The 72,089-nt window shown below is 35.4% G+C and overlaps 2 protein-coding genes across 2 annotated transcripts; both read right to left on the bottom strand.

Moving 5' to 3' along the window:
• Positions 1-23,300: 23,300 nt before the first annotated feature.
• On the bottom strand, positions 23,301-26,585 carry LOC131035032 (pectinesterase). Its single transcript, XM_057966671.2, has 2 exons — positions 25,483-26,585; positions 23,301-24,294 (listed from the first exon to the last, which is right to left on the bottom strand). Exons 1-2 carry the CDS (start codon positions 26,468-26,470, stop codon positions 23,597-23,599), a joined length of 1,686 nt encoding a protein of 561 aa, XP_057822654.2. The 5' UTR covers positions 26,471-26,585; the 3' UTR covers positions 23,301-23,596.
• Positions 26,586-46,485: 19,900 nt separating this feature from the next.
• Positions 46,486-49,802, bottom strand: LOC131035033 (pectinesterase). The gene is made up of 2 exons (XM_057966672.2): positions 48,490-49,802; positions 46,486-47,503 (listed from the first exon to the last, which is right to left on the bottom strand). The coding sequence occupies exons 1-2, from the start codon at positions 49,457-49,459 to the stop codon at positions 46,806-46,808; spliced, it is 1,668 nt and encodes a 555-aa protein (XP_057822655.2). The 5' UTR covers positions 49,460-49,802; the 3' UTR covers positions 46,486-46,805.
• Between the last annotated feature and the right edge of the window lie 22,287 nt (positions 49,803-72,089).

The following is a 72,089-nucleotide window of genomic DNA, read 5'->3' as shown; positions in this document are numbered from 1 at the left end:
CCCTTTTGCATGTTTTCACTGCAAAAAAGAAGGGCATACTGCTAGAAAATACCCTCTACAGGATGTCAAAGAAAAAGAGAAGAAAGACAAGACAACGCAATGCAGAGAAAAAAAACCTACTAAGTAACTGGAGGTTGCTGAAAAAGAGAAAATGGTAGAAGAAGCCCAAAGTGTTATCATCCCTAACACCTTTGAGCAACATGGGAACATTAATGTAGAAAACCCAGAAAATTAGATGCTTGAAGAAGGGAAAGAGGATCAAACAGGCAAAGACGAGAGAGAATGACAAAACACCAATCAAGAGAAACAAAAAAGTGATAACCTGGAAGATGGAGAAATATAGGTGGTGTTACAAACCAAGGAGGAAGCGGATTCAAATTGCATTATGGAAAACACTAAAAGAGATGGCCCTAGATCCGACTATAAGGAAGCCCAGAGGTGTTTGATCCTTGGAGGGATCTCGTCGTTAGAATCACAACAATCGGTGGATATGGTGAAATCTACCTTCCAACAGTCCCCAATGACCTCACTGCTTAATATAAGTGATAAGTGGGCTAAGGTTGATGATGTCAAGAAGACGACAATCAACCAGAACAACCAAGAGGAAGATAGCCAAATTAACGAAGTAGTAGAACAAAAAGAAGTTGGAAAAAAGGGGCTGAAATCCACCCCTCGGGCTACTCCAGTCAAGATAAGAAATCAGAGAAAAGCCGATATGGGTTTTATGTCCTCTCCAGTTGGAAGAAAATCACCAAGCCAGATCATAGATCAAGAGACAAGCAAGAATATAGTAGATGGTACTCAAATGACCATCCATGAGGTATGTTCCCTAAAAAGAAAATGAAAATTGTTCCATGGAATATACATGGATTGAATAGTCCACATGAATAGGATGTTCTTAGAAATTTAGTTAGAGAGCATAAATCAGACATTGTTCTTATCCAAGAAACTAAAATGACTAAAGATAAAGTTGAGAAGATTAATCTTTTTAAGGATGGCATAGTTTTAGGAGGTAGCTCAGATGGTGCTTCTGGGGGCATTGCCATTTTCAAGAATCTAAGTCGTGTTATTGGGGTACCTATTAAGCAAGATAGCAATTTGGCCTTTATTAGGTTTCATCATTTAAGGGATGGTATCTCATGGCTCTTGACTAATATTTATGCCCCTAATAATAGACTCGGTGGATGTAAATTTTGAAAGAAGATGGACGTTGATAAACTTATAAAGCATTGAGAGGGGGGGTGAATTAGTGATAGCAAAAACAATACCACTTTAAACACAGACTGGTAAAAACAATTAACCAATTTGAAGCTCTTCCTTGGTTGCATCAAGCACTCTAGCCATCTCTCTATAGCTCATATCCCCCATAATGGCTTTAGGGTTTCCTTCCAAGCGATTAATCCTTAAGGAAGCTAGGATATTATACCAATTGATAGACTTATAAAGAACTGAGAGGGGGGGGGGGTGAATTAGTGATACCAAAAACAATACCAATTTAAACACAGACTGGTAATAACAATTAACAAGTTTTTTTAAGACTATGCATGCAATCCAAAGTGTTATAAAAGAATCCACAACAAGTAAAACATCCACTATAACACAAGTGTTTATACATGGAAAACCCAACTGGGAAACACCACAGTGAGATGGGACTCACAAGTTAACTATCTCCAGAAATAGGTAACTGATCGGTTAAGGTCTACAAAGTGCTCTGCTAAAAGTGAATCATGTTAAAGATCTGAAAGCCCTATTAGGAGCTATACCTGGTTAAAGGTAGTACCTTGTTAGGAGTAACCTTAGTAGAGGATTTCAAACCCAAACTAATGGATCACCTGGTTAGAGGATTTGTACAATGAACCTTGTTAGAGCTTACCCAGTTAGGGGATTTAATTGTTGTAGTGATTAGAAAAAAATAGGTGGTATGATCTAGAAATAGTACATCTTGCTTGTATAGATCCTCTTATGCTCACTCAATAGTGCATCACTGACATACTCTGCAACTTATTCAATAAATATCATCAACTCATCACTTGTATCTCGCATCATAAAAATAGTTCATCACAATGTCATTTTATAGACATTAGATTCCATGTTGGCTCAAGAACCTCATCACAATTTCCTAGGTTTAGTGTATTTGGAAAATATTTCATAACACATCACAGATTACCACCAAATCTATCGGTTAGAGATAACTCATAATGACCGGTGACAACTCATCACGCTATCAATGAAACCGATTGGTACACCGATACCAGTTGAGTGTTAACTGCTTCCAAATCATTGATTGATTGTCCTCCATTTGCCTCCTTGTTGATCTCTGTAGTATCTCCAAACTGGTGTCAGTGAAAATGACCAAAACCAAATTTCATTCCTGCATATATAGGTTGTCTACATATATGGGTTAGACACCTTCAAACTGGTTGGACTTCTCTATACAAATGATACCGGTTTGCTTTAACTAAGATGACTATGACAATTTTAACATATGTGTGTGTATATGTGTATCATCAATGACAAAACATAAAGTCATCCATTACAAAAATCATCATCAAGCCAACAATCTCCCCCTTTGGTATTGATGGCAACACTTGGAAAATTTTACAACTTTACAACTAAGTGTGCTTACAAAAATTGTACATACATTTTTCTAATCCCCCTTAACAGTACATACAAAATTTTCACAACACATACATATTTATACTCCCCCTTTGACAACAATGCCAAATTGAAGAGTAAAATACATATATATTATACCAAAATTTGCATCAAAAACTACATATACATAAATATAATAGTTTTTCAAGGAGTGTTCACTGCAATTTTTAAGAAAATGTCACTAAAAGTAATCTTCATATGTGTAAAATCATTATCCCACTTTTCCAATAATGTTTCAGTGATCTCAATAGTTGTCATAACTTGTGAAGCGAATTCTTCCATTGCATCTACTATGCTCATCTGGGGTCGCCAAAACCGCTTATGACTCCTTTTATGCACTTTGTAAGATGTCCACTTTTGGACTGAACTAGTTCTTCAGTTATTTTAAGGATCTGAGTCGCTTAACTTGTTCAAAATCATAAACATCTAACAAATGTTGCAAAGCATCAACTATTTTGCCAAAATCTAAGGTTGAATCTTGTAATGGTATGTAAGCATTACATATCTTCTCCAGTTCCTTTTCTATCGCTTCTCACCTCTTCTTCAAATTAGAATAGAAAAATGAAACGTTAGCTATATAGGCCAAAATTCTTCCTCTAGTTTCAACATCAGATCTCAAAAGATCTTTATTCATAGATAAAGCAATCTTCCCTTTATCAATATCTGTCATTAGTTTCTCTCCCCTCTTCTTTCTATAATTCTTTTCAGCTAAAGTATATGCTACTTCTTCAAGTGATTTCAGTTGGTTAGTAGTATCAGCAACCAACTATCCAAGTTTGTCGATAGGGGTAGACAAATTGCCAATGTCAGTCTCTGGTAGGAGACTTGACAAAATGTCAACAACAGTTTGTATAGTTTCTACTTCTTTTCTCTGCTCTTTTAGCCTTTTCTTTTGAGCCTGGTATTGCATCACAATAGCAATCTCCATAATTTCAGATGCAGTCATATTATCTATATCTATAGGTCTTGTAATGCTTATTGAGTCATCCTCATCATCTGTTTGTTGCTTCATCTTTTCTTTTTCCTTTTCATCTTTTTTCTCTGCTATCTTCTCCTCTATTTTCTCTTTCTCTTCAGCCTTTTTCTTTCCAGTCTCCTTCTCTTCAACCTCTTTCTCTGGTTTCTCTTTCTCTACCTCTATTTGTTTCTCCTATGTAGTTGTAGTGACCGGTGGCAGTTGAATATCCATACTTGGTTCATTAACCGTTGCTTCAACTGCTTCCCATGTATCAGTAATGTCTAGTTGTTGTTTAGTTTCCTTAACTGGTTCAATGAAATTAACAGTTGTATCAATAGTGTCCTGAATTTCTTCAATATCATCTACAAAGAAAATAACCAGTGGAGAAGTTGTGTCATCCTTATTCTTAACAGGATAGACAACATTTAGTGTAATAAACTCTTCAACATCTAGCTCCAATCTATGTTTGGTCAGGTTTATTTTTATGATACTTCAATTGCTCATTCATCCTTTGAATGCCTTTAGCTATCTGGTGAGTATCATCTTCAACATGTTATATCTATCCATTCAATAGCTTCATTCTTCTTGTCTTATAGTGAAACTATCCTTTGTACGTAGCAAGCAATGCTAATCATTCATCTCTAGATAAATCAGGAAAATATTGAATGAAAAATCTATCAATAATTTCTTGATCCTGTTTTATAGCTATTTTCCATTTATTTTCAAGAATAAAATATAAAGAATCAAAATAATCCTTTTCAATATCTTGAGGCAATCGATTGTATTGACACAGATGGTTGATTACCTCTTGAACAATTTGTTATTTTTGTCCTTCATCAAATGAATCAAAATACTCTTTCACATTATCAAACCATTTCCTCCCTAATGTTTTTAATGTCCTCTCAAAATCAGTCATTGGTTTGTATGATGTAAAATTAATAGGAGTACTCTGCTTTAAAATGTCTCCTACTGGATTGGATTTATTACCAGTCAATTTCATCTTCTTTGGTTCCTCTTCAGTGTCAGTATCCTCAGATTTTTCTTGAAGAATGAGATGTATGCCTCTCTTCTTCATTCCAATCAGCTTCTTTGCATATACTTTGGGTACCGATTCCTTTTTTACTTGAATACTTTCACACTTGTACTAGTGGTCACTAAATTTGCTTGCTCAACTTTCTTATTTTTCTATTTGGCACTACTAGGTTAAGTAGGTGCAATCCTTTCCTAGTAAGTTCCTAGTCTTTTCTTCTTCTTATCCTTAGGAGATGCCAAATTTTTTTTGGCATAACCGATTAGTAAGTCATAGTTGACTTCATAGCTCATTTCTTCCATCTCTTCTTCCTTGGGGTCAATGGCCTCCATAAGGCAAAAGTCAGTGGTTACAGTGAAACATATGTCTTTTTCAAAGTGTTTCACCACTTCATCAGGTAGCCTTAACCTTGTGCTCATCTTCTTTTGAAACTCATTAAAATATCTGTTAATGGCAACAAGAAATGTGTTCTTTACAACCTTAATGCTATTTTTGATTTGAGTTGTAACCGGTATGTCCTTCGACCATTGAATGTCACCAATTCTTGGTATAAAATTCTAAAAATAGAGGAATAGACCAATCACGAGTTGACCATATTTAAAATTTTGACTATTGTCATTCTTAATTGATTTTAAGTTCAACATCAATTGACTTCTCATTGCCTCGCACAAATCATAATTTGCATTCTCTATAATCATCTTGTAGGTGCCATGCACAACAGCAGATGGTACATTGGTCATCCTACTAGAATGGAATATCTGATAGCCAATGACAATAGTTTTACAAATCTGACTACTGGATCTGCAATGATGTTGACCAATATAGAACGACTGTCAGTAGTGGTCTGTGTCAATGCAATCACAGTCTCTTTTGAAATTGTCCTCAGTTTTGGTACTTCACTGATTTGCCAGAAACCAGTCACTACATGAATCTCTTCCTTTGTGATTTTGTGCGACCTGTCAAGATACATATTCTCTCCACGCACATGACTAAGGATAAACCTAACATGCTCTTCCTCAAAATCTTCAAGAAAATATGTCGCATTGTGAAAACCCTTTTCATAAACCCTAATGAATTTGGGTTTGATTTTCCTGCTCTTATCACACAAAGATTTGAGTTGTGAATAGATTGACAGTGATCCTAGATCCTCAATTTTACAGTCTATATAACTAGATAAATCACCTTTCATCATAACACCTTGCAGAACTTGAGACAATGCATTATAAGATTCTATTTTATTTGATTCCATAGACTCCATAACTTCAGCAGTAATCATAAGTCTCACTACTAGAGTAGACAACAATGTCATTCTAGATAATCTTGATTAGAGAGAGATTAACAAAAGAATACTTTATTCCCTTCATGCTGACAGGGTTTTCGGTTGATCTCTCAAAATGCACACCTGTTTCGTCTTTTCTTATCTTCGAATCCGATTCAATATTTGATCCGTAGCACAAATCCATTCACAACCAACTAACAATTCTCTGTTTCGCTCTGCAAGTGCTTAAAAATATTCTTCGAATGTTATTAGGGTAAAAGTAACTTAGTAAAACTTTATTTTATAAACTTACCCACTGCATTAATTACATAACCGATAGGGTAACAAACCCTAATTACTACTTAATAAATTCAGCTATACCGATAGGTATATAACCGGTTGCTAATCCTTAGAAAACTGATAGGCAATGATATCAAGAATTCTCATAATACAACTCGAAATGCAAAACTCTCTTACCATACACTCTTCAAGGGGTCCGAAAGTAGATTTACCAATATGCTCCCCTTAGGCTTGTTGAAAAGATCATTTCTCTGGTACAGGATTCTCTACACTAGGTGAAGGGTTAGATTCTTCTGCTGGCTTGTCCTCACTTTTGTTCTTCCAAATTTTGTTCATCTTCATTCTAGTTTCTTCAATATCAACCTTATTCTTACCATTCTAATCTCCAGAGTGGTTAATTGATTTGTTCTTCTTGGTTCTACAAAGCTTAGCCATGTGTCCCAATTTCTAACAATGATAGCAGGCCATCCCAGATGCTCTCCAAGGTTCTACAATACCTCTTCCAGTTCTCCTTCTACAGTTCATAGCCACATGTCCATAGTTATTTCAAATTGTGCAAATCACATTTGTTACCTTTTCCATTTCATATGGACAAAACCAGTTGACATAGGGTTTTTTCCAGTTCATGTTTCTTCAGTTGTCATAAGTCCTTCTCCAATCACTGTTAGGTCTTGGATTCATATGAGGTGCTGGATTGTTTGCTCCATATCTGCATTCAACTGATCTATGTCCATACATATTGCATGTGTAACAATGACCTTCAAATCTTCTAGACACATATCTAGCATTAGCATTATAGCCTGTGCTCTCATTAGATCTACTTCTACACACATTAGCAGTATGTCCAGGTTTGAAAGCTTTGTTATCGATAGGCTTCTTAGCCTTAGGAGAAGTTTTACCTTTGTGCATGTTGCTGTTGGTACCAGAAGATTCTCCTTTCTTAGATGTATTGAATCCTAGTCCAGATGTGTCACTTTTCATTCTCTGAGATTGAATCTGCTCATCCAGCATAGAAGAACTCTTATTGAATTTTTCAAGCTTCCCATTAGCCTCAGTAAGCTCTTTGGTAACATCTTCATTATGATTTGTCAGTCTCTCTCTTAGAGACATTACCATTTGAAGATATAACTGTAATGCTTCTTTCTCTTCCTTCTCCTCATGCCAATGTTCATGCAAAGCTGCATTCTCCTGTTTGATCTTAGAAATCTCATGATCTCTCTCTTTGATCAGGTCTTCAGCTGCCCTCCTTGCTTCAAGTTCTTGACTCATACGAATTGTTAGGGCTTCTAGTTCTCTCCTCAAATTTAGCTTTTCATCATTCATTTTTTCTACTTCTTCAGCCAGTGCATCAATGTTGGCCTCATCTAAAGAACTATTGTCATAGATCTCCAATAGTTTCTCAGTCATCTCTCTCCTTTTAACTTGTGAAGCTTTGAATTTGCCTCTCATGGTTTCAAGCTCTTCCTTGGTTGCATCAAGCACTCTAGCCATCTCTCTATAGCTCATATCCCCCATAATGGCTTTAGGGTTTCCTTCCAAGCGATTAATCCTTAAGGAAGGTAGGCTCTGATACCAATGGATAGACTTATAATGCATTGAGAGGGGGGAATGAATCAGTGATAGAAAAAACAATACCACTTTAAACACAGACTGGTAAAAACAATTAACAAGTTTACTTAAGACTATGCATGCAATTCAAAGTGTTATAAAAGAATCCACAACAAGTAAAAAATTCCACCATAACACAAGTGTTTATACATGGAAAACCCAACTGGGAAAAACCATGGTGAGATTGGACTCACAAGTTAACTATCTGCAGAAATAGGTAGCTGACTAGTTAAGGTCTACAAAGTGCTCTGCTAGGAGTGAATCCTATTAAAGATCCCAAAGCCCTGCTAGGAGCTATACCCGGTTAAAGGTAGTACCCTGTTAGGAGTAACCTTGGTAGAGGATTTCAAACCCAAACTAATGGATCACCTGATTAGAGGACTTGTACAATGAAGCTTGTTAGAGATTACTCGGTTAGGGGATTTAACTGTTGTAGTGATTAGAAAACAACAAGTGGTATGATCTAGAAATAGCACATGTTTCTTGTATAGATAATATTCTGCTCACTCAATATTGCATCACCGACATACTCTGCAACTTCTTCAATAAATCTCGTCAACTCATCATAAAAATAGTTCATCACAATGCCATTTTATAGACATTAGATTTCATGTCGGCTCAAGAACCTCATCACAATTTCCTAGGTTCAGTGTATGTGGAAAATCTTTCATAACACATCACAGATTATCACCAAATCTGTCGGTTAGAGATAACTCATTACGACTGGTGATAGCTCATCACACTATCAATGAAATTGGTTGGAACACTGATACTGGTTGAGTGTTAACCGCTTCCAACTCATTGACCGATTGTCCTCTATTTTCTTCCTTGTTGATCTCTGCAGTATCTCCAAACTGGTGTCAGTGAAAATTGACCAAAACCAAATGTCATTCCTACATATATCAGTTGTCTACATATACTAGTTAGACACCTTCAAACCGGTTGGACTTCTCAATACAAATGATATCGGTATTCCTTAGCTAAGATGACTATGACAATGTGAACATATGTGTGTGTATATGTGTGCCATCAATGACAACACATAGTCATCCATTATAAAAATCATCATCAAGCGAACATAGGCCATTCGATCTCTTTTTAAGAATGAAACATGGTTGGTCATGGGGAACTTCAATACCCCTCTCCGTGACAAAGAGAAGTTTGGAGGTGTCCCCTCTCAGTTAGAATGAAGAATGGATTCGTTGAACTTTATCAATAACCAAGGTCGGCTTGATATTGATCTCCAAGGTACCAATTTCACCTGGACCAACCGTAGGGTGAGGGAAGATCTTATTAAAGTATGACTTGGTAGGGCCCTTATTTCTAATGATTGGTTTAACCATTATCTATGCTCCCTATTGACAATTTCTAGGATTGGTTTTGACCACTTTCTTGTGGTGTTTTTTGTTGAGAATATAAGTGTTAAAAGAAATTTCCCATTTAGATTTGGAAGGATGTGGCTGGACTATCCTAACCTTGAGAAGGCCATTGAAATGTGGTGGTCTATTGATGTCAAAGGGACCATGATGTATAGAATGGAGAAAAAATTAAGGCATGTGAAAGATAATATAAACAAATGGAACAAGGAATTTTTTGGGGATATTTTTGCTGCCAAGTCCAAAACTCAGATTGAGCTTAAGGAAATATAGGATAAAATCCAAACTAGTGGATATAATGAAGTGTTTATCAGGGAGGAAAATGAAGTTCTTGTTAAGTATCATAAGATTATCAGAAGAGAAGAAATTTTTTGGAAATAACGGTCTAGATCTCTTTGGCTTAAAGATAGGGACAAAAATACTAGGTTCTTCCATATGACTGCTATGAAACATAAGGATGCAAATAGGATCTCAAAGTTGATTATTGGTGGAATTGAAACTAAAAAGGATGATGAGATTGGGAATGAAGCCAGGAATTTTTTCAAATCTCTTCTCTTGGCGGATAGTGGTCTAGATTATCTTTCTCAGAGGGCCCTCTTAGAGACCATTCCTTCTATCATTAATGATGTTCAGAACAAGGCTTTTGTGGCCATTCCCTTTGAGGAGGAGGTTAAGAAAGTGGTTTTCTCCTTTGATGGCAACAAAGCCCCGGGTCCAGATGGGTTCCCGTTGTTCTTCTTTCAAGCCTTTTGGAACATTCTCAAATATGATGTGGTTAAAGGAGTGCAATAATTTTTAGGGGATAGGATTATCTTAAAAGAACTCAATGCTACTTTTCTAGTTATGATTCCCAAATGTCCTAGGGATGATTCTATGGATAAGTTTCATCTGATAAGCTTATGCAATTCTTTCTACAAAATTATCTTGAAGGTGGTTATTGGCAAACTGATAATGATTCTCCCGTCTACTATATCGCCTTAGCAGAGTGGCTTCGTTCTTGGCTGAAAAATCCTTGACTCTATCATTACCATACATGAAAACATACACTTTTTGGTGGAATCTAAGAAACAAGGCTTCTTGATGAAGCTGGACTTGTCTAAATCCTATGATCATGTGGACTGGCGCTTCTTGGGTAGGGTGCTTGGTGCTTTTGGCTTTTGTGATAGGTTTATTCAGTTGATTGACCAACTTATATTGACTCCTTTCTCTGTCATTGTGAATGGTGTGTCTTCCCCCTTCTTTAAAACTTCTAGGGGCATGAGACAGGGGGATCCCATCTCCCCTATTCTCTTCTTCAGTCTCGCTGAATGTTTGGGTAGATTTATTAGCAAATTTGTTTCTCAAAGGCTTCTGCTGGGTATCCCTCCCTCTTCTGATTTCAAAGCCTGCTCCCATCAACAATTTATTGATGATACCATCTTAATGGACACTTCATCGATTAAAGAAGCTTCCACTATGAAGAACCTTCTCAAAATTATAGTTTTGCCATGGGTCAAATAATTAATTGGGAAAAAAACTTTGTTTTCTTCTTCAACACCCAGGAGGAAAGATAGAATAGGATGGCCTAGATCCTTGGTTGCCAAATTGGAAAGCCCCCTTCTATTTACCTGGGTCTTCCTTTGGGAACGAAACCTACGGATTTGTTTTGGAACAATCTTGTTGATAGATTCAGGAGGAAGCTGGCTGGTTGGAAAGGGACCCTTTGGTGTTAAAATTGATGACTATTGAAGAGATCAAAAATGGGTGGACCTCAACTCTATTGATCCCAACCTTAAGTAGGCAAACCAAGTGATCAACCATGCTATTTTAAATCCTAGAAGGGATGACCACTTGGTGTGGAGCAGTACCTCTTCAGGGATTTATTCTGCATCATTTGTTGTCCTTATGTTGGCTCAGTCTTAAGACCCTAGCCCATGCTAGGCTAAGGCCTGGCATCCAGGTTTCACTCCTAAAATTAATATTTTTCTATGGATTCTTTTGCAAAATAAGATACTAACCACAAATAACTTGAGAGAGAGGGGTATCTTCATCCCTAACATATGCTATCTTTGTCTCAATAATGAGGAATCAGTGAACCACATTTGTATACATTGTCCTTATGTCCAACATATCTGGGCTATATTTTTTTAGCATTCGGGTTTGAATTGGGTGTTCCCAAAGGAGATTCAAGACTGCTTCAGGAGTTGGTACTAAAATACAAATAATCTGACCATAAGAAATTTATGGAAGTTTTCCTTTGCACATATCCTTTTGGGTATCTAGAAAGAGAGGAATAACAAAATCTTTAGGAATGATATTAACACTTCTGAGGTGGTTTGGCCCAAGATAAAATATAATTTTATTGAGAATGTGATGGCTAGAGGAGATCATTACTACAATAGTAAGGAGGATCTTGATGTTCTCAATAGCTAGAACATCCCAGCCTACATGGACACCAACACCAACCAAATCAAAATAAGTATGTGCAACTAGTCTTTTACCGCTAATGACTGGTTTAAGGCCAACTTCGATGGGACTGCTAAAGGGAACCTAGGGCCTGTTGGCTATGGTGGAGTTATCCGGAATGGTGTTGGCTTTTACATTGGGGCGGTGGCCTTTCCCTTGGGGATTCAGACTAATCATCTCGCTGAATCTATGGGTGCCCTCCAAGCTATCATATTAGCACACAATCTAGGAGTCAAATTGTTATGGATGGAAGGGGATTCTAAAAACATTATCGAGATCCTCCTTGGTAAACACCAACCCTCGTGGATGATTAACAATATCATTGATTTAGCCAGGGAGATGCTTGAGGGGTTTGATCAATGCTACATTTCTCATGATTACAAAGAGGACAACATGAGTGCTGACTAGGCCGCCAATGAGGCAATATGGAGCGGGCAAATCAAAATTTATAATAACGAGGGGGAGCTCCCTCGAGTGGCACGTGACATCTTAATTTATGAAATATATCATGGTAAGCAAGGCCGGATTTGAAATCATTTCCCGAGATGATAGGGGAGGTTGTGGCATCAGTAAACAATTTTGTATGCAATTGAGAAGAAGGTACATTAATAATTGTTGGATCACCTTGCATGATTTGTGGGTGCTTTTGTCCTTTTCGAGTGGAAGCATTAGAAATATCCATTGGCTTCTAGTGGTTTCTTCACTGCTTATTAGAAAGTCCATTGTGAAGAGTGGTATTTGCAGGAAATCACAATTGACAAAAATTGATAAGAAAATGGGAGGAAATCACAAGAGAATAGAGGCAACCAAAATTGATAAATCGCAGGACCCTCCTCGGGTCAAGGTTGTGTTGCAAGTAACTAAAATGATTGATTTTATGGAGAGAATGCAAGAGAAACGACAAAAAATTACAAGGATTTTCAAAAAGGGATGGAATAAGGGCACCTTGACCATTGGTAGTAGGAAGGTCAAGGTGAATGAGACCATGATTGTTGAGGCTACGGGTCTACAGATGGATGGTATTAAGTTCTATAGGGATGGGAAGTTGTCTAATGCTGCAGTGAAGAAATTCTATTAGGATGAGGAGGAGAAAGCTAGTTTGGTGAAGGGAAGTCATACCTACTACTCCCCAAAGGTAATTAAGTTGATATGGCGATGGGTTTTGTTTGATATTATGGAATTTATCACTTTAGATGGGATATTTACTAGAGTTTACAACTATCATTTTGTTATTCTCAACCATTTCTGGTATAAAGAGAAAATTTTCATCCCATATTATTTGTTATGTACCCTTAATGTTGGGATAAAGGACGCTATCTCCAACCCCAAAACCAATCTTTCTATGCATGAGGGTCTGATGGTGATTTTGTAAAATCACATCAAGAATACCATTGTTTATCTTAACATTGCAGAGGTTTTTGAGTCGAATGAGTAATTGGAAGGCTAGATGATGATGATGATGATGATGATGATGATGATGATGATGATGATGATGATGATGATGATGATGATGATGATGGTGAAGGTTACAATATTGAAGTTGATGTTGAGGATGACCCCCATATCGCAAGGTCAAGCAAGCAGAGAAGAAAAATAGGGCAAGAGGATCAAATTAAAGGGTCAGCTAGAAGGAAGTAGAAGGGGGAGGATGATGAAAGATGGTATGAGGAGGAAGACAAGACTAATGATGATATGGAGACTGACAGCGAGGAGGTCCAAATCCTCTCTAGCTAGAAGCATACAAGGAAAACTCTGAGAAATGAGGATGTGGGAGATAAGAACCATTCACCCTTCTCGACTGGTTCTAAGGATAAGGTCCTGGTTGGGGAGGACGCCTCCATGATGGAAGCTATGAGTGCATATTTGATGGAGGTGGGTCTGGAGGTAAATTTGGATCCTGCGGGAGACAAGGCCTAGGATGGCTCCCATCTAGATATCGACATCTTTTTATAAAATGGTATGGATAGCTTCAACAAGGTTTTCCACTGGATTTAGAAGGAAATAACAAGCATAAAAGGCAAGCAAACCCAGGAAGCCACCAAAATTGAGACTTTAGAAGCTATTGGCACTGGTATATTTATCTCCCTCCCTGATTGTTTAAGTGAAATTACCAAAGCAATCAGTAATGCTGAGGATATCATTAATGCATAACGTAATAGCTTCCAAATCTTAGAGAACAAAGTTGGGGCTACTAAAAAAAGGATGGAAGGGGTTGAGAATACGCTCAAGAAGGTTTGGGAGAAGAGCCATAAGATCTTAAAGGCCGCATCTGCAAGAATGAAGGTTCTTATCAGCAAGCTTGATAGCGATTAAGGGGAAAAGGCCTCTGGGACATCACTGAGGTGAACGAAGACACCCCTGAAAATAAGGAGATCTGTCATGGTAGAAGAACTCGCGCGAGCACCAGAAAAAACAAAAGCCAAAGCAAGGAGATTGAGGAAATTAAGTAGACTGCTAAGAACATGGAGAAACTGGAGCTGGAAGCTGCCGAGCTACTTAAGAACTTTACCTAGCCTTGGCTATTTCTCTGTCAGTCCTTTTTGTTGTTTTTTTGTTGATAGCCTTTTGTCTGCTGGTTAGTTGTCTTGCCTTTATTTGTTGTCTCTTGCTTTTTTTAGTGTGTTAATGGCTATGTTTTGATCTTATGCTGTAATGGGTTTCAAGGGCCCATCAAAACCCATTTTCCCTTAATAAAATTTTTTATTTCACTTGAAGGTTATTTATTGGTGTGGATCAGGAGAACTTGGGATGGTCAAAACATAGGGGCGCCACTGGCTAGGCAATATCATATCACATGGGTTCATATTAGGGGGTTTAATATTCTAAAAATAAGGGTACAATATATTGCTTATCGGTGAAAATAGAGGGGTTTTTAATTTGGGCTATAAAAAAATGCAATATTTGGTGAAAATAAGGGCTTTTAATTCAGGTTATGTATTGGGTGGGGGTGGATAAAAAGAATTCTAGGGAAATATTTTTTTGAAAATAGGGGGATTTTTTAGTATGCCATGAATGCACATGATATAACCCAGGTTCACTAAGTGAAGTCCTCGTGGTTCAGAACAATCAAACCAAAGCATGCAAGATCTAATTAAGACAATCATGAAAACAATTAATCAATCACACTGATATATCCTATGTAACCTGGAAATATACTTCAAAAGTGAACCTGCAAGATTGATTAATTTTCACAAATAACAAGAGAATCCTACAGAATACTTGAAAAGTTACCAAAGAAACAAATAAAGGATTTAAAACTTAGAACATTATACCTTCACTTACTGTACCATTGTGTCCTATCACCATTTGAACTTGGTTGCATATATTTTCTCTTAGACTGCACTGTAGTTGCTTCTAAGATGACAATTTGATGAATGGACTGATAACTAGATGTTTGATAGAAGCTAAATGAGTGTGCAAAACCATATGAAAATAATTAAGCTAAAATTCCAAAGGCACACTGTAAATTGCTAAAATGCTTGATTACTCTAAACTCATGTGAATGTAAGATAAATCCTCGATGACTATTAGATTCAAAATGCTCAAGAAATGCCTTTTTTTAATAGATTTTTATGAGCAAAAATCTCATGTGGCACAAATCAATGGTTGAGATTAAATCTTTCAAGATTGATGGCTATGGAGAGATTGGTTGGAATGTGAGAGAAAAAGGTGGAAGGAGAGGCCAAGTGTTAGAAGGCTCACCTTGACTGGAGTTGAAGACTTGAGAGAATATAGGATGTTTGGAGAAGACTCACGGATGTTGAGACAACTGGACTCTACTTCCTCCAAAGATGTAGGAGTGATGGAGAGAATATAGGAAAGTTGAAAATGTGTGTACGTACACATTATTTCATTTAGGAGATGCAAGTTGAAGATAAGTATGGCTATTTAATAATTGAAGATTAATAATTTGTTTAGTCACAAAATTGTGAGTTGGCAAGATTGAGTGATGTGGAGATGAAGTGAGGTGGAAAAGAAGATTAAATAATTGTAGAATTATTTAATTAATGGAGACTTTAGAAGAATGCATAGTGCATGATTAAATATTAAATATTCAATAAGATTGAATTAAAAGAATGATTAAATGAACTAAATTAATTAAACTTCTCAATTTAATTATTTAATAGAAGAATAAGCATTAAAATGAATTAAATAATTAAAAATTTTAATTTAATTATTAAATAGAGAAATTAACATTAAATAAATAATAAGTATTTATTTAATTATTCATAGCCAAATTTGAGTGTATACATATCCCAATCTAACCAACAAAATAACTACAATGAATCCTAAATTAAGATGCAAACTGTTTGTCTGTCCTTCTTCAGTTTAACTTCGTTGTTCTTCCTTTCATCTCCAAGTTCAATCTGTTGCTCTCATCATGCAGATGCAAATACAAAGTGAAATCAAGGATAAGATAGACGATATTTACTAGGAACGTGAATGAATGACAAAATGATGATGCTAATTACTATCTTATTGACTAGATTAAAAATGCATGAAAGTTAAATTGCTAATTGGATAGAATAACAATGCTAAAACTAGATGAATTAATTGAAACATAAGTCCCAATTTATAGGAAACTCGGGACTCTACAGATTGACAAGATCGAAAAGATTTTTGGTTAGATAGATGGACCTGATTGAGTGAACAACGAAGCTCCCATTCGAGGAAGGATCAAGATGACAAGGAAAAATAAAAGAAAAAGCAAAAAACAGATTTTCAAGGATGTATACTCATTTTTTAAATTAAAATTAAGATAAATGAGATATTTTCAAAAAGATGGATTTTTTGAAAATCAAAGATGATATTAGTTTCTCATTTTTGAAAATTAGGAAGATTTGGGGAAGATCGCATAAAACAAATAAAATATTTGTTTCCATTTTGAAAATTAGGAGACAAATAATTAAATAAATATATTCATTTAAATATGATGACATAATTATCTAATTAAATAATTTAAATAAACTATTCAATTATGGGAGATAGAAATTGAACATTTAATTAAATAATAAAAGTTATTTAATTAAAGTGTGACTTCAAAATTAATTAAATAATATAAATTATTTAATTAATATTAAAAATGAGATGGTTAATGATGAATGATTAAGTGCTTAGGAAGAATAATTAATAATTATTGCTTTAATTAATTAAATAATTAATTAAAACTAAAATGGAAAATTAGTCAAACTAATGTTCAGAGACCTTAATTAGGTCAAATTAAGTCATTTTTGGTCCAACTAGGTGAAATTGGGAATAATTGGAAAGGTTTGAATGAAAAATGAAAAGAATTGAGCGAAAATGGGAAAATTAGGTCAAACCGGCTAAAACTAAGTAAACATGGGTAAATCGGGTCAAAGTGGCTCAACAAACGAAAAAGGGACGAATGTAAAGCCATGGGGTATGAGAAGAGGTCAAAATGATGTCATAAATTGGAATTGGGAGAAAATGATGCCAACGGGATAGAAAATGGGCAGTAGGAAGCAATAGGACTAAAAAAGGAAGTAAAATGACCTAATTGAGGCAAGGTTTGGGACAAACTCGACATCATCTAATGAAGAAGGGAATGAAATGACACCAAGGAGATGAAGTTGAGGACAAAATGAAATCCTAGACTCTAAATGGAGAGAAAATAATACGGTCTAGACAGAAAATTGGAAAGGTGAAGCAACAAGGTCAAAATGGGAGCAAAATGACCTATCGGGACAAATTTAGGCAAATTAACTATGTAGAATCGAAAAGGGAATGAACTGACATAAAGGGGATGAATCTGAGCACAAACTGATATCATAATCTCAAAACTGGGAGAGAATGATATCATTGGGATGGAAAATGGGAAAGGCAAAGTGAGACAGGTTTTGTGCATAATAAAGACTATATGCACGATTAGGTTAAAAATGAAGAATGTAGGTGTTTACCAATTTTTAGTGTCTACAACTAGCACACTCAAAGAAAAGAGTGTTCATTTTCCCCTTTATGAGATCAATTGTAGAACATACCACCATTCATTTTCATTTGGCAAATTGACACTGCTATTGACATAAACCCTATCCATTGCACATTTTGCAATAAAACCACACAACCCTCCTCTACCATCACAGTATAATATGTACCTACATATGCAAGAAGGCAATATTGATTGTTCTCTACAAGGAGATATTCTTAAACCAAATTTCCCCGAAATCATAGAAATAACATATGAACAATACTAACAAAACATTTCACCAATAATATTTATGTTGTGCAAATTGTAAATCTATGGCGCGTACACATTAGTTGTGAACATCACAATTGTTCACATTGTCAGACCATAAGTACTTTGTAATACAAAACCTTTAATCTATTATTTTGCATAGCACTTTTAGGAATGTTAACTACATTTTTGTCTATGTAAACAACATATGTTTTTATTCTTCACCTTTCAAACTCATGATGTCAACTTTGTTATGCAAAACTTCAAATTGATACTCAATTCAGTTTGAATAGTCAAAACCCAATATTTACAATGGAATGAAATATATGTTACAATTTTCTTGCCTATTATCTCAAAAGTTGGCACATTTGCATTGTAACTTTATCCTCTCTTTGCATTATATTTCATTGGTTATACAGTTTCTTCATTTCTGTTGAGTTTATTTCATTATAGTTTCATCTTGAACTACACTACATTTGTTCGTGGCATGAAAACTTTGTCTGTAGTCTACGTTTTTTTTATTTGTAGTCTACCTTTTTTTCATGGCATGAAAACTTTGTCTGTAGTCTACCTTAAACCATCTACAATTATTACATACTTAATGAGTTTGTTTCACGATAGTTTTAGCTTCAACTATACCAAATTTGTCTAAGCCCAAAGCTTTATGTGTAATATAGACTAAATAACTTAAATTCATTACTTGATTTGTAAATATAATTTTTTTATTAAATGTCTCATCATTGATGAGGAGGTATTAGACTAAAAGGATAACCTTGAACCAATCAACCTCTAAGGTTCACAACTAAACCAAAACTCTACTACCAAAGGGTCCTACACAACACCTAGTCAATCTACAGTTCTATGTCACTTAAAAATACCTTAGGAGACTCAATGGCTCCAATATGTCCCCTTCCAAATAACAAAACACTCACAAGTCTTGAGTGACTACACACACCTTTGCTTACATGAGTGGGCTACTACTAGGATTTAGGGGTTTGAAGGGTCCACTTGACCAATTCAACACACCAACCCTTGGAGGGGTGTTCTTACAACATCTTGACACAAATGAAATAGGATTACATGGTCTATACTCTCCGTACCATCAATATTGTCTCCCTTGCTCATAGACAGACCTAATTGCAATTAGGCCTCCTTTTGGGGTAATCGGGTAATAACTTTTGATTCCCAAAGGATCTAGACAAACAAATGGTATTTCCTAACACCCTTTTGGGAGTTATCAATAATATCTCACTTTTAGGTTCCAAGCCAATTTGCAGATATCCCAACCTATACTACACCTACTGACCTGATAGGACTATTAGGCCTTCTTGACTGGACCCTTTCTGAAATCTTGTATGATCTTCCTACTTGATGACTTTCCATAACCATGGAATGTTATATCAACCTCCAAAACACTCTTCTACAACATTCAAACCACTTCCCTATGCTCTACAACTCAATTCACATGCACTGTCCTCATTCAACCGGTCTGTCACATGATGATGCCAAACCTATGGATTCTTCATCAAACACACCAAAATGTTGGAGCAAACTTTGGGCACTATATTGTGACCTATCATACAGAGGCCTATCATATTCCATAGTTTCAAGATTCTAGACTGAGAATTGATGGGCCAAAGTCCATTACATTAGTCAAAACCTAGGGTTTTAAGGGTTTCAAACCACCCGGTAAAGTATTGCTTTCTAAACAAAACAAAGATCACTTCAAAAATTCAAACAAATTGCAAAAGAAAGGTAAGTCACTATAGTTTTAGGATCTATATCATAATCATGCTTTCCAATCTACCTTCAATGCAGAATAAACAAAAAATCAAGCGGTTCTTAGAATTTCCTATTATGCTCCAACTAACAACAACCTTACATATTTCAGTCTTTGGGACCTTTATAAGTTTTTCCCCAATGACCACAACCATCTCCAACTGATTTTCAAGTGAACTAACCATTGGAGTACAAAACCAACCAAAGTTGCAAAATTGTCATGACAAAAAATGGACAACTTTTGCAACTTGTGACCAACTTAGACTCCGGACTACCTTAGGACCCTAAAGTCATCACATATGATTTGATTTCATCAAAAATGACTCAAACAACCCTTTGGTCACTTGGTCTCACAATTTAGACCATTGTGGCCCTTATTGACCCACATTGTTCTACAAGACCCTAAGTGACAATTTCACCCACACTTGGACAAAACTTGTCACACTCCTATTACACTAATTACATCAATGACCCATGGGGTCTCATTACATTCATCCTAGACTAGTTGACAACCAACATGACCTTGATCCATGCCTTCATAGGTGGTGCTCCTGCACCATCATGCACTTGATTAGAGTCTTTTGTCTTATGCACAGATTTAGCCAGCAAAGCCATTCATTAAGTGCACCAATTCTCATTAAATATCAAGTGACCCATTTTAGTGCAGATTGCTAATTTGTTAACTCTATTTCCTATTTTACAGCATAGAGTTTGAGATGTCAAATCCTTTCATTCTTAAGATCGAATTACTAAAGATTTAAGTATATTTCCATTCCAATTCTTTATGGTTTGATTGATCTCAACACCCTATTCCACAGCTCCCATTCTTCATACAGGGAATGCAAACTGCATTTACACCTACCAATTGCATTTACTATTTGAAGCCCTTTTTAACAAATCCAATTTGGGTCTCTCCTACAATCATTGCATTCCTTCGCACAACATTTAATGATGTTCTTGTATCCTTAATGCTTTGCTGAATTTCCATAGCCTATTCCAATGCTCCCATTTTGGTACAAGCTCAAAGTACGCTAGCAAATGCGACTTAACATGCTTGCAGACGTGCTTCTTGCAATTAACGACCTAGTGTCAGTACTCTATGAAGTTACTCATGTGCTTTGTAACCTGCAATTATTACATGTATTTGTTTTTGTGTGTTGAGAAGAGGAACATAAGAATATTTGTAACAATAAAACAAGACAATCCACTAGCAGACAAACACAGTCCTCACAATCTTTGACCTTCTTTTAAGATGTCTTTAGTCTGCCATGAAGAATATTGCTATTGTGACGGAAAAGCAGGTGGATCAGTTTGAATTTTGGCATTTTCTGAAAACATTTTGATGCACTGGCTTCATTGTGCCACCAAAGTGTTAAAACTATTTGCTAACTAAACGAATTTAGGGACTGTAGGTTTCTTTTTTGGGGTTTAATGTCAGGTTGCCATCAAATGATGGTGCTACAGGTGGGAGAGTAGTAAATGGAGCAGAGGACATTTTTAGTGCGCACATCTTTTTACACGTGATTGGTGCTGACTGCACAGCCCGTGAAATTGGTTGTGACATTATATTCCTTGCTATCTCAGGCTGCTGCCATTAAAGCAATAATGCAGTCATCATGCCTGTCGTTGATGTTGATAAATGTATTCATCGATTGTAATGAAGGTTAGATTAAGAAGTAAACTGAACAGCATATCAATTTTTTTTTTAATGTTGTAGAATATCCGTAATAAATGCAATCAATATGGAAGGGAAGTGTGCAAGTGAATCTTCAAATCTGCATGCCAAATTGCTTCCTCCACTTTGCTCTACCAACTACATAGATTCTTCACCAATGGTGCCAAACTGACAAAATAGAGAGGATGTACGAGAATGCAAATTGAAGTGTGTAAATGAATGGCAGCATCAAGAAACTTCATGAGATGATGTATATTTGTTTATTCATTGCCACATGAGTGGAAAGAGATAGACCCACCACGGAACCGACACTACTCATGGTACCAAACAAATGGTGCGATAGATGCAGAACCTCCTCAATTGTTCGTATTATTGTCAGTATTGATGGGCTGGATAAGCAGGCACCCTTTGGTTATCATGGACTAACCATCCATTTGTTGGCCATTTGATTCAAATTCATCAAATGGTCGAGTATAATTGAATTGGAATCAAGTATAATAAATATGAAAATATAATAAATGAATTAGAGGATTGCAGTCAAAGAGAAAAATAAAAAAGTTTGTATATATGAAAAGATTGAAATCATGATGAAAAATAAATATAAATTTAAAAAGAAAATTAAAAATTAAAAATTAAACAACTAAATTATTGTTCAAAAAGTAATTCATTTATAAAAATAAGAACCCAAATTAAAGAAAGTGGTAAAGCTCTATAGTTGTTATCGATTCTCAGGAGTTTTTGATTTCATGATTGGATCAAAGATCAATTAATTAAAACAATGTAGAACAGACTTATACTTTCTCAATCAATTAAAACAATGTAGAACAGACTTATACTTTCTCTAGAGAAGGTCAAAGTGATTGCCACTCTTTCTTGGTTGGGATCTCCTTTTTATTGAATCTTGTCTAGCTAAATGGTATCTTTATAGAAGATATTTTGTAAGTTCTCAATTATGACTTTGGCTTAAACTCCTAGTTGGTCCAATAACCTAAGACCTTCTACTTCTTCGATGTTCGACCAATCCTACAAGAATCATCAATTTTCTTTTGTATGAAAAATACTTTGAACTCTTCTTCTTTGTACACTTTGTCATTTTGAGAAAATGGTGATAACATTCACTATTGGACTGGTCATATCCCATTTGTCCTCCTCCCTTTCATGATTTGACTTAAGATTGCCAAGTATGATTTGAATATATAATATATTCTAAATATAAGAGGTAGTTGTTAACAAAATTTAATTAGAATAACTTGAATTCTGATAATACATAATTATAAGAATAAATATTAAAAATATAATATAAAGTATTGTGATGTGGAGAGAGAAATATTAAGTTTCTATTAGCTAATGTTTATTGAGAATATTGTGATTATTATACCTTAAACATATTCAAAGAAAAGAGTCTAAATCATATGATACAATTAGTAGGGGAAATGACCAATTAAGTTTCCTCTCTAATTTTGCACACCCTAAATTCCTAAATAGTACATCATATTTCAACTTATAGATATTTATGATGAATGTGAGAGGAGTCATTATATGTACAAAGGTAAAACAAATAATCATTTGGAAGTGATGTCTCGTATCTCTTTATAGATTCCTAATAATCATGTGCTACAATGACCAAAAAAATGCTCACAATTGATCCAATCCATATTCCTTTAATAAATATATTTACCAATACTTATGCACAAATACCCAAACAATCCCACACTTTGATTACCAATAAAGTTGTATAATTCCTTTTATTAAATATTAAAATTTTAACTATTGGATATACAAATAAATGACTATTGATACAAATGAAACTTTTAATTATCATATAGTAATTATTTTTAAAGATGATTATTAAGCAGTTAGATGTAGAAGTAATTGTTATTGCTACATACAGAAATTGGTCAATTTACCCACGCTATATAGAACTGCACCATTCAAAAAAGTTGCAGTGCCAAGCTAATAGACCAGCATATCCATCCATCCACTAACAACTATAAGATATGGCAACTGGAAATGCATTTCTAAATCTGACAAAGGATACAACCAATTTTTTATTTCCATAATGCACACTAGAGGTCCCACAAGATCAAACAACATATTTTGGAGGCCCAACATGCCACTGAAGAATACAGGTACTAATTCTTATTTATTTATTTACCTTTCCCACTGTAGAACCAGCCAAAACAGAGCAGAAAAGTTAGATTTCTCCACGATCTAGCAAAGAGATACAACTAATTTGTGCATTAGATCGAGAGGTACCCCGGTTATCTTAGTTTAAAACAGTACAAAGATAAGAGATAAAATTCAAGGTAAGCTTTTGTTTCAACTTGTCAATCCGTCGATGAAATCAACGCCATATGCCTGCAGCCATTCGTTGCCTTGTATAAGTTCATCTACTGTAAACTTAGTGGCCTCCGCAGAGCTTTGGATAACATGAAACCCAGCCCATTTCACTCGGTTCCCCGTTGCAGATCCAGCTCCAGTATTCTTGTACTCCCCATAGTACAAGGTTTTCAATGCAAAATCCCCAGACCACTCAAGCCAACCAGCAGGATTAATAACGTCACTCAAAGAAGATTGCATGTATACAGTTCTTGAGTATTCCTTCCATGGCCTTCCCAGGTATGTTGGGAATGACCTCTGTACAGGAGCAAGGTCCGAATCTGCCCTGATGATGCAGTTGTGAATGGAGATCCCTGTATTTTGGTTGGGATCGGTCCTCCCTTGTGCCGTTATTGCATTCTTTTGGTTTTGCCCTGGTTTTCTTGGCAGAACAGTGCAGCTCTGGAGTACAACTGCAGAGTTGCCGAATATGAAGTCCACAGTGCCTAAAATCGTGCATTCCCTGTAAAATTGACGAAGTGAATGTGTGTAGAGCGTGTCTTGGTATGCTTGGATCTTGCAACGGTAGAAGACTGATTGGTCGGATCCAACTCGAAGAGCTACTGCTTGATGCTTGTCTGGACCGGCAGTGTTGACGAAGGCTATATCTTGGGCCATGAATCCCTTTCCCACCACAGCTGCATTTCACAAAACACAATTCAACTGAGTTGCTTTACTGAAACAAAATAATGATGCAGATAATGATGGAGATAGTAGAGATTCAAACACTCTGTATACGATAAATGATTTGCAGGAAAACACACCTAAATAAGGGTTAATATCTATTCGCATGTACAATTTATAAAATACATTAAAGCATTCAATAGTTGAGATTTAAACTAATTTGTTTTTAAAGGGTTTTATATAAATTCATTGACATGTAATTATTTGATATGGAGTATGATCCCAGTCTCATTTCTTATAATGTTGAAGTCTTGCACTCAACAATACTTGATTTCTGGTGGAATCATTAAGAACCATTCAACTTCACCAGTATACCAAGGATCAATTGACAACTACTTCATTTGAATAGATTTATTAAAGACTACAATAGATATGAGAATATTGAAAAATATTAAATAAATTAAACACATATTTAATGTGAATGTTGAAATCCCTATCTATCTATAGATTAGATTTAATGTAAGATTGTGTATATGATACTTATGTAGAGTTTATATTGTTGGGAATAAGTCACATCTGCATTAAAGATGGATCAATAGTTTAGTGATAGAGCACTCCAACAGTAAATGGAAGATCCTATATTCAAATCTTACTTGGTCCATGAAAAACTCAATATGATATCACAGTTAGACTAGACTAAGAGCTAAGAACCTCAAATATTTTATAGAATGACTTAAGAGGAGATGCTGAAAATAAACCACATCCAAACCAAAGAAGACATAAGTAGAGCATTCCCATAGAAAATAGAAGATTAGATCCAAATTCGTAAAAAAATTAACATATATATAAATTAGATAACCTAAAATCTCCCATTTGCTGTGGGGTATTCTACCATTGAAATAAAGGCTCATTTGATTAACAATGAATCTTCTCCTAGAATCTATTTGTTTTTAGATGCATATTCCTCACCCACTCCCTAGGAATTAAATACACATATTGCATTTATAAATTATTCAAATAAGAGGAAACAGATTCAGATGAAGTGTATGAGTCGGGTAGGTTCTATGCACCAATTTTAGAGATAAAAACATTGACATGTGAGCTGACTGGCTCAAAATGCACAAATGCCAATATCACAATAAATGAAGTCATCCTTAAACAAAGCAGCAATACCAGATCTGTGTTTAGTATTCCGTGCTTACCGAACGTGGCAGACTTGAAAGTGGTGGAACCATCTATGACGTTTTTGCTCGCAGTCACAATTGTACTATCCATGCCTTCACCTATTAGCAGTATGTTCGTCTTTGTCTTCCCTACTTCAACATTCTCCTTATAAGTGCCCTTTTTCACCTTGATCACGTACCTCTTGTTGCTTTTCGCTGGAGCTGCGTTAATGGCTTCCGTGATTGTTTTGAACTTACCAGATCCATCAGCAGCCACCACCACATCCGCATTTACCTCATTTGCAGAGGCTTGCAATATTCTCCGATCTGCTACAGAAACCCACCACGGAAATTCCTCCTTGAAGGGCTCAGAAGGAAGAGCAAGTTTGTCCACCCAATTGGATTCAGAGTTCACCAATATGGCAAGACAATTACTGGCGAATACTTTCACTCTTTCCACACTCTTCAGCAGCCCAGCCTCTGATTTCCCATCAGACTTCTCCAGAACTCCATCATGGCACGTTTCCATGTTAGTGATGGCCGCACTGAGCAAAGTCTTTACTTCGCTATGCTCCCTTGCCCCAATTTCATCCCTTTTTAATACGCAAAGAGAGCTACTAAGCTGGTCTTTGGTAATGTCAATGAGCCCCACACAATCCCCAACAGCAATTTTTACATTGCGGTTATTGGTTTGATTGAAGAAAGCAGAAGCGTGGACAAAAGCCCTGTTTGCTTCTTTCATGGCCACCATGACTGCAATGTGACGCACCTCATTCTTAGCCTTAGAGGAGCTTGTTAAATATGGAGACAGACTGGCCATGCAGCTTTCCGGGTAAAGAGTACTGCTACACACACTCTCTACCTCAGCAGCATCTACCAATTCTTGGGCTTCTACATTCCCTTCTCTACTTGTGCTGACTGCATTAATTCCAATGGGTGCACACATTATCATCACCACCAGTGCGATTGCAGCCCCCGAGCTTTGAATTAGCGAACCCATATTCTGCATGCTGAAGCAGCTCTCCATAATCCCTTATAAGCAATCTCTCTTGAGGAGAAACCCTAACTTATATCTGGATTCTACTGATACTCGTATGCAAGTCGAGAAAAGCAGATATGTATGATTGATGGGTTAGTGATAAACATAGACAAATATATATAATGACGGGAGATATCTTCTTTCCGGTGCTTATCTTGCTACTTAGGTACTAATCTTGTCAGCTAATATTTAATATGGTGTACTGAGCACATTACTCTCGGTATATCAATTTGTTTAGCATATAAGCTGGCAGTAGATAGTCAAATAGTGTTCAAGACTATGTGCGGTATGATCTCATCTCCTCAGTGGGTTCCATTACTACTGCAGATTTCAAGTCTTCTAAGGTTATTTTCTCAATTCTCTGGTCCACTACCTAACATGTGATGATTATTTGCAGAATATATAAATATGATAATCTGCTTGATGTAAAGTTAGACGCGGAAAGTAGAATGCCATAGCCGATAAAAAGATTCCCACTCAAGAAACTTCCACCCCCTTTATGCATAGGGGAAGGGTATCCGTAGTGGATATAGCTAACTTCGCGTATATAGAACTCTCAAATCATATATCGGATTTCAATTTTTTTGGGGTTGTCTTTGTATACGACTTAGCTGCTTATAACTAAAGATCCAGCTTTTGGGTAGTGACGTTGCACGCTGTGGAAATCGTTGTGTCGAAAGATCAAAAAGTGGTCATTTCAAAGTGTCTACCCATACATGAACTCCTTTGCACCAAAAGTAGATAACTCAAAATTTGTAGTAGTAGTGGACAAATGCCTTAGTAGTAGATCACATTTTTTGACAATTTTTTTACTATAATTAGCCCATTTGTGCACCACTACTGGCCCATTTATGCACCACTACTGGGACATTTGTGCAAAATTATCCACTATTGGTACATGTGATATTTATTAATGAACTTTCCATTATCAATTTGTTTGGCTCCTTTGCAATCTAGTATTGGGGGGTTGGGTTGACAAAAAGGTGTCCACTATTGGAACTATGTCCACTACTGGTACCCTTCCCCTATCATAAATGTCATTAATGTTGGATAAGTCTTGTTTTACCCGATAAAGATGTTTCCCATAAATTAAACGTTCTCTATTGTTTGGTTATTGGGAGTTGAGCGGTCAAGCTGTTTATGGAAAAAGATGAGTGTCGCCGCGATTAGAAATGAAGCAAGTTGCATATAAACAAAGTTTCTTCCAAATTGTACTAGTTGAATATAGTGTGCATTGGATAAAGGGCGATGAATCGCCCAAAATTAATCTATAAGTAAAGAATCCTAGGCTACGACCACATTGAATGCATTCCTTGATTATACAGTGTATTGCAATTTACAATTTAATTAATAAATGTAGAAAATTGTATACCTATAGTACATTCTATTTGTTGTAAGACATTTAGTTTGTGTTATTTCATATGGCTTTGATGAAAGAGAACGATAGATAAATTGGAGGCGGTGCTTAATCATTATGTTCAATTTTGGTTTTGAGGAAATGACACCACATGGTATTGTGTATTTTGTCTATTTAATTGGTTCCCTTAGACATTTCTTTGTGCTATCTCATATGACCTCAATTAAGGAGAAGGATAGATAAATTGGAGGTAGAGCTTAATCAATGTGTCCAATTTTAGTTTTGAAGAATTGGCACTACATGATATTGTGTATTTTGTCCACTTAATTGGTTCACTTAATCCATGAAATTTGCAACTTAGAGTGGAAGAGGATTATGCATTGGATTTATGTAAGACAAACCACCTCTATTTTGTAATTGAATATTTTTATATATTTTCTTACTATTATTGAAGATTCATGTCCAAAAGTTTGTAAATATGATTTTTTTTCATAATTTCTTTGATTTATATGTTCATTAATTCAAGTTTCATTTTATTTAGATTTTCATTTTTTAATTGAATATTTCTAATATCTACTTGTTATTCTTCAAAATTCATTTCTATAATAATAAAAAAAATCTTTTATGATTGATATATGAAATTTCATCCAATTTCCTTGGCATATTCACTAACCAAAGCTTTTTCATAGTAAAGAGACCTATAAACTTGAACAAGAACCTCCTTACACAAATAGTCTTTACTTTCGATTAATTATTTGTATTGATTGGATATTTTTAAAAATGGTATAACTAAATTGGTTATTAAGTTCAATTTGCTGATTGCATTAATCTCTATAATTACCTTACCGTGTATAAGGATTAAAACACCAACTTATGACAATAATTTCACATTAAATACCTCAAGCCTCATTCTCCTTTCCCCTCAACTAAATTTTATAAGAAGTTAGAAAATCTTTAGAGGAATTCAAGTGATCAGTTGGAAAGACTAACACACATTACAACAAACAAAAGTGTGAATCTAGGATAGTGTGGTTCTTCTTTGTATGCAACAAACCAAACCCACTCACACCACTAATGTTGTATGGGAAAAGGGAATAAAACTTAGGTTAATGTATAGTCCAGGATCATTTTTCCATGTTATAAAATATGGAATGTGATAACTTTGAATAAATGAGTATGATTCCATCAATGTTAGCAAAATTGTGAAAGAGATACAAGCTTCAGTAAAATCTCTAATCAATAACTAAACAATGCTAAACTAGAGATTTAGTCAAAATTTTCTAGTGTAAAGGTCTACAAAGAAAGAAAAAAAGGATAAAGCTTATAGTTATAATTAAAAAGTATCAATTAGACATTGGAAGGTTACATGCTTGAAATAGACTAAGTAGATAAAGAAAAATAGAATAGAGTGATTGAAGTTTCTATTCTACACCAACGGATTAATGATATTTTGAATTGGAGAAGTGCGTTAAATAAGGTAAATGCTTAGACAATGGAGCAGAGTGTTTTTTAGTGGCGAATCTTCACCTTTTGGTGAATTCTGCATTCCATTTCCCCAAAATTGGCGAGTAGTATTGGACAACACGGTGGCAAAATCGCCTAGAATTTCGGCATTAACGGTCCAATATATTTCATTTTTGCCTTTGACCACATACAATTTCACGTGGATTCCTATTATATTCACTTGGAATCACTCGGACGTGGGTATTAGACCACCTCCCTTATTCACCAGAAATAGTAACACGACACTGTACCCAGAACCTATTTTGCCAATGGTTAAATAAATCTTCATTGCATGTGCCGACCCATTTCGCCAATTGTTAAATTTTACATTAAGCATAATGAGACCCAATTTGCCAATAACAATTAAAACATTATGAGCATTTGAAGACCCATTCCACCAAATTCCAATGCATATAGAGTATGACACCTACATACCAATCAGAGGGCCAATAAAGCATTATAAGCATTCGAGGACCCATTTATCCAAATTCCAAATTTCCAATGCATATAGAGTATGTCACCTACATGCAGATCAGAGGCCCAGTAAGATGCATTTTGAAAAGCCCACAAAATTCACCAAAAATGGAATCATAGATTGATATAAATATAATTGAAAGTTTGAAATAGTCTTCCTTACAATTTGTTCGTGTCTGATTAGTAAATGTGGGAGCTCTCGATTTGCATTGTGCATGAGTTGGAACCTTGAAGTTGATTGTAGGCCGGAGGGATAGAGTTGCAATCCTGCAACACAAGCCTAGGCATTCCCGATTCCTGATTCAGATAATTGAGAAAGCGTAAAGGTGAGTAAACCAATCATTTCTTCATACTTAATAGTATTAGTTTTAATTCGTAGTGAGAGGTCAAGATGTCAGGCAATGGTGAGAATCCTCAGGGTGGTGAAGGGATTGAGATGTCAGACAAGGGTGAGACTCCTCGGGACGGTGAAGGGATTGGGAAGCCAGACAAGGGTAAGACTCCTTAGGACAGTGAAGGGATTGGTAGACCAGAAAAGGGTAAGACTCCTCAGGGAGGTGAAGGGATTGGGAGGCCAGACAAGGGTAAGAATCCTCAGGGCAGTGAAGGGATTGGGAGGCCATCAAAACACCCAAAACTTAGAGATACTACCATAAACTCTTACTTTGGAATTGGAAAAGTTTCTGGTCCATCAACTTCTGCAGTTGCAAAAGCCATTCATAGTAGCTCATCACCACAACAAGGTGGGATTGTCATTGAGTTAAATGCATCAAATGAGGATGATAATACCGACATAGGAGAAGATGTTGAAAGGGATACACACAATGAGATAATTCACTTGGATGAAAATGATAGCACTGAAGATGATGTTGGTAGGAAGAAAATAAAAAGAAAAGTAAAAATGGGCCGGGAGTGGGAAATGACAAGGATCTTTAAGCTTGATTAGGTGGAAAAGTACCCATTCATTGAACCAGTCCCAAAAAATGATGAACATCCAATAGAATACAAGTGTAAGATTCGTAGCTAGAAAACTAAAAGAGAGAAGAAGTTGCAGCTAAAGCTTGACACCATAGAAAAACATATTGGTAAGGTTTATGAGAAAAAGATCATAGATGGAAAGGAAACACCAGTAGTAAGATGGAAATCAAAGGAAGAATGTCTTCATGTTAAGTATGTCGTGGAATATGAAGAGGATAACCACAAAATGACACTGATTGGTAATAGTGGAAATACAATCAAGGTTGGGCTTGAACATGCAGCGAAAGATGCAAACCTGACAAAGACTATGCAGATGAGTGTTATTTTTCATATTCTGTCAAGAGGGTGTCCTATTAAAGATTTCCCAGAATATAGTAATTTATTATCTTTTATGAATGTTCCTCACTATCCTATGTCACATTGGTCAATAAATGTTAGATAGGAAATGGCAAACTCTCTCGTTGAGGTGGAAAAGCAAAATTTATAGGAGAGTGTAAAAGAGTTAAAATTCATTTCATTATCCATAGATGAAGTTACTGCGGTAGATAACACTGCTTCGATCTGTATGCATGTGTATACTGTAAAAGAACACGTCTATCGAGCTCATCTACTCTATGTTCGTAAAATGAGGGGCAATTCAACAACATAAAATTTATATTTGGAAGTTAAGAAAGCTTTGAATGAAATTTCTAGTATGGATGACTTGACAATTGCCAAGAAGTTGGTGTGTGTTGGAGCTATAGCAATGCAAGGTCAAAGGACTAATCTTTGTGCAAGATTACAAACTAGTATTGCACCATACATGCTTGGCATTCACTGCATGGCCCATCGAATGAATAGAATTGTAATAAATTTCCCTACAGTGTCAAAAGTTGAAGATTTGGTCCACGAGCTCCACTCATACTTCTGCCGAAGTCCTAAACGTTTTGCAGAATTTGAAATTTTTGCTGAGGGAGTAATAGCAAGAAACAGGCTTCTCAGGGATGTTCAGACTAGATGGATCTCCTTACATGGACCAATGAAACAAGTTCTAACAGAATATCAATCCTTGATCAGACTAGTGTACGAGCAACGCCTCACAGTAGATAATTTTCTAATCTCTTACATAAGTTAAGTGATATAGAGACTCTGTTAACTTTAGCTTGTCTTCTCCTCATGTTGGATTCAATGAAAAAAAATGTTAAGAAATCCCAAGATAGAACTTATCTATATCAATGAGTATAGCACTCTACGTAAAATGACATGCTTGGCCCTAGATGGTCTATATTCATATCTAACAGGGCAAAGCCAAATTTTTTTAGGTGGTAGATTTTTATAGATTTGAATCATGCTGATTTTTTTTTACATTTGAATGCAAAAAATGAGTTATGTGTCTTTGTAAAAGGATTTTAGATACCAATGCACCAATCTAATATGGGCAAGTGAGGCAGAGCACTACCAGTTAAAAAGGAAGATTTTGACAGGATAGTTAAATCTGTTAGTGATAATTTGAAGTCTATTGCATACAAACTTTCAATTAATATTCGTGAAAGATTTCATCGAGAAGAAATAATTGAAGCCATGGGTTGTGTGTATCCTCAATTTTGGCATTCATTCGGAGCTAATCCAAATGACGCAAAGGTGTTTCATAAAAAACTAGATGAATTGATATTGACATTTTCAAAAGATGCATATTGCAATGGAAAACCAATAGAAGGAATTTTAAATTTAGATCATCTTAAAAAACAATGTAAACGCTTTGTATTGTGTATGAAACAATAGTTGGAAAACTTTGAGAATCCATTTGAACCTAGATCAATAACAAGGATTTAGAAAAGGATAGATCATAGTGAATTATTGCATACTTCAATACCAAAACATTTCAAACTTGTTGATTTATGCCAAACAATGATATTAGGGTCAGTAGAAGATGAGAGATTTTTCAATGCATTAGGGCTTTTGAAATCAAAGATCAGAAACAAATAAGACAATTTTTTGGAAACTTGCTTGAGGTTGTTTGTAACTCAATATAATGTCAGAGATTTTCCTTATGATAGGGCACTGTCAATCTAGAATTCCATGCCCGAAAGATGAGGGTTGTCCAACACTTCAAAGATGGTGTTGCTACTAGTAGTGCTGAGACAAATGATGGATCTCAAAGTTGGCACGAAATTAAAGATGAATAAATTTTTGAATACCCGACTCAGAATGAAGATGGACCTGTTAGTACTAGTTAGGTTCAGGATCTTGAGTCCATTTGGGATGTAGAAGCTTGAGAGTCTCTCATTCCAAACTGAGTCATTGAAGTGAATTAGCAGTCACTTTTTAGGTATTTATACTGCATTTCTTGAGTCATATTAGTTTTTAGTGATTTTTTATATTGTATTCCTTGAAATTTTCAATCAGAATAGATACTTATTTCATATCTTTAATTGTGAATTTGAATTATTAGTAAACAATTAGAATTTAGTTTCTGGTAGTTGTTTGTAACTACACGTTGACTGTTACTATATATTTTAGTTCTAGTTTAAGAAATTTAGAGTCTTTACTCTTAGAGCTAAGAGAATATATTTAGTTCTGCATGAAGTTTGATTCTTGAATATATATTATCTTTGGTAAACTGGTTCCACATTATTCTTAACATGAAATGCAACAATTTGTGTCACAAGATCTATAAAATTATTTATATTGCATAACTGTTAGAACCTTTCTACATTAAATGCTTAACATGATGTTAGAACAACATTTTTTCCATTTTTTCAAAATGCCAACTCCAAGGCTCAAAATGTCCTCTGTGATCATAATTTTCATCTTAAAATATGATATATTCCCTTCTTCAAATTGTCCAAATTCAAAAACTCTTTACCCTTAATCAAAAACTATGTTTGCAAGATTAGTTTATCAAATATAAGGTTTGTGGTCCCATCAAAACCTGTTTACCCTTAATCAAACACTATGTTTGCAAGATTAGTTTATCAAATATAAGAGATTATGCACTTTAGAATGTTGTATCTAAAACTTTTTGAGATGAATACTTGTATAAACCTTAAGTGTGATTTATATTTATGTGCAAATTGCTCAAAAAACCTGTTTGTTTGACTAGTTATGAAATCTATGATAGTTGAAATGAGATCTTCTCAAAAATAAGTATCCAAATCTATTTTCAAAATTTTCTGGTGACCAATGGAAGTGCCCTTTGTTTTGAATGTGCTAAAATAATGTGCTACAAAATTATGTGAATGCACTCCAAGATTTAACAAATGTGATGCATTGTTAAGTGTATGTGCGACTATGTAGTGCGTATACCCTATCTAGTTTTGCAACTGCTCTATTGTTTAACAAACGTGCTACCAAAATGCCACAAATGTGCTAACAGTTTTTGTAGATCCACTACATTGTTGTTCAAATGTGTTATAAAATGTGTCAAATGCAGTTTTCTATGTTGTAAATACGTGATTTTGTGTTTTCTCTTCAAATTTTCCAATTGTTTTTAAAAGTGATGATTTTTTGTTTTGATTTGCAAACACGATAGACACATTTTTTTGAAATAGAACTAAAAAGACAATCACAATTCCTATGGCAAGCTAGGACAATAGTTGTTGAATCTCACGTGGGTTTCCACGAGGCTACGCTATTCAAAGGGGATACTTAGATGCATGACCCCACTGGCTCCATTCCATGACACTCACTTCTCTGGGACAGCCAAGCATCTATTCCCATGAAAAATCCTCATGAAAAACTTTGTATCTCTATTAAGGACCATATGTGTGTGTCTCATCAAAGGTTCGACCTCCTGTACCAACAACTAGAAGGAACTTGGCTTCTATAAAAGAGATTTTTTAGTAAGGGCATCCGGTCGAGTGGCCATACATGCAACATGTTACACTTCATTAAGGAAGTCCTCCCAACCTATAGAGGTTGCGCTCTATAGGGTTTATGGGGAGTCATAATGTTGGTATGGACTAATCAACACTCATTGCCTATAAGTTTTGTTACAAATATAATTTATTTATAGTGGTTTGAAAGAGCTTGTCTTTATCCTGTTACCACTTGGGTTGTTCCCTCTCACCAGCCCTATTGGCAACTTGAGAGGCAGGCCCTCTAAAGGTTACACATTAAAAATGAGTCTGGTTTTTTGATCACATGGTTAAGGTGGGAGCATACTAACCTACCACCTTGCAAGAACAATGAACACTTGATTAATTAACCCTCTAAATTAGTCTAAGTGCAACTATTTGAAGAAAATAAAAAATGCAAGTTGCATGCTATTAATTAACCCCCTATTTAAGCTATGTGAAGAAAACAAAATGGTCAATTACTGAGGCCCTAGTTAAACTATATGCGAAAATGCATGAAAAACACCTGCAAAACCACCAATTAGCTTTTTGAAAGATTTTGTCTTCGACGGTCGAAAAGCTGCAAGTGTTAGTCAAACAACTTATTTTGGAATCTACAAAACTGAAAGAACAAATGCACTGAAACAACAATTGTGCTAATGCTAACTGCAAATGCGCTACCAAACTCAACAAATGTGCTACCTTGTAATGTAAATGCGCAAAACTGCGTGTTAAATGTACTAAAACCTGAAAACACGTTGCTAAAATTAACAAATACACCACCCTACATGACAAATCTACTACCAAATAGAACAAATGCATTGTAGAAAGTCACAAATGTGCTAAAAAGACTTACAAATGTGATAGAAAAATAAGTAAATGCACGACTCTGCTAAAACTAAGAGAATGAAAGATAGAAGATAGAAAGTGAGGCCTAAGCCCCACGGTGGGCACCAAAATGTGTAACCTGTAAATATACTTCAAAAGTGAACCTACAAGATTGATTAATTTTCACAAATAACAAGAGAATCCTACATAATACTCCAAAAGTTACCAATGAAACAAATAAAAGATTTAAAACTTACAAAACAATACCTTCACTTACTGTCCCATTGTGTCCTATCACCTTTTGAACTTGGTTGCAAATATTTTCTCTTAGACTGCACTGTAGTTGCTTCCAAGATGACAATTTGATGAATGGACTAATAACTAGATGTTTGATAAAAACTAAATGATTGTACAAAACTATATGAAAATGATTAAGCTAAAATTCCAAAGGAACACTGTAAATTGCTAAAATGCTTGATTACTCTAAACTCACGTGAATGCAAGATAACTCCTAGATGACTATTAGATTCAAAATGCTCAGGAAATGTCCTTTTTATAGATTTTTATGAGCAAAAATCCCATTTGGAAAAGATCAATGGTTGAGATTAAATCTTGCAAGATTAATGGCTATGGAGAGATTGGTTGGAATGTGAGAGAAAAAGGTGGAAGGAGAGGGCAAGTGTCAGAAGGCTCACCTTGATTGGAGTTGAAGACTTGAGAGAATATAGAATGTTTGGAGAAGATTTAGGGATGTTGAGACAAGTGGACTCAACCTCCTCCAAAGATGTAGGGGTGATGGAGAGAACATAGGAAAGTTAAAAATGTGTGTACACACAGATTATTTCATTTAGGAGATGGAAAGTGAAGATAAATATGACTATTTAATAATTGAAGATTAATAATTTGTTTAGCCACAAAATTGTGAGTTGGCAAGATTGAGTGATGTGGAGATGAATTGAGGTGGAAAAGAAGATTAAATAATTGTAGAATTATTTAATTAATGGAGACTTTAGAAGAATGCATAGTGGATGATTAAATATTAAATATTTAATAAGATTGAATTAGAAGAATGACTAACTGAATTAAATTAATTAAACTTTTTAATTTTATTATTTAATAGAAGAATAAATATTAAAATGAATTAAATAATTAAACTTTTCAATTTAATTATTAAATAGAGGAATTAACATTAAATAAATAAAAAATATTTATTTAATTATTCATTGCCAAATCTGAGTGTATACATATCCCAATCTAACCAACAAAATAACTACAATGAATCCTAAATTAAGATGCAAATCATCTATGCGTGCTTCTTCAATTTAACTTTGTTGTTCTTCCTTTCATCTCCAAGTTTGATCTGTTGCTCTCATCATGCAAATGCAAATACAAAGTGAAATCAAGGACGAGATAGATGATATTTAATAGGAACATGAATGAATGACAAAATGATGATGCTAATTACTAGATTATTGACCAGATTAAAAATGCATGAAAGTTAAATTGCTAATTCGATAGAATGACAATGTTAAAACTAAATGAATTAATTGAAAGATAAGTCCTAATTTATAGAAAACTCAGGACTCAATGGATGGACAAGATAAAAAAGATTTTTGGTTAGATGGATGGCCCTAATTGAGTGCACGATAGAGCTGCCATTCGGGGAAGGATGAAGATGACAATGAAAAAGAAAAGAAAAAGCAAAAAACAGATTTTCAAGGATGCATACCTCATTTTTTTAATTAAAATTAAGATTAATGAAATATTTCCAAAAAGATGGATTTTTGAAAATCAAAGAAGATATTAGTTTCTCATTTTCAAAAATTAGGAAGATTTGGGGAAGATCGCATAAAAAAATAAAATATTTGTTTCCATTTTGAAAATTAGGAGACAAATAATTAATTAAATAAATATATTTATTTAATTATGATGACATAATTATCTAATTAAATAATTTAAATAAATTATTCAATTAAGGGAGATAGAAATTGAACATTTAATTAAATAATAAAAATTATTTAATTAAAATGTGACTTCAAAATTAATTAAATAATATAAATTATTTAATTAATATTAAAAAGGAGATGGTTAATGATGAATGATTAAATGCTTAGGAAGAATAATTAGTAATTAGGGATTTAATTAAACCTAAAATGGAAATTCTATCAAACTAACGTTCAAAGACCTTAATTAGGTCAAATTAAGTCAATTTTGCTCAAATTAGGTGAAATTGGGAAGAATCGGAAAGGTTCGAACAAAAAATAAAAAGAATTGAGCGAAAATGTGAAAATTAGGTCAAACTGGCTAAAACTAAGTAAATGCGGGTAAACCAGGTCAAAGTGGCTCAATAAATGAAAAAGGGATGAGTGTAAAGCCACGGGGTAGGAGAGGAGATCAAAATGATGTCAAAAAATTGGAATTGGGAGAAAATGATGCCAACGAGATAGAAAATGGGAAGCAAGAAGCGATAGGACTAAAAAAGAAAATAAAATGACCTAATCAAGGTAGGGTTTGGGATAAAATTCACATCATCTGATTGAGAAGGGAATTAAATGACACCAAGGAGATGAAGTTGGGGACAAAATGAAATCCCAGACTCGAAATGGAGAGAAAACAATACAGTCTAGATAGAAAATTGGAAAGGTGAAGCAACAAGGTCAAAATGGGAGCAAAATGACCTAATCGGGACAAATTTAGGCAAATCGATTGTGCAAAATCAAAAAGTGAATGAACTAATATAAAGAGGATGAAGCTGAGGAAAAAATGATATCATAATCTGAAAATGGGGAGAGAATGATATCATTGGGATAGAAAATGGGAAAGGCAAAGCGAGACAGGATTGCATGCATAATAAAGACTATACACACGATTAGGTTAAAAATGAAGAATGTAGGTGTTTACCAATTTTTAGTGTCTACAATTAGCACACTCAAGGAAAAGAATGTTCATTTTCCCCCTTATGAGATCATTTGTAGAACATACCACCATTAATTTTCATTTGAGAAATTAACACTACTATTGACATTAACCCTATCCATTGCACATTTTGCAATAAAGCCACAAAACCCTCCTACTAGCACAATATAATATGTACCTACATACGCAAGAAGGAAATATTGATTGCTCTCTACAAGGAGATATTTTTAAACCAAATTTATCTGACATTCACATTAGTTGTGAACATCACAATTGTTCACATTGTTATCCCACAAGTACTTTGTAATACAAAACCTTTAATCTATTATTTTGCATACCACTTTTAGGAATCTTAACTACATTTTTGTCTATTTAAACAACATATGTTTTTATTCTTCACCTTTCAAACTCACAATGTCAACTTTGTTATGTAAAACTTCAAATTGATACTCAATTCAGTTTGAATAGTGAAAACCCAATATTTACAATGGAATGAAATATATGTTACAATTTTCTTGCATGTTATCTCAAAAGTTGGCACATTTGCATTGTAACTTTATCTTCTCTTTGCATTGCATTTCATTGGTTATACAGTTTCTTCATTTCCATTGAGTTTCTTTCATTATAGTTTCAACTTGAAGTGCACAACATTTGTTCGTGGCATGAAACCTTTGTTTGTAGTCTACCTTAAATCATCTGCAATTATTACATACTTAATGAGTTTGTTTCACGTTAGTTTTAGCTTCAACAATACTAAATTTGTCTAAGCCCAAAAAAGCTTTATGTGTAATCTTGACTAAATCACCTAAATTCATTACTTGATTTGTAAATGTAATTTGTTTATTAAATGTCTCATCATGCACTTGATTAGAGTCTTATGTCTTATGCACAGATTTAGCCAGCAAAGCCACTCTTTAAGTGCACCAACTCTCATTAGATTTCAAGTGACCCATTTTAGTGCAGATTGCTAACTTATTAACTCTATTTCCTATTTTACGACATAGAGTTTAAGATGTCAAATCCTTTCATTCTTAAAAACAAATTACTAAAGAATTAGGTATATTTCCATTCCAATTCTTTATGCTTTGATTGATCTCAACACCCTATTCCACAGCTCCCATTCTTCATACACAGAAGGTACACTAACAAACATTGCGCAAACTGCATTTACACCTACCAATTCCATTTACTTAAAAGTTTCTAAGCCCTTTTCAACAAATCCAATTTGGGTCTCTCCTACAATCATTGCATTCCTTCACACAACATTTAATGATGTTCTTTGCTGAATTTTCATACCCTATTCCAATGCTCCCATTTTGATACAAGCTCAAAGTACGCTAGCAAATGAGACCTAACATGCTTACAGACGTGCTTCTTGCAATTAACGACCAAGTGTCAGTACTCTACGAAGTTACTCGTTCATAGGGAACGCTAGGGAGGGCCCCGGCCCATACCTCACTAAACGCATATCCATGTGCTTTGTAACCTGCAACTATTACATGTATTTGTTCTGTGTGTTGTGAAGAGGAAAATAAGAATATTTGTAACAATAAAACAAGACAATCGACTAGCAGACAAACACAGTCCTCACATTCTTTGACCTCCTTTTAAGATGACTTTAGTCTGCAATGAAGAATATTGCTATTGCGACGGAAAAGTAGGTGGATCAGTTTGAATTTTGGCATTTTCTGAAAACATTTTGATGCACTGGCTTCATTGTGCCACCAAAGTGTTAAAACTATTTGCTAACTAAACGAATTTAGGGACTGTAGGTTTCTTTTTTGGGGTTTAATGTCAGGTTGCCATCAAATGATGGTTCTGCAGGTGGGAGAGTAGTAAATGGAGCAGAGGAGATGTTTAGTGCGCACATCTTTTTTGACGTGATTGGTGCTGACAGAGCCCGTGAAATTAGTTGTGACATTATATTCCTTGCTATCTCAGGCTGCTGCCATTAAAGTAATAATACAGTCATCATGCCTGTCGTTGATGTTGATAACTGTTTCAGAATTAAGGATATATGAATCATCAGAACGTGCCTATAGATCATCAGACACATGCATGCAAAAATAAATGTATTCATCGATTGTAATGAAGGTTAGAATAAGAAGTAAACTGAACAGCATATCATTTTTTTTTTTATGTTGTAGAATATCCGTAATAAATGCAATCAATATGGAAAGGAAGTGCGGAAGTCAATCATCAATTCTGCATGCGAAATTGCTTCCTCCACTTTGGTCTACCAACTACATAGACTCTTCACCAATGGTGCCAAACTGACAAAATAGAGAAGAAGTACGAGAATGCAAATTGAAGGGTGTAAATGAATGGCAGCATCAAGAAAGACTTAAGAGATTGACAGTTTCTATGGCATGTAAAGTATGCCACGTAAACTTCATGAGATGATGTATATTTGTTTATTCGTAGCCACATGAGTGGAAAGAGATAGACCCACCACAGAACCGACACTACTCATGGTAACAAACAAATGGTGGGATAGATGCAGAACCTCCTCGATTGTTCGTATTATTGTCAGTATTGATGGGCTGGATAAGCAGGCCCCCTTTTGTTATCATGGACTAACCATCCATTTGATGGCCATTTGATTCAAATTCATCAAATGGTCGAGTATAATTGAATTGGATAAGTATAAGAAATATGAAAATATAATAAATGAACTAGAGGATTTCAGTCAAAGAGGAAAATAAAAATGTGTGTATATATGAAAATATTGAAATCCCGAAGAAATAAATAAAAGGTTTAAAAGAAAATAAAAAATAAAAAATAAAAAATAAAGGAGCTATGGAGGTTCAAGTTGGAGCAAGTTAGAGGTGTCATTGGTAAAGCTTTGAGCCCTAATCTTAATAGAAGATTTGTTGATATTGATGATCCAATAGAGTTGTGGGAAAACTTAGAAAAATATTATAAAGATATAAATATTGTTAGCATATTTACTATAGAATAAAAATTGGTGAACTTGGATCGCGGTGATTTAGAATAAATGAGTGATTACTTTAATGAAGTTACATATTTAAATGGTCAGTTGAAGAAAATAGTTGTTGAATATGCAAAAAAGAGATTTTTAGTTGATTGCAATGGTTGAAAGTAAGCTTCCCCAACCATACAAGATATTTAAGGAATCAAGGAAAATAGTTATTCAATTAAATCCTAATGCCCCCGAACAAACTTTTGATCAATTTTGCAAGTCAGTTTTAGATGAAGAAGTTCAACTTGTTAAAGTAGGTTATATTAAGAAGAATCATACATATGCAGAGCTAAGGGAAAATCATTTTATAGAAATCCAGATGGAAAGAAGAATTGGAAGAGTAATAATAAATTTTAAAATAATGATGGTTCTAAATTTTTTCTAGAAATGATGGTGCAAAAAAGCAAGTGGGAAGAAAACCCATTATTTGCAGGTATTGTGGAGGTGAGAATCATATGGAAAAAATTTGTTTGAAAAAGAGGGACAATGAAAGGTAGCAATATAAGATCAAGGATGAAAGATTTAAGGATGACAAGGTGGATAGACATAGCTTCATAGCCATCTCCCTCAAGAAGGAAGAACAACCAAATGAGGAGGTAACTGCAAGACCCAAAAGCGAATTTAGTGTTAAGGGGGGATACTTTTCTTTAGACATTAATAAAGAATGGATTTTAGATTCAAAAGCATCATTTCATATGACTAGAGATAGATATTTGTTTATTGATTTCTATGAGGAGAAGAATTCAGATCAAGAAAATATTAATGGAAATAAAATGAAACTTGTTGTATTAGGATCAAGGACTATTAATGTGACATTTGGATCCTTGAAAAATGTTTTACTGGTTGAAGGATTAGGGGTGAATCTTATTACCATATTCAAAGTGGCTGATTACTCCCTCCCCATTTCGCAAAGTGTCGGTGCCCTCTGCAATATTTATTTAAATCCATTGCTTCTCTGGGGTTCATAATTTTGATGAACTCTAGGCCAGGTTTTGTCGCTGTTAGGGCACCCTCTCTCCTTGCAACATGATGGAGCGAGTTCCCGAGCTTTGAGACCGGCAATGATTTGGCAAATTTGGGGCCATGAAATGGAAATTCCCTTCCTCCATTCTTAGCTGGTCTTCCATAACCCTCCACTTTGTAGGTATCTGGATGGGTATACTGCTCTGGCTTTTGAAGGGGATGTCCGGGGCCTGGAGAATTTTCTTGAAAACCCAATGGTATGTTGTTTGCTTTGGTGGCGCAGTCGGCGATTCAAGAAGTGATGGGGATCACCCACATACTTGATTGTTCCACGACCCTAGCCTCCCTCTTCTTTGCTCTAGCAGCTCTTTTGCCCAATACCAATTCCCATGGGTGGTTATGTGCAGATGCTTCCCTACCGAATGGAGGCTTGCCAACCATGTTGCAGTTATTGCTCTAGTATGGGCAATGGTCGCTGATATGTCAATGTGCAGAGTTCCTCATCTTTTTTAATCCTATTAATGTATATACTTATGAGATCTATTGTAGAACATGCCACCAGTCATTTTCATTTGACACTACTATTGACATAGACCCTATCCATTGCACATTTTGCAATAAAGCCACACAACCCTCCTACCATCACAATATAATATGTACCTACATACACAAGGAGACAGTATTGATCTCTCTCTACAAGAAGATCTATTCTTAAACAAAATTTCCTAGAAATAACAAAAATAACATATGAACAATACCAACAAGGCATTTCACCAATGGCATATATGTTGTACAAATTGCAAATCTATGACACATTCACATTAGTTGTGAACAACACTATTGTTCACATTGTTAAACCGTAAGCACTTTGTAATACAAAACCTTTAATCTATTATTTTGCATAGCACTTTTAGGAATCTGAACTACATTTTTGTCTATGTAAATAGAATATGTTTTTATTCTTCACCTTTCAAACTCACGATGTCAACTTTATTATGTAAAACTTCATATTGATACTCAGTTCAGTTTGAATAATCAAAACCCAATATATTACTATGGAATGAAATATATGTTACAATTTTCTTGCCTATTATCTCAAAAGTTGGCACATTTGCATTGTAACTTTATCCTCTCCTGTGCATTACATTTCATTGGTTATATAGTTTCTTCATTTCCATTGAGTTTCTTTCATTATAGTTTCAGCTTGAACTGCATTACATTTGTCTGTGGCATGAAACCTTTTTTGGGTAGTCTACCTTAAATCATCTACAACTATTATATATTTAATGAGTTTGTTTCACAATAGTTTCAGCTTCAACTATACAAAATTTGTCTAAGCCCTAAAAGCTTTATGTGCATTCTAGACTAAATTACCTAAATTCGTTACTTAATTTGTAAATGCAATTTGTTTATTGAATGTCTCATCTTTCACTTGTTTAGAGTCTTATGATTTAGCCAGCAAAGCCACTCATTAAGTGCACCTACTCTCATTAGATTTCAAGTCACCCATTTTAGTGCAGATTGCTAAAAAAATTTAGCTCTATTTCCTATTTTGCAACATAGAATTTGAGATGTCAAAGCCTTTCATTCTTAAGAACAAATTGCTAAAGATTTAGGTATATTTCCACTCCAATTTTTTATGCTTTGATTGATCTCAACACCATATTCCATAGCTCCCATTTTGCATACTAAAAAAGTATACTAACCAACATTGCGCAAACTGCATTACACCTATCAATTGCATTTGCTTAAAATTTTCTAAGCCCTTTTCAACAAATCCAATTTGGGTCTCTCTTACAATCATTGCATTCCTTCACACAACATTTGATGATGTTCTTGTATCCTTGATGCTTTGCTGAATTTTCATACCCTATTCCAATGCTCCCATTTTGGTACAAGCTCAAAATACACTAGCAAATGCGATCTGACAAGCTTACAGACCTGCTTCTTGCAACTAATGACCTAGTGTCAGTACTCTATGAAGCTACTCATGTGCTTTGTAACCTGCAATTATTACATGTATTTGTTTTTGTGTGTTGAGAAGAGGAAAATAAGAATATTTGTAACAATAAAACAAGACAATCCACTAGCAGACAAACTCCTCACATTCTTTGACAGGAACTTTGCTGCTCTGCAGCTGTTCTTTTAAAATGATTTTAGTCTGCCATGAAGAATATTGCTACAATCCACTAGCAGACAAACTCCTCACATTCTTTGACAGGAACTTTGCTGCTCTGCAGCTGTTCTTTTAAAATGATTTTAGTCTGCCATGAAGAATATTGCTATTGTGAAGGAGAAGCAGGTGGATCAGTTAGAATTTTGGCATTTTCTGAAAACATTTTGATGCACTGGCTTCATTGTGCCACCAAAGTGTTAAAACTATTTGCTAACTAAACGAATTTAGGGACTGTAGGTTTCTACATAGATTCTTCACCAATGGTGCCAACCTGACAAAATAGAGAAGATGTCCGAGAATGCAAATTGAAGGGTGTAAATGAATATCAGCATCAAGAAAGACTTAAGAGATTGACAGTTTCTATGGCATGTAAAGTATGCCACGTAAACTTCATGAGATGATGTATATTTGTTTATTCATTGCCACATGAGTGGAAAGAGATAGACCCGCCACAGAACCGACACTACTCATGATACCAAACAAATGGTGCGATAGATGCAGAACCTCCTCAATTGTTCGTATTATTGTCAGTATTGATGGGCTGGATAAGCAGGCACCCTTTGGTTATCATGGACTAACCATCCATTTGTTGGCCATTTGATTCAAATTCATCAAATGGTCGAGTATAATTGAATTGGAATCAAGTATAATAAATATGAAAATATAATAAATGAATTAGAGGATTGCAGTCAAAGAGGAAAATAAAAAAGTGTGTATATATGAAAATAAGAACCCAAATTAAAGAAAGTGGGAAAGCTCTATTGTTGAGAATCTTTGATTTCATGATTGGACCAAAGATCTATTAATTAAAAAAACAATGTAGAACAGATTTATAGTTTCTCTAGAGAAGGTCAAAGTGATTGCCACTCCTCCTCAGTTGGGATCTCTTTTTTATTAAATCTTGTCTAGCTAAATGGTGTCTTTATAGGAGATATTTTGCTCAAACTTCTAGTTGGTCTAATAACTTAGGACCTTCTACTTCTTCAATACTTGAGATATGAGACCAATCTTACAAGAATGATCAATTTTCTTTTGTATGGAAAAGACTGTGAACTCTTCTTCTTTTTACACTTTGTCATTTTGGGAAAAAAATAACATTCACTATTGGATTAGGCATATTCCATGTCGTCATCCCTTCCATGATTTGGGTTAAGATTGACAAGTATGATTTGACATATATAATATACTTTAAATATAAGTGATAGTTGTTAATAAAATTTAATTAGAATGACTTAATTCTAATAATACATAATCATAAGAATAAATATTAAAAATACAATATAAAGTATTTTGATGTGGAAAGAGAAATATTAAGTCTATTATTTATTGTTTATTGAAAATATTGTGATTATTATATCTCAAACATATTCGAAGAAAAGAGTCTCAATCATATGATACAATTGATTGGAGAAAAGATCTATTAGTTTTCTACTCTAACTTTGCACACCCTAAGCTCCTAAATAGTACGTCAAATTTCAACTTATAGGTATTTATGAAGAATGTGAGAGGATTCATTATATGTACAAAGCTAAAAAAATAGTCATTTAGAAGTGATCCCGGGTACCTATTTATGGATTCTTAATAATCATATGTTACAACCACCAAAAAATGTTCACAATTCCTCCAATCCATATTCCTTTAATAAATACATTTATCAATACTTATGCACAATTACTCAAATAACAGCACACTATGATTACCAATAAAGTTGTACAATTCTTTTTATTAAATATTAAAATCTTAACTATTAGATACACAAATAAATGACTATTGATACAAATGAAATATTTTAATGAACTTTTAATTATCATATACTAATTATTTTTAAATATGATTATTAAGCGGTTAAATGTGGAAGAACATAATTGTTATTGCTACATACAGAAATTGGTCAATTTACCCACGCTATATAGAACTGCCCCATTCAAAAAAGTTGCAGTGCCAAGCTAATAGACCAGCATATCCATCCATCCACTTACAACTGTAAGATATATGGCAACTGGAAATGCATTTCTAAATCTGATGAAGGATACCACCATTTTTTTATTTGAATATTTCACTCCACAATGCACAATAGAGGTCCCACAAGATCAAACAACATATTTTAGAGGCCCAACATGCCACTACAGAAGACAGGTACTAATTCTTATTTATTTATTTACCTTTCCCACTGTAGAACCAGTTAAAACAGAGCAGAAAAGTTAGATTTCTCCATGATCTAGCAAGGAGATACAACTAATTTGTGCATTAGATCCAGAGGTACCCCGGTTATATCTAAGTAGGTTAAACAGTACGAAGAAAAGAGATAAAATTCAAGGTAAGCTTTTGTTTCAACTTGTCAGTCCGTCAATGAAATCAACGCCATATGCCTGCAGCCATTCGTCGCCTTGTATAAGTTCACCTACTGTAAATTTAATGGCCTCCGCAGAGGTTTTTATAACATGAAACCCAGCCCATTTCACTCTGTTCCTCGTTGCAGATCCAGCTCCAGTATTCTTGTACTCCCCATAGTACAAGGTTTTCAATGCAAAATCCCCAGACCACTCTAGCCAACCAGCAGGATTAATAACGTCACTCAAAGAAGATTGCATGTATACAGTTCTTGAGTATTCCTTCCATGGCCTTCCCATGTATGTTGGGAATGACCTCTGTACAGGAGCAAGGTCCGAATCTGCCTTGATGTTGCAGTTGTGAATGGAGATCCCTGTATTTTGGTTGGGATCGGTTCTCCCTTGTGCCGTTATTGCATTCTTTTGGTTTTGCCCTGGTTTTCTTGGCAGAATAGTGCAGCTCTGGAGTACAACTGCAGAGTTGCCGAATATGAAGTCCACAGTGCCTAAAATTGTGCATTCCCTGTAAAATTGACGAAGTGAATGTGTGTACAGTGTGTCTTGGTATGCTTGGATCTTGCAACGGTAGAAGACTGACTGGTCGGATCCAACTCGAAGAGCTACTGCTTGATGCTTGTCTGGACCGGCAGTGTTGACGAAGGCTATATCTTGGGCCATGAATCCCTTTCCCACCACAGCTACATTTAACGAAACACAAGTCAACAGAGTTGCTTTACTGAAACAAAATAATGATGCAGATAGTAGAGATTCAAACATTCTGTATACAATAAATGAAAAATACACCAAAATAAGGGCTAATATCTATTGGCATGAACAAATTATAAAATGAAAGCATTCCTAGTTGAGATCTAAACTACATTTTTTAATAGATACAAATCCATTGATATGTAGTTATGGGAGAATGAGTCATAGGTTTAATCTTTTTGGCTAAGGGTCAAAGAGCGAGGAGTATCCATTCCACCAAATTCACCCCAGGGCATGATCCCAGACTTATTTATCTCTTATAATGTTGGAACCTTGCACTTAGCAAGACTTTTTTTCTAGTGGGCTCATTAAGAACCATTCAACTTCACAAGCAGACCAAAGACCCATTGACAATTACTTTATTTGAATATATATGTTATAGACAACAGTAGATATGAGAGCATGAAAAATACTGAATAAATGAAACACATAGCTAATATGAATGTATAAATCCCTATCTATCTATAGATTATATTTATCATAAGATTGTGTATATGATACTTATGTAAAGTGTGTATTGTTGGAAATAAGTCCATCTGTATTAAAGATAGGTCGATAGCTTAGCGGTGGAGCACTCCAACAATAAAAGGACAACATGATTTCACAACTAGATTAGACTAAGCACTAAGAACTCCAAACATTTTATAGAGCTGAAAATAAGCCACATCCAAACTAAATAACTAAATACAAGATTCTAGATTCAAGTGCACAATTTGAATATATGAATTGGATAACCTAAGATCTGTCATTTGCTGTGTGGGATCTAGATGAAATGGATAGTCAGGTAGGTTATCTGCACCAATTTTACAGATAAAACATTGACAGGTGAGCTGACTGGCTGAAAATGCACAAATGCCAATATCACAATAAATGAAGTCATGTAGCAAAACCAGATCTGTGTTTAGTAGTCTGTACTTACCGAACGTGGCAGAGTTGAAAGTGGTGGAACCATCTACGACGTTTTTGCTCGCAGTCACAATTGTTCTATCCATGCCTTCACCTATTAGCAGTATGTTCGTCTTTGTCTTCCCCACTTCGACATTCTCCTTATAAGTGCCCTTTTTCACCTTGATCACGTACCTCTTGTTGCTTTTCACTGGAGCCGCGTTAATGGCTTCCGTGATTGTTTTGAACTTACCAGATCCATCAGCAGCCACCACCACATCCGCATTTACATCATCTACAGAGGCTTGCAATATCCTCCGATCCGCTGCAGAAACCCACGAAGGAAACCCTTCATTGATGGGCTCAGAACGAAAAGCAAGTTTGTCCACCTGACTGGATTCAGAGTTCACCAGTATGGCAAGACAATTACTGGCGAATACTTTCACTCTCTCCACACTTTTCATAAGACCACCCTCTGATTTCCCATCAGACTTCTCCAGAACTCCATCATGGCACGTTTCCATGTTAGTGATGGCCGCACTGAGCAAAGTCTTTACTGCGCTATGCTCCCTTTCCCTAATTTCATCCTTTTTTAATACACACAGTGAGCTACTAAGCTGGTCTTTGGTAATGTCGATGAGCTCCACACAATCCCCAACAGCAATTTTTACATTGCGGTTGTTGGTTTGATTGAAGAAAGCAGAAGCGTGGACATGAGCCCTGTTTGCTTCTTTCATGGCCACCATGACTGCAATGTGAAGGACTTTCTTCTTAGTCTTAGAGGAGCTTGTTAAATATGGAGAAAGACTAGCCATGCAGCTTTCTGGGTAAAGAGTACTGCTACACATACTCTCTATCTCAGCAGCATCTACCAATTCTTGGGCTTCCACATTCCCTTCTCCAGTTCTGCTGACTGCATTGATTCCAATGGGTGCACACATTATCATCACCACCAGTGCGATTGCTGCCCCCGAGATTTGAATTAGGGAACCCATATTCTGCATTCTGAAGCAGCCCTCCTCAATCTCTTACCAGCAGTCTATCTTAAGGAGAAACCCTAACTTATATCTGCATTCTATTTAATCTCGTATGCAAGTCGAGAGAAGCAGATATCAATGACTAATGGTTAGTGATAAACAAGGAGAAATATATATAATGACGGGAGATATCTTCTTTCCAGTGCTTATCTTGCTACTTAGATGCCAATCTAGTCAAGCTAATAGTATATAATATGGTGTGCTGAGCACATTACTGTCTGTCGATTAATTGTTTGGGATATAAGCTGCCAGCTGATGGTTTTCAAGACTATGCGCGGTATGATCTTATTTCCTCAGTGGGTTCCATTACTACTGCAGCTTTCAAGCCTTTAAATGTTACTGTTTCAATTCTCTGGTCAACTACCTAACATTTGTTGATTATTAGACGCGGAAAGTAGACTTCCATAGCCGATAAAACGATTCCCACTCAGGAAACTTCCACTTTCTTTATGCATATCAAAAAATCCCCTCTCAAGAAACTTCCACGTTCTTTATGCATATCATAAATGTCATTAATGCTGGATAACGCTTGGCTTTAGTCAATAAAGATGTGGAAAATGATCCCCACTCAGGAAACTTCCACTTTCTTTATGCATATCATAAATGTCATTAATACTGGATAATGCTTGTTTTTAATCTAGTCAATAAAGATTTTTCACATAAATTAAACGTTCTCTTTTGTTTGGTTATTGGGACTTGAGCGATCAAGCTGTCTATGGAAAGAGATGAGTGTCGCTGCAATAAGAAATGAAGCAAGTTGCATATAAACAAAGCTTCTTCCAATTTAGGACAGTTAGAATGGATTGTGCATTCGGTAAAGGGCGATGAATAGCTCAAAAATAATCTATAAGTAAAAGATTCGTAGACTACGGCTACATAGCCCTTGGTATTTGCACATTCAGGAATGCTAGACAAATTATCTTGCATAACAGTGGTTCTGTTATTAGTTTATTAGGTCACATCCTTTGGTGTTTGGTTATATTGTGTGGTAAATGGATATTTATGTGGCAACGTCTATACAGTATGTATTCTGATTAGACAGTAGTATTCTGATGTTGCCTATACAGTATGTATTCTGATTTGACAGTAGTATTGTGATTTTCAATTTAATTAATAATTGTAGTAAACTCTCAAATTAGAGTGCATTCTGTTTGTTACATAGACATTTCATTTGTGCTCTCTTATGATCTCGATGAAGGAGATGGACACGTAAATTGGAAGTGGCCGTGATTAATCATTATGTCTAATGTTGATTTTGAAGAATTGACACTACATGGTATGTTGTATTTTGCCCACTTAATTGGTTCCCTTAATCCATGAATTTTGCAGGTTGGAGCACAAGATTAACATGCATCAGATTTATGTAAGAGAAATCATCTCTATTTTATAATTGAATATTTTCAAATATTTTTTTATTTCAAAAGATTCATATCGAAAAGTTTGTATATATATGAATTTTTCTGTAATTTCTTTGATTTTTATGTTTTTTAATTCAAGTTTCTTTTTATTTAGATTCTTATTTCTTAATTGATTTTTTCTAATATCTAATTGTTATTCTTCAAAATTCTTTTCTACAATAAAAACAAATCTTTTATAATTGATATATGAAATTTCATCCAATTTCTTTGGCATCTTCACTAACCAAAGCTTTTTCAAAGTAAAGAAACCTATCAACTTGAACAAGAACCTCCTTACACAAATAGTCTTTAGTTTCTATTAATTATTTTTATTCATTCCATAAACTTTTAAAAAATGATATAATTAGATTAGCTATTTAGTTCAATTAGTTCATTGTACTAATCTCTAGAAAATTAGCTTACCATAGATATGGACCAAAACTCCAACTTATGATATTAATTTCACATTAAATACCTCAAGCCTCATTCTATTTTTCCATCAACTAAATTTCATAAGAATTTGGCAAATCTTCAGAGGGATTCAAGTGATCAGTTGGAAAGACCGACACACATTACAACAAACAAAAGTGTCAGTCTAGGATAGTGCGGTTCTTCCTCACGGACAACAAAAAAAATCCACTCACACCTCTAATGTTGTATGCGGATAGGGAATTGAACTTAGGTTAATGCACATGTTAGTCTAGCATCATTTTTTCATATTATAGAAACATAGAATGTAGTAATTGAACAAATGATTCTATTCTTACCAATGTGAGAAGAATTGTGAAAGAGATACAAGCTTCAATAAAATCTCTAAATCAATAGCTACTTAATGCTAATCTAGAGATTTAGTCCAAATTTTCTATTGTAGATGTCTACAAAGAAACAAAAAACGTTGATGCCATGTAATTAAAAAATATCAATCAAACTTTAGAAGGTTAAATGCAAAATAAACGAAGTAGATGAAGCAAAAGAAATTAAAGTGATTGAAGTTGCTATTCTACATAAAAGGATTAAAGAGATTTTGGATTTGAAAATTTCATTAAATAAGGGAAGTGCTTAGATAATGGAGAAGTTGTAGGAATCTCTACAAAAAATGGATGAAATGAAGGATTCTATTTTAAGCCTACAAACCCAATTTGACAATCATACTTGATGGTGTTGACATTAGAAGAACAACAAATCAAGTAACTATAAAAGGAAATATAAGAAATATATGCTATGATCTATGTGCCCTTGTGTCAATAATTGTATGCCTCCTATTCAGCTTAAGTTTTAGTCATGGCCTTGTAACTAAGCTCTACATTGAAATTCATGTAATCTACATAAATTCTTGGTGCAGAAGTAAAGTTTGGACTCAAGAGGCCTTCTCTGTAAAATTTGATTAAGTTAGATGTTATGTGCAAAAGCTATACAAGTTATTAGATGAAAAACGTGTGCATGACATTGATAACAAGTGAAACATAGTAATCAAAAACAAAAAACTAAGGATAGTCCATCTTAAGCCAAACCATGAAAGCGAGGAGGAAACATAGGATATGCCTAGTCCAATAGGAAATGTCACTGCCTTTTGGACAAAATGACAAAGTGTGGAAATAAGAAGAGTTCATTTGAAGTATTGCTCATACAAAATAAATTTGATCATTCTTGTAGGATTGGTCCCATATGTCAAGCATTGAAGAAGTAGAAGTAGGTCCTACATTATTGAACCAACTAGAAGTTTAATTCAAATCTATAATTGAGAACTTGGAAGATATCTCTTATAAGGACATCATTTAGCTAGACAAGATTTTTTGGGTGTTTAATAAAAAGGAGATCTCAATTGAGGAGTGGCTCTGAGCTTCTCTAGAGAAGCTACAAGTCTATTCTACATTATGTTTTAATTTTGAAAATTAAAAAGAAGAAGAAAAACTTTGCTCTAAAGAAAATAGAATCCAATTTCATTCTTCATGAAGCAACGAACCTTAAGAGTTAGTAACAATAATAAACTTTTTCTCTTTGTTTGATTTGGATTCTTAGTTTTGTAAATGGATTAGGGGAACCATAAGAATAGTCGTTATAGCTAACCTTACACACCCACAAATCCTAAATGGTACATCGAATTTCTATGATTTTTTTTGTTGTCTTCATATGTGGCATAACTATGTATAGATGTTGTCTTGGCTTATGGGTAGGGTCAAAAAGTACACATATCAAGGTGTTGCTTGATGCCTACTTAAAGATGCCCCAAAAGTTGTGCATTTAAAATTGACAATACTTATGCACAGATGTGCATAAATGCGCTAGTAGACGTGCACAAATGAGTCAATTACGAAGCAAAAAAGCTAAAAAGTAGGTAGTTGTTGGTACATGTACAATTTTAGTTATCATTTTTAAAGTTTCTTTAATGTTAATTATGAGATTGGGTTCACAAAGAATGCACGGTACTCTTCCCCACTTAGAAATAAATTATTTTATTATTTATTATTTTGTTATTTATTGACTTTTTAATTTTCCTTTATGACTTCAGCCCTCCAATTCAATTATCCTGGACGATTTGATGTGGTTGAATGAAATGGCCAACAAGTGGATGGTTAGCCCATGAATAGTAACATTAATACGAACATACATCTTTAAAGAAATGTTAGTTTGACGTTTCCTCCCAACAGCACCATGTGGTTGGTACCGTGAATAATGTGATTGCTGTGGTGGTCCCTTCCCTTTACACTCATGTGGCTATGAATAAATAAATATACATCATCTCTTGAAGTTTAAGGGGCATACTTGAACAGCTTATAGAAGTTGTCAGTCTTTTAAGTCTTTCTGCACGCTGCCATTCATTTGCACCCTTCATTCTTACATTCTAAAGCTGCATCAATGGCACCTTAAATCTATTGCGCCATTGGTGAAGAATCTTTGTAATTGTTAAAGCAAAGTGGAGGAAGCCGTTTCACATTTAAAATTAATGATGGCATTTATTATGGATATTCTACAACATTCCCAAGAAAAGTGATGATTTGTTCGCTTTACCTTTTATCATAACCTTCATTACAATCGATTCATACACTTATATTTCCATGCAAGTGTGTCTGGTGATTAATAGGCGGGTTCTGTTTTCGAAATGACTATCCAGCTGACATAATGGACCATTTGTTCTTTATAAAAAAAATGTTCAAATCGATGACCAGCTGACAGAATGGACCATTTGATCTTTATAAAATGTGTTCAAATAGATGACCAGCTGGCAGAATGGACCATTTGCTCTTTATAAAAAAGTGTTCAATTGGATTGTTACTGCAACATAATTTTCCGTCTCCGTGATTTACGGCTGAGACTGTTGAGTTCATTCTTGTTTTTAACCCCTCTTTTTTTATCCGATCTATTTTGACAGGCAAATAGTTGTTGATCTCCATAAATTTCATGCATAATTTTTGTTCTGTGATCTATATATCATTTGTAATTCATACAGATTTAATAATGTAAACGATTTAATTGCATTCATTTTAATCTTCAGATTTCAATATACAAGTTTTCCTTTTATTTTCTAGCTAAAGATTCAGACTCTATTTTACAGGATTAGCTGCAAAATTTTAGATGGTATTAGAGCTTGGGAGCTAAGAAGAAGAAACATTAACGATTATTTGCATGCAGATTTCTGAAGAATAGCATCACCATGAAAGCTGACGTAGATCTCTATTTCTAAATGCACGAATATTCTTCCCCTAATTTTTGAATGCCCCTTGTTTTTTTTTTCCAATATTGATTCTTTAAACATTGTATGTACTTTGCAAGTACCACATGATAAAGATCTAGAAAATTTGGGGCTTTGTAAAACAAATGAATTTTTAGAAAGTTTATATAGGGGTTTTGCTTAATGCATTTAGTATAGGTTTCTTTTAATAAGTTTCTTGAATAAAATAGAAGATTAAAGTTGCTATGCACTCTTCATCCAATTGACAGCCAAAAGTATTCTTTTTTTCTAAATTCCTATCTACATGAAATTCCAATGTTGTAACTTTGTTTGTTCCTAGAGATTCTTTCTAGCAAGGCTCCTAACTATATGAGATTTCAGAGTCACGTCCTTGAGTGCTTCCAGAATTTCTTTCCAGTGGGACATTATTGAGCAATGGATATACAATGGCATCATCTCAATCGGAGGTCATCTTTGCAGTTCTTTAGTTTGGAGCACATTTCTGTAGATTCATATCTTCCTATCTTCAGATGATCAGTTTCTATATTCAGAGATCTTGTACCTGTCTGTTCATCCATTTGAACAATGCAAAATATGTACAACTGTATTTTCAAAGTATCCCAGAGGTACTCATGCAGTGGTTTCTATGATTTTGATACAATCCTGATGCAGTGTAGATTCATTTGTAATTCTTCTTCTTCATCGACAATTGCAACTTTTTTCTTTAGTTTGAATAGATTCTTAGGAGTTTCTCTCAATTAGGTTTTCTTCTTTCTTCTTTGTAATGGGGTTCTTAATCAGGCTTTATTGCCAAGACCCATATCTCTCCTTAGTTAGACTTAAGGGAGGGTGTTAGCACAACATAACTTTCCATCTCCGTGATTTATGGCTGAGACTATTGCTTATGTTTAAGCTAACTACGGAGTTCATTCTTGTTTTTAACTCCTCCTTTTCTACCCAGTTTGTTTTGACAGTTCATGCAAATAGTTGTTGATCTCCAGAAATTTCATGCATTTCATGCATAATTTCTGCTCATGTGATCTATATATCATTTGTAATTCATATAAAATCATAATAGAGATGATTGAATTGCATTAATTTAGTTTTGATTTTCTTATCTATTTTGCTTGCAAGTTTTGCTTCTTTCTTTTTTGCTGGATCTATTTTATTTTGCAGGGATAGCTGTAAAATTCTACATGGATGACTGCACTCAATGAGTTGCGTTAATTCTTTAGTGCCAATAATGGTGAAGCCTGGGATGAGAAGGAATATAATTTCACAATCAATCTCACAGACTGTGTCAGCACCCATCACATCAAAAAGGAGACACGGATTTAAAATGATCTCTGTCCTATCCACTACTCTCCTAATTGCAGCGCCATCATTTGATGGGAACCTGACATTGACCCCTAGAAAAATAAGCTTACAGTTCACTAGATTCTTTTAGTTAGCAAATAGTTTTAATATTTTGCCACTATGAAGCCAATGCATTACAAAGTAATCAAATAATCTCAAAATTCTACTTATCCACCTGCTTCCCCTCCATGTAAAAATATCACAATATCAATGTTTTTCAGGACAAATTAAAGTCAATGATAGAAGATTTTATTTGGATAATTATATATTTTAAGAATGTTAAGATGTAAGATTGTCTAGAATGTTCTAGAGAAATAGTTTTCTAGAAATAAGAAATAGCTAGAAGTTGTCTAGGAAAAAAGAACTTTCTAGTTTTAGAATTATCTATAATTCTAGAATTTTCTAAGCTCGGCTATAATATGAAGTTGAGCAATGGAATAGAACATACAATGTATTGTGGATGTATGTTGTTGGATTGAATCAATAAAAGCTAGATTGTTATATTTCAGTCATCGCTCTCTTACTAGTGCCCTGTTTTGCCTTGTTTATTGTTGTCATTTCAGTTTATAACTATATTTTGGGCTTGTTTTTCACATGGTATCAGAGCTAGGTTAATTTAGAAGTCATTTGACAGGGCTAAAATATTGTTGAATTGATATTTGTTTGAAAGATAATTTTGTTGTTAATATGGGCTCTTCAAATGAAGTTTTGTCTATCTTTGATGGAAATGGTTTTGCAGATTGGAAGATTATAGTCAAGAATGCTTTAAGAGAAAAATCCTTATGGAGGATAGTGAACAAAGAAATTGGAGAACGTCAATCTAGAAAAGAAAATGAGCTATGGAGGTCCAAGTTGGAGGAAGCTAGAGGTGTCATTGGTAAAGCCTTGAGCCCTAATCTTAATAGAAGATTTGTTGATATTGATGATCCAATAGAGTTGTGGGAAAACTTGGAAAAATATTATAAAGATGCAAATATTGCTAGCATGTTTACTATGGAAGAAAAATTGGCGAACTTTGATCTCGGTGATTTTTTAAAAATGAGTGATTACTTTAATGAAGTTACATATTTAAATGCTCAGTTGAAGAAAATAGGTGTTGAATATGCAAAAAAAAAGATTTTTAGTTGATTGCAATGGTTGAAAGTAAGCTTTCCTAACCAGACAAGATATTTAAAGAATCAAGGAAAAGAGTTATTCAATTAAATCCTAATGCCCCCCAACAAACTTTTGATCAATTTTGCAAGTCAGTTTTAGATCAAGAAGTTCAACTTGTTAAAGTAGGTTATATTAAAAAGAATCATGCATATGCAGCTAAGGGAAAATCATTTTATAGAAATGTTGATGGAAAGAAGAATTGGAAGAGTAATAATAAATTTTAAAATAATGATGGTTCTAATCTTTTTTCTAGAAATGATGGTGCAGAAAAGCAAGTGGGAAGAAAACCCATTATTTGCAGGTATTGTGGAGGTGAGAATCATATGGAAAAATTTTGTTTGAAAAGGATAGACAATTAAAGGTAGCAATATAAGCACAAGAATGAAAGATTTAAGGATGGAAAGGTGGATAGACATAGCTTCATAGCCATCTCCCTCAAGAAGGAAGAACAACCAAATGAGGAGGTAAGTGCTAGACCCAAAAGTGAATCTAGTGTTAAGGGGGGATACTTTGCTTTAGACACTAATAAAGAATGGATTTTAGATTCAGAAGCATCAGTTCATAGAATATGACTAGAGATAGATATTTGTTTATTAATTTCTCTGAGGATAAGAATTCAGATCAAGAAATTACTATTGGAAATAAAATGAAACTTGTTGTATTAGGATCGGGGACTATTAATGTGACGAATAGATCCTTGAAAATATTTTATTGGTTGAAGGATTAGGGGTGAATCTTATTACCATATTCAAAGTTACACAAGATGGATATGAAGTATTTACTAATAATCAAGTTGTTGTTAGAGATAGAAAAGACCCAAGAAATATAATTGCTATTGGAATAATTGATCATAAAGAAGGTCTCTTTAAATTCATTGGGTTTGTTGTTGATGAACATACATTCTCCTATGCTTTTATTGTTCAAACTGATTACATGTCAAACTTTGGCCTGCTAGACTTGGACATATAAACTATAGAAAATTACAAGACATGGTTAGAAAGGATATGGTTAGAGGACTAACAAAAAATTCATCTTCCGAAGGAGTGTGTGAAGGTTGTGTATTAGGTAAACACCGTCGAGATCCTTTTGAAATAGGAAAAACATGGAGAGCTAATCATCTGCTACAACTCATTTATAGTGATTTATGTGAACCGGGTTATCCGTCAATTTTGGGTGCTAGGTACCTTCTCACTTTTATTGATGATTATAGTAGGCAAGTATGGGTTTATTTTCTTGAAAGGAAAAGTGAAGTGTTTGAAGTTTTTCAAAATTTTAAGGCATTAGTTGAAAACCAAAGTGGAAAGAGAATTAAATTCTTAAGGTTGGATAATGGGGGGGAATATTGTAATCATGCATTTGAATCATTTTGTGCAAAATTTGGTATTAAGTGTTGATATTTTGATGATGTTTAGTAGTGATTGTCATTGATGGACACACACTTATTTGTTGTATGAGTTATTCTCAACCGGTACTATGTGATGTATTGCTCAAATCGGTATTGTATGTCACTGTATGCATAGTCTTTGTTTGTTGAAGACTATCGGTGTTTGCAGAAGGAGCTTACCGGTCAAAGCATTACCAAGGACCTTAAGCGGTACGAGGACTTCAAGCGGTACGAGGACCCCAAGCGGCAGCCAATCTTTTTAAAGATCAAAACACTATGTTCTAGTTTACCAGTCTTTGTTTGTAAACCGTTAATCGGTATACTGTGTTTTGTTAACCGACAAACTTTTAAAGTGTGATGAGTTATCATCCACCGACACTGATGCGGTGATTCTATGTCGTGTTACAAATTGTGTCTAGATGCACTATACCTAGGAAATTGTAGTCTAATCTCATTGGACTGACATGAAATCAAATTCTTATATGAGAACATCATGTCTAGGGTTTTATGTGTGTGAAGTGTTGCGCAAGAAGATTAGGTCTTTGCGGAAAAAATATCTTGCGACAGAGATTGAACAGAAGACTGAAGTAATGTTGCAATGCATTAATAGAAAGCTATCAATGATCTAACTAAGAATTTTGTGCTACTTTCAAGATCACTTACTTGTTGATTACTAATCTCTTCGACAAGTCAGAAACCCTTAATCGGGTAGGCTTAGTTAAGCCTATTCAAAATCCTCTAACAAGGTGGTTCACAGTTGTAGATCTGAAATCCTTTAACATGTAGTCTTTAACAGGATGTATCTCCTAACAGAGATATGGATTCCTACTAGGATCTATTCCGGTGAAGAACATTGTAAGGCCTTAACCGGTCTGGTTGCTATTCTGTAGATAGTAGACTTGTGAGTTTTACTCACCATGGTTTTTCCCATTTGGGTTTCCACATCAAAATATCTTGTGTTATGTTGATTGTGTTATTGTGGGTGAATGCTTTATTTGCTATTTGGCTTGTTTGTGTATTAACCAGTTTAATGTTTAAAGGGCTATACCGGTCTGTAGTAAAATTGCTTAAGTGTTTTTTAAAGTTTTTGGGTATACTAATTCACCCCCCCTCTCAATATTCATCAATTGGTACCAGAGCTAACCTTTCTTTAAGTCTAACCACTTGAAAGGAGATATGGGGGAATACAGCATGAGGGAACTCACTCACCATTTGGCTGAATTTGAGAGAGCCTATGATGAACTCAAGGTCAAGTATAAAGCCTCTTTAGCCAAAAGAAGAGAACTTGCTGAGCAAATGATGGAGACTACTGAAAGCAACTCTTCTAATGAAGCAGACATGGATGCCCTAGTCAAAGAAGTGGAGAAACTGAATGAGTCAAAAACTAATCTGAGGAGGGAGCTGGAAGGACTGGCCATTAGGATGAGTCAAGAACTAGAAAATTGAAGAAAAGATGAGGATCTAGTAAAGGACAAGGATTACGAGATCCTAAAGTTGAAACAAGAAATTGGTACCATTACCGCTTATCTGTAAGAGGGTAAGGAAGAGAAAGAAGAAATGCAAGCAGAACTGAATGCAGCCATTTCTCAGAAAAAAACCCTAATGAAGACCAATGAAGCTCTTTCCAAAGAACTTGCTGAGACAAAGGAGATACTTCCAAAGTTTAACCAGAGTGCTGCAAAGTTGGACCAAAAGCTGGAATCAATGAAGCCATCAAAGGATAGCACTAGACTTAGTTTCTCTACATGTGAGGAAGGTGAATCATCTAGAACAAAGATTGATGCATCAAAAAAGAAACCGATATCTGAGAAAAGAAGCAAAAGAAAAGGTAAGACAAAGTTCAAACCTGTATGCTTTAACTGCCATAAGGAAGGACATACTGCCAATGTATGTAGGAGCAAGACTTATAATAATTTTCCTTACATGCAAAACAATATGTATGACCATAAGGCTAGAACTGGTAGATTTAATGGTCATTGTTATGCATGTAACAAGTTTGGGCATAGATCTTTTGAGTGCAGATTGGTTATGAACAACTCTGGAGGTTATGCACCGAGAACAAGAGGAGTTGTCCAAGAACCTCTTATGAACCGGAACCTGAACCGATATAGAACCTATGACCACAGGTCAAATGGTTATGGAGCGACAAACGGTTGGAGAGCAACTTGTGGGATCTGTCGTGGTAGCAGTCACACTGCTGCAACATGTAGGAGAAAGAATGGAAAGGTGAACACTAGACCATGGAGAGCACCTAGTATGGTATGCTATCATTGTAATAAACTAGGACATCTTGCCATAGCATGTAGATTGAGACAGAATCCATCGGAAGACAAATCGGTCGACCCAAAAGGGAAAGGAAAGGTCAATGTTCAAACCATTAAGACCGATATGGATAAAATTTGGAAAAAGAAATCTAAAGAGAAGCCACAAGATGCACCAGTTTCTGCACCCAGTGTGGAGACCCCTAAATCGGCAAATTGAGCTTCAAAAAGCTTAAGGGGGAACATATCAATAGGAATATTTTGAACCCTTGAAGTATATCGGTAAAGTGCTTTTATCGATATTGGTTACTTGTCAACCAACAAAAGAAATGAAGTGGTAAAAGGTAAAATTAGGGTTTGTACCCTAACGGTGATGCATTTATTATGGTAGGTAGGAGCATGTATAAAGGTGATTTTTGTAGTCATTTTTACTTACCTATTTTTGAAGAAGCATTTTTCTAACTTGAGCAGAGCAACAAAGTGATCAATCCTGCAATTGAAGAAGAAATCTTGTGCAAGACTCAACAGTTATTTCAAGTTATCCAGAGTGGAGGTTAGAGTGGTAAAGCAAGCTCTTGGAGAAGTGTGTTGTACTCGACATCAACGAACCCTAGTTCGGAGTGAAAAGGTATTTTTCGTCGAATCACTCTTATCATTTGGAATTAATTAGACATGGCTTCTACATCCAAAGTCTCTTCTAGTTCTTCTACACTTGAGGAGTCATCTGAATCTCTTAGGAAGAAGGTGAAATACAATGCCCTATCTCAAATTCCCATCGGAGTCATTGTCGAAGGGGATGTTTCTGGTTATATTGATTACAGACTGGAAAACCTAGGGTCTCTAGTGATTCACTCCTAGTTGAGTTTGTTATGTGGAAAAGATAAGAAGATAAAACCAGAATACAACATGATCGAGAAGAAGAAATTCCACAACGCAGTATATTTTCTTGAGGAATTCACATAAGATCATATAAGAATTATTCTTAGTAGGGTTCATGGTGACAAGATGTATCTTGAGCGAACCCATGATATCACACCGAGGGCAATCCATGTTGTGACTGGCTTCTGCAATATTAAAGAAGTCCTTGTTCTTCATAAGATCACAAAAGCCAAAGTGATAGAGCTCACCGGTTCTGTGAGCGACAAGAGGGCAATGACTGTCAACACCATAAGAGATGACTTGGTGAAGTATGCGTGCATGGTGATCAGGTATAGAGTATTTTATGCTATCAAAATGAACTTTGTCCCTACCGCTACGGTGCATGCCACTTATCAGATGATCAAGGATGATGCAGAATACGACTTGTGTACCTATATGCAAAAACAACTCATGGAGAATTTGAAATCCATCAAAGAAGACAAGACACTGAGGTTCAAATTCAGTCAACTAATTGTCGGGTTGTTGTTCTACTTTCAAGGGTATTTTCTGGGAGTTGGTGATGTTCAATGGTCAAGTGACCCACCGGTTACTAGACAAATCAAGGAGAGTTTGCAAGCAATGGGATCTACCTATCCAAAGATTTTGAACAAGTATTTTGATGAGTTCGGATTGAAGATGAACTAGAGAACAAGGATATCAGGTGACCTCGTTAAGAAGTATGAAGATGATATCAGTTTCACGATCAAAGTGGATCATTGCATAGTGGAAGTGGTTGAGCCAAGAGAAGATGAAGTTGATCCTATGGGCTATGAAGTGGTGAATGATATACTCATTGGGTATGCCTCTACCCTACTTGCTTCACCACTTCATCCAAAGAAGAAGAGGACTGGTACCTACTTTGAGAGGGTTAATCCTATTGTAGTACCAAAGCATAAGAAGAGGAAAGTTGTGCCATCGGCATCGACACCGGTTACATCTGTTGTTAGTCCTAAAGTGACCAAGAGGTCACCAGCCAAGAAGAAATCGGAGGGTATTCCGCCAAAGGTATTTGAGAGAAAGAGGAAAACCAAGAACAAAGCACAAGATTCAATAGACACTGAATCAGAAGATGAAATAAAGAAGGTGAGGCAATCGAGTAAGAAGACCAAGTTAACCGGTAATGTACTTGCAACCTCTGCACCCATAAATATATGTGTTCCTTCTTACAAGCCTATGACAAATTTTCAAAGGATTATAAAGAACATTAGAAGGAAAAAATTTTATGATCTAAAAGATTTTTTTGATGATCTTAGCTATAATGAAAAGGAGGTAGAGAAAGAACTCATTAAGTATATGTGATAATGATCGGTCTCCAATTGATATTAAACCTGTTGTTTCTAATTCTTTGTATAATTATTTGGATAATAAATGGTGCATTGTCATTGTATAGGAGCAAACAATTAGAGAGCAATTTTTTGCTCAATATTTTCCAGATGCTTCCAATTATGAATTATATGAGCTTCTTGATCGGTACAAAGGCATCTTTTTCATGAGAAAGAGAAGACTTCAGTTACTTGGAGGTAAAATCTCTGAAGTAGAAAAAGACACTCATCTGCAGGCTAAAGCATATGTCAAGATGTAGAAGGTATCCGGAGCAAATCGACAAGGTGAGCAAGAGCTTGACCTATCAAAATCTAAACCGGATGAAACCTTCAATGATAAGGGAGAAAGAATAACTGAGCAAAATGATCCTATTGATGTGGATGCATTAGATGTTGAAGGTACTAACCTGAAGAAAGTAGATAAGGAGAAAGTTGATAAGGAGACAGCTAAAAAGGAGAAAGTGGAGAAAGAAAAAGTGGAGAAGGAGAAAGAGAAGAAGGAGAAAGAGGAGAAAGAAAAAGTGGAGAAAGAGAAAGCAGAAAAAGAGAGAGCGGAGAAGGAGAAAGCAGAGAAAAAGAAAGCGAAAAAAGAGAAAGCCGAGAAAGAGAAAGAAGAGAAAGAGAAAGCAGAAAAAGAGAAAGCTGAGAAAGAGAAAGCGGAGAATGATAAAATGGAGAAAGAAAAAGAGGAGAAAGAGAAAGCGGAGAAGGAAAAAGTGGAGAAGGAGAAGGCAGAGAAGGAGAAACTGGAGAAGGAGAAAGAGGAAAAAGAGAAGGCCGACAAGGAGGCTAAGGAGAAAGAAGAGCAGGGAGAAGAATAAACAAGAGGAGATCAAAGCAAAGGAAGTTGGATAAACTCCCAAGGCAACTGGAGATCAAGTTCAATCAAAACAAGTTGATCCCACCGGTCACAGTGAATTGACTCTTTCCTGTCTTACCAAATCGGTAGATGAAAACGAGCTCTAGAGAAGTATTCAACTTGCTGAAGAAAGATTGGAGGAACTAAGAAGGAAGAAAGAAAAATATGTTATTCAACTTGATGTTGACCCTCTTTCAACCTTAGTCCCCGATATTGATCTTTCTGGTACCGATTCCTCACTGGCCCAGTTGAAACTTCTATGCACAGTAGTGGGTGATCAAGTACAATCATTGGAAGATGTTGCCTAGGCTACTACAGAGAAAAAGCATGCAAAGGCACTAAAATTTGCATTAGTGAAGCGATTCAATGAAGACAAAGCCAAGCTGATCCATCAGAGAGATGATATCAATCTGGCAATGGCTGAAGGATGGAAACTTTTGAGCAAAATCTGCCAGCCTGATCTATTTTGTGATGATGCTCTGAAAAAGGGTCAACTCCAATAGGAGTTAAAGCAGTATATAGACAACTTCAAAGTGCCATATGATTCCTTCACAGTGTATGGGCAGACTATACAAACTCATCGGCAACAGATTGATAGGATTGATTTAGAGATTTGCAAGCGGTCTCAAGATCTGCAGATACTTTAGTTGCTTTTGTTACCTAAGTTGCAAATTCTTTAGAAGTGCTTTTTGAACATGGACGCCATCATTGCCACTCAGGAATTGAGAACTATTGATGCCATGGAGGAGTTAGTGTTCCAGATGAAGACTCAGAGTGAAATTGTTGCCTCACTCCTAGATATGTGGTCTGCAGACATGAAGGAATTTCTGAAAAACTTTAAATTTGTTTTTGAAAAGTTCTACTCATTATTGTCATAAACAGATACTCTTTTTTCATGTTATGCAATATGATTTTGGCATATTTGCATTACTTTGTCATTGTTGGCAAAGGGGGAGTGATATTGAATTGAAAATTTTATGTGGAGTGGTATGGAAGTAGTACATGCTTTTAATTTTGGCAAAGGGAATAGTGTATATGCTTAGGGGGAGTAATTTTGGTTATGGCATCATTTTTTGTTTTGCAAGCACTTAGATGTCAAATTTTCCTAAATGTTACCATCAATGCCAAAGGGGGATTTTTTTGGTATTTTGATGATATTTAGTTGTGATTGTCATTGATGGACACACACTTATTTGTTGTATGAGTTATTATCAACCGGTACTATGTAATGTATTGCTCAAACTGGTATTGTACGCCATTGTATGCATATTCCTTGTTTGTTGAAGACTATCGGTGTTTGTAGAAGGAGCTTACCAGTCAAAGCATGACCAAGGACCTCAAGCGGTATGAGGACTTCAAGCGGTACGAGGACCCCAAGTGGCAACCAATCTTTTTAAAGATCAGAACACTATGCTCCATTTTACCATTCTTTGTTTGTAAACCGGTAATTGGTATATTGTGTTTTGTTAACCGACAAACTTGTAAAGTGTGATGAGTTATCTTCCACCGACATCGATGCGATGATTTTGTGTCGTGTTACAAATTGTGTCTAGATGCACTGTACCTAGAAAATTGTAGTCTAATCTCATTGGACTAACATGAAATCGGATTCCTATACAAGGACATCATGTCTAGGGTTTTACATGTGTGAAGTGTTGCGCAAGAAGATTAGGTCTTTGCGGAAAAGGTATCTTGCGACAAAGAGTGAACAAAAGACTGAAGTAATGCTGCAATGCATTAACTGAGAGCTATCAAGGATCTAACTAAGCATTTTGTGCTACTTTCTAGATCACTTGTTGATTACTAATCTCTTCGACAAGTCAGAAACCCTTAACTAGGTAGACTTAGTTAAGCCTGTTCAAAATCCTCTAACAAGGTGGTTCACAGCTGTGGATCTGAAATCCTTTAATAGTGTAGTCTTTAACGGGACTCATCTCCTAACAGAGATCTAGATTCCTAATAGGATCTGTTCTAGTGAAGAACATTGTAAGGCCTTAACCAGTCTGACCTTAACCGGTCTGGTTGCTATTTTACAGATAGTAGACTTGTGAGTTTTAATCACCATGGTTTTTCCCATTTGGGTTTCCACATCAAAATATATTGTGTTATGGTGATTGTGTTATTGTGGGTGAATGCTTTATTTTCTATTTGGCTTGTTTGTGTATTAACCGGTTTACTGTTTAAAGGGTTATATCGGTCTGCAGTAAAATTGCTTAAGTGTTTGTTAAAGTTTTTGGGTATACTAATTCACACCCCCCCCTCTTAGTATTCATCATTAAGATGCAAAGAACAGTTCCTTATACCCCTCAACAAAATGGACTCACTGAAAGAATAAATAGAACTCTTTTAAAAATGGCTCGTTGTATGTTGTATTCTAAAAGTTTGCATAATAAAATTTAGAGTTTGGTTGTTTCTTGTGCAACACATATTATGAATAGAATCCCCACTAAAGCACTCACAAATATCACTCCTAAAGAAGGTTGGAGTGGAATTTATCTTCACATTGGGTATTTTAAAGTATTTCAGTGTATTTATTTGGCACATATTCTTGATGAGAAGAGAAAATAGTTAGAACCAAAGAGTCATAAGTGTTTATTTGTGGGTTACAGGGAAGAATCAAAGCCTTACAAGTTATATGATTTGACAACAAAAAAAATATTGTTAGTAGAGATGTAAATTTTGATGAAAATTCATAAATTTTAGCCACTTATACAACAACTAATGCTTCCTATATGAATGAGAATGAAATATGCACTAATGAAACAACTAATACTTGTGATCAACCATCTTTTGCAGGAAATGATGATGAAGAAGATAATACTTCAGCTAGAAAAATGACAAAAAGTATTGAAGAAATCTATAGCCAAGGCCCTAAGAACCAAGGAAGGAATGGTAGAGCTCTCATGAATGAAGAAGCTAGAGGGAAGAAAGAATGGGATCAAGCTATGAAAGAAGAATATGATGCATTGCTAAAGAATGACACTTAGGTACTTGTGCCACATTCAAAAGGTAAGAATGTTATTGGTTGCAAATGGGTTTATAAAACAAAATTTAAATCAGATGATGCTATTGAAAATTTCAAAGCTAGATTGGTTGCTAAAGGGTTTAATAAAAAAGGTGTTGATTATGAAGAAACCTTTTCTCTTGTCATTAAATTAAATACAGACAGAATTATTCTTGTTGGCATTATATTGTCATTGATTTCAATCGGTATAGAAGGACAACCGGTATGGGAGTATTGTTGATATGCAGTCATTTATGTCAACTAGTGTTGTAGGTCACTAGTAAGGAAGAGAATGTCATTCAAAGGAATGACCATTGGAGTCACCAGTACACAAATTAGTGTTTGATTTGTGTGGATGAAATGGATAGGTTATCAGTATAGTCTTTCACCGGTAAGGAAAGGATGTCAACTGGTAAGATTTGTGTTGACAGTGAGTAGTTGCCAGCCAAAAAGCATATGACCAGTGTACAAGAAGGATGAGCAAGGTGCTTGAGCTGTTGTTTGTGATGAAGAGGCAAAATATTACCTAAATCACATCAACATTGGAGGAGAACGATGTAAAAGTCATTGGTATGTTGTGTGGATGCAAAAAAATAGGACTTCCACCGAATGAAGATGTAGTCACCATGTGAAGAGATGACTGACACTGTGCCCACACCAGATCACATGTGCCTATTTGAAGATATGTTGCACAAATAGGGATGCCACATGAATGCATTGCAGGATGCAGATGACAAGGATCCACTCCCACCGGTAAGTGGAGCTTATCTCCTATTTTGCATGGAATGCATCATAGTCCTCCAAGTTAAGACAAAAGGTTAAAGGCAGGTAATTGAAGAATCACACTGAGTGAAACACTAAGCTGCCTTAGGTGCATGAGATCAGGGATATGCACCCAATCAACAGGTTAGACATGTTGAGTTTCCTTTATAGAGTTTGAAGGATATGGTTGTCACTTTGACAAACATGTTAATAGAAGAACTAGTCCAGTGGTGAATAAAGGTGTTACCATAGATGCACATAGATGGAGGGAGTTGAAGGTTGATGACATGGTGTTATCAAGGTGTTTACCGATAAGTATGTCCACTGGTAATGCTACTAAAGTGTAGATGCAAAAGGCTCCCATCTGATGTTGATGATGTGCATGAGGTATGTTGGCAAATGTGTCAATCGGGTTGAGTGTTCCATTGGAAGAGAAGTAGAGTGCAAGGTTGAAGGAAAACCAGTTAGGGTATAACTGACAGGGTCTGTGAACTGGTAGGTGAACCCAGTTGTGTGGTTGGTCAATGATCTTGTCTTGACTGACATAGAAGACTTAGAAAAGGTGAATGACGACAAAGGGGCCACATGGAGGTGAAGTGGCATGCATGCACAGGTCAATGTGATGTGTCGGTGAGATTGTTGGCAACTGATCCAACATTTATGATGACTATGAGGCTCAAGGAAGAAAAGTAGAGGATTGCAGCTCGAGATGAAGGAAACAATAGAGATCCTGAAAAGGCTGATCTTGCAGATCGAAGAGGGTGAAGGAAACCGTATCACTCATGTGATTGATTAAACAAAAGGCCGAAAAACATGCTACAAATGGCTAAAGAGAGAAGACGTGTTTTACAGGGTAGATAGATGGGCGATGCTCATTGATTGAGTGTTGAACATCGATCAAGGACATGATATCTTATTGGATTTGATATGTCATGATGATCAGAGAACAGATTGGATGCAGATTCAATGCATGGTGGAAACCCTAACTGTGCCAATGTTCAAACCCATGTCTTGGAGGGATAATCTACCTATAAGTATGCAAGCCAAATATATTGTTTGGGTTGTTGAATGATAGAGTGTTTCTTTTGCATGAGAGAGAAAATCGATCAAGTACTCAATGAGAACCATAAAAGAGACTGAGTGTGTGAGTGAGGAATGGGTTGACGAGTTCAACCGGCAACAGCGAGGCAACCAATAGTCGGCCATTGAGTCTGATAGAGGAGTAACCCGATGGTGACCATGATGAATAATGATGAACTACTAAGGTCCTAACCAGTACGAAGAGTGGGGGAGGTGAATTAATACACACAAAAGAACTACTTCAACACTTTGTCATATCAAAACACAACTGACCAGTTATCTTCACCACTGAACTTAACCATAGCTATACCGTTTAAATAAAAATACTTCAGACAACATTCAATAGATCTCAAACCTTGATAACTACTTCACTGATATAATCATGCATGAGTTGTACCAATAATATCACAACCATTTAACAATGCATGTATATCTAACTTAATCAGAACCACACAATCATCGCATGAAAATCTCACAACCCATAACACAATTTTTTCATGTGGAAACCCAAATGGGAAAAACCACGGTGGGAATGAATACCCACAAGATGTTTGTGAACTCTTTTCAAGTCTGCTCTGTTAGGAGCCTAGTCCGATTAAAGACTTTACAATTAAGGTCTTGTTAGGAACCGATCCTATTAGGGATCACCCAGTTAAGGGATGGATATATACCCTGTTAAAGGTTGAAACCCTGTTAGGAGTTACATCGCTAGAGGATTTAAATAACTCAATGGCCTTGAGCCACCTAGTTAGAGGATTTACAACAAATCCTATTAAAGCTACTCGATCAAGGGATTTACCTTCTGTTGAAATGGTTAGAAGACAACAGGTAAAACACTGATCTGATAACAACATTTCTTGTTAGGGCAGATCCTTTTTAGTTCCTCTCTTCTGCAATCACACTCTGCAGATTCCTCACTCTGGTTCGACAAGTATCAAATCTCCAACACACGGACACAAATACAACTTTTTCCAACACCTGCAATAACAAAACTCATCGACCTTATAGACAACAACTAGATCGGTAGCATAAACCCTAAATATTTTAAGTTTACACTTACAATCGGTTCAATCTTGACCATCCAAACACATTACACAAAATGAAACAATCTAAAAAAGATCTCAAGACATTCTGCATCATCCATTCTTCACCGCATTTGAAAATTAATAACCCATCACGCGCTCTTCCCACACCGTTAAGAAAAATGCTCATTGTTGAGGTAGGCATTTAATGCATTCAATCTTCATGCGCAAGAACCACAAAGAAATCTTTCACATGCATATAGCTGACGTGGTATCTCAGTCCTTATCCTTATTCCTTAATTAACTGGTCAAAAAACATCCTCAGTTGCACCGCACAAGCCAAACTGGTAACCCTAGAGCTGAATTGAGACTACCAACCGATAGTCACACTTAGGGAACCTCGACACCGGTCCACTCCATCTCGGTTGACCATAACCACTTCCGATCTTCATACCAGTTCATATCAGTTCATCTTCTTGAACACTTATTGACATCAATGACAACATACATTATCACCGCTTCATCATATGCCAACAATCTCCCCCTTTGGCATTGATGGAAATACTCAGTGTATCATTGCTCAGTATCTGCACTATTCTCAATAATATATATCAGTTCAACTTAAAAGATCACCACCACCACTTGGATTGGTCAGTGTTCACTTTTCTCAATCACTTCTCACACCACTTATTTCATCTCCCCTTTGCATATTGACCTTCAAACATATATCTTCTCCCCCTTTGACAATAATGCCAAAGTGGAGGCACAAGCTTCCGGGCTCCACTATGTTGCTCCCCCTATGGAGTAGCATCCTTCAACACATCAATCCTGTAAGATCTGAAACTGTAGTACCTGACTGATATGGAGCACACATCTTTAATTTACTTCATGAAGGGGCAGAACCCCTAATGCACCTCTTGAATAGGTAAATGTAGTCTTCAGTAAGGGCTTAGTGAATATGCCTACTAGCTACTCCTTACTGGAAACATGTTCTAACACCACCTCTTTAGTTTGAACCTTCTCTCTCAAGAAATGATACTTAAGCTCAATATGCTTGGTCCTAGAATGCAATACCGGATTTTTGGAAATATTTATTACACTGGTATTATCACAAAATATACTCATCGGTTCAGATATAATCACATTGAAGCCATTCAGTACATGCTTCATCCAGATTGCCTGAGTACAGTTCATAAATGCTGCCACATACTTTGCTTTAGCTATAGACTGGGAAATACAGCTCTGCTTCTTGCTTTTCCATGAGACTAGTCTTCCACCAAGGAAGAGCACTCCACCAGTTGTGCTCTTCGGGTCGTCCACATTACCTACCCAATTTGCATCGGTAAACACTTTGAGATCAAAGTTGCCATTCTATGGATACCACAATCCATAATCAACTGTCCCTTTCAGGTATCTAAGAATCCTCTTTACCACTACCAAGTGGGATTCTCTTGGACTCTTTTGAAAGCGGGCCACTATGCCCATTGCATGAGCAATATCCGATCTGTTGTGCACCACATAGTGCAACTTACCGATCATTGACCGGTACTCCTTCTCATCCACCAACATTGTATCATCCTCCTTTGTTAGTTTCCAACTGATTTTCTCTCCTCCATGCCAAAGGTCTTCAATACCTCTTTGATATACTTGGACTAGGTAATGAAGATACCCTCTTTCATCTGCTGAATCTGTAGACCAATGAAAAAATTTCTCTCCAATCAGAGACATCTCAAACTCCTTTTTCATCTCATCTGTAAATGCATGAATCATATCATCATCTCCATCAAAGATTATATCATCAACAAATACTTTACATATCAAAATCTAACCACCTTCAGATTTCAAGTAGATGTTTTTGTCCTCACTTGTTCTCTGAAACCCTATCTTCACAAGATGAGAGTGTAACCATTTGTACCATGCCCTTGGTGCCTGTTTCAATCCATACAGGGCCTTGTGTAATTTGCACACCATGTCACTATCTTCTAACAAAGTAAACCCATCTGGTTTCTCAATATACACTTCTTCCTCCAGGATTCCATTCAAGAAGGAAGACTCACATCCATCTGGTATACCTTAAATCCCTTGAATGCTACAAATGCAAGTAGCATTTAGACACATTCCAGTCTAGCCATTGGGGCAAACGTTTCTCCATAGTCTTTTCCTTCTTCTAGAGCATATCCTTTGCATACAAGTCTTGCCTTGTTCCTTACCATTGTGCCTTCTTGATTCAGCTTATTCCTGAAGACCCATTTGGTACCTATAACATTCTTGTGTTTCGGTCTAGGTACCAAGGACCATGTTGCATTCTTCTCTATCTAGTCCTGTAATACCCTAAAAATGGTTATCTAAACCATGAGCTCCTAATCTTGACAACATCACCAAGGTCCTAACCAGAGGCAATTAAGTA

This window comes from Cryptomeria japonica, chromosome 2, assembly GCF_030272615.1.
Source record: "Cryptomeria japonica chromosome 2, Sugi_1.0, whole genome shotgun sequence".
NCBI lineage: Eukaryota > Viridiplantae > Streptophyta > Pinopsida > Cupressales > Cupressaceae > Cryptomeria > Cryptomeria japonica.
The sequence above is the reverse complement of the archived record's forward strand: the minus strand, read 5'-3'. Positions and strand labels throughout refer to the sequence as shown.

Excerpts from the sequence above, each read along its gene's own strand:
- LOC131035033 (XM_057966672.2), bottom strand. The coding sequence starts at position 49,459 with ATGCAGAATATGGGTTCCCTAATTCAAATCTCGGGGGCAGCAATCGCA. Across the intron at positions 47,504-48,489 it reads TTTCAACTCTGCCACGTTCG|CTGTGGTGGGAAAGGGATTC; the intron begins GTAAGTACAGAC and ends CGTTAAATGTAG.
- LOC131035032 (XM_057966671.2), bottom strand. The coding sequence starts at position 26,470 with ATGGAGAGCTGCTTCAGCATGCAGAATATGGGTTCGCTAATTCAAAGC. Across the intron at positions 24,295-25,482 it reads TTTCAAGTCTGCCACGTTCG|CTGTGGTGGGAAAGGGATTC; the intron begins GTAAGCACGGAA and ends TGTGAAATGCAG.